Source organism: Saimiri boliviensis, chromosome 6 (genome assembly GCF_048565385.1).
Source record: "Saimiri boliviensis isolate mSaiBol1 chromosome 6, mSaiBol1.pri, whole genome shotgun sequence".
In the NCBI taxonomy this organism is placed as follows: domain Eukaryota; kingdom Metazoa; phylum Chordata; class Mammalia; order Primates; family Cebidae; genus Saimiri; species Saimiri boliviensis.
Window position 1 is genome coordinate 75,796,542 of NC_133454.1, and position 72,089 is coordinate 75,868,630.

Below are 72,089 nucleotides of genomic sequence, written 5' to 3' on the forward strand. Positions count from 1 at the left end.
CCTAAAAATACAAAAATTAGCTGGGCATGGTGGTGCATTTCTGTCATCCCAGCTACTCAGGAGGCTGAGGCAGGAGTATTGCTTGAACCCGGGAGACAGAGGTTGCAGTGAGCCGAGATTGCACCAATTAAAAAAAAAAAAAAAAAAAGTAAATGCAGCCATCTCTAGAAAAATGATACTCCTTTTTTAACAGTCTGAGGAAGCCCACCCTCACCCATATTTTTCATCAGCAGTGGCAGTTGTTCTAACAAATGTTGGCCCCTCCTAGACTCAGCTTCCTTTTCTTTTCTGAGAAAGTAGAAAATTGTTTCTCAAAGTGAGAAGTAACTGTAAATATATGAAGGTATATTTATAGGTTGGAAGACACCAATTGGCACTTCCATTTTGCCTAAAACATTACAACTTTCCCTCTACTCTATAGCAGCCCTATAGTGACTATAAGAGAAGTATTAGCCGGGCACGGTGGCTCACGCCTGTAATCCCAGCACTTTGGGAGGCCGAGGCGGGTGGATCACGAGGTCAAGAGATCGAGACCATCCTGGTCAACATGGTGAAACCCCGTCTCTACTAAAAATACAAAAAATTAGCTGGGCATGGTGGCACGTGCCTGCAATCCCAGCTACTCAGGAGGCTGAGGCAGAAGAATTGCCTGAACCCAGGAGGCGGAGGTTGCGGTGAGCCGAGATCGCGCCATTGCACTCCAGCCTGGGTAACAAGAGCAAAACTCTGCCTCAAAAAAAAAAAAAGAGAGAGAGAGAAATATTAATATAGTGCAAACCATATGTCATTTAAAATTTCTAGTAGCCATCTTTAAAAAGTAAAAGAAAACATGTACAACTGAATTTAATATGTTATTTTGCTCAGCATATCTAAAATACTATCACTTTAACATGTAACCAATATATTTTTTACCTCTTTATTTTTTATTGTCCACCTGCTCCCTAAAGGGTGTCCTGCTTCTGCTGACTTAATGTCTCAGAGCTTCGGTGGTGTTGGTCTCAGGCAGCACTTTGCCGTCCACTATCTGGCAGGTAGGAGTCTTCTGGATGGTTTGCATGAAGTTGCTGTTGTCCAAGGCAACACCAAGATTGAAGTTCTCGCCGTGTTCCAGCAGGTGGCGGTAGGTGGCAATCTCAGCCCCTAGTTTGACATTGATGTTCAGCAGGGCCTCCTACTCCTAGGCCTGGCACTGCCTCTCTGCTCAGGTCTGTGCCAGCTCCAACTCCAGATGCAGCAGGATCCCATTGAACTGCTCCGTCTGCAGGGCATAGCAGGCCTCCACCTCCCCCTGGCTGTCGTACAAGCTGGCCTTCAGTTTTTTTTATAGAGTCCAGGTCTATCTTCAAAGACTGGACTATATGTCTCAGCTCTGTGAACATTATCTCAGCCGCTCCGACCTCTGCAGACTGCAAGGTGACCACTGTGGTGCTCTCCTCAATCTGCTGAGACCAGTATTTGTCCAGCTCCTCTTGGTTCTTCCGAGCCAGCTCATCGTATTGCACCCCGATGTCTGCCATGATCTCAGTGAGGTCCTGAGATTTGGGGACATCTACCTGCATGATCAGTCCAGAGCTGGCAATCTGGGCTTGTAGGCCTTTTACTTCCTCTTCATGGTTCTTCTTCATGAAGAGCAGTTCCTCTTTGAGAGCCTCCATCTCTGTCTCTAGCTGCGGCCAAGTGACACTGGTGTCACCAGTGACCTTGTGGAACCCATAGATGTTGCTCTCCACAGACTGGGCATGGCCAGGTCTGTCTCATTCTTGACTCTAAAGTCATCAGCCACAAGATGGGCATTGTCTATATTCAGAACAATGCGGGCATCGTCCACAGTATTTCCAAAGATCTGAGCCCTCAGGCGGTCTTGAAGTAATGGCTCCAGTCTGACCTGGGGTCCCTTCTTCTCCAGGTGCTCCCGGATTTTGCTCTCCAGCCTCTGGTTCTTGGTCTCCAGGCTCCTCACTCTGTCCAGGTAGGAAGCCAGGCATAGGCTTTAGATGATTTTCTTATTCTGGATGCCTCTCATTCCTGCCAGACCCTCGGCCATCCCCGGGGTTAGGCGGCCAGACCCCAAGCCACCCTGGAAGCTGGTGGAGCAGAACACAGAGATCGGGGAACCTGAGCCCCCAGCGCCTGCATACCAGCGCTGCTGACCAGCAGGGCACAGTAAATGGGCAGCTGGACACAGCCCAGAGACCGATAGTTCGTGGAGAAGGTGAAGCGAGCAGTGTAGCTCCCGCTGTCCGGGGAGGAGAGCGAGAGGACAGGACTCAGGCTTTGCTGACGACCGCTTTAACATGTAATCAGCATTTTTAAGTGTGAAACAGCTATTTTGTATTCTTCATTCTTCTTTTTGTACCAAGTTTTCAAAATCAGATGTGCACTTTACTCTTACAGCATGTTGCAGTTTGGACTGGCCCCATCTGAAGGGCTCAATAGCTACATATGGTTGTTAACAACTGTATTGAACAGCAGAGGTCTAGAGTTATGAGAAATTATGGGAAGCTAAACACTCCTCCTTTCTTTTACTTAGTATGTAACTTTAATCTTGGTATGGGTCACATGGCACCATGACTCGAGTTGGAATCGATACAGGAACTTCTTTAATTTGGTTCAATTTCTGGGTCAGCTCAAAATTACGATTTTCATTTTCTTTTTCAATACTACCCATCAAGATTCCTTTAGAGTTTTCTTTATGATTTTAATTGGCAGATGAAATTTCATGTGTTTACTGTGTACAACATGATGTTTTAAAATATATATGCAGTGTGGAATAGTTAACTCTAGCTAATTAGCATAAGCACTACCTCACATGGCAATCATTTTTATAGTGAGAACACCACTCAACATACACTGTCTTCTTTTTTCAAGAATACAATATGTCATCACTGTAGTCACCATGCTGTGCAATAGATATCTTGAACAGCCTCCTCTAATCTAAATGTAATTATTTATTTTTGACCAACATCTCTCAATCCCTCCCTCCCACATAACTATCCAGACTCTGGTAACCACCATTCTACTCTCCACTTCTATTAGACTTTATAGAAAAGTTTTTCATATTCTTCATATGAATGAGATCATGTGATATTTGTCTTTTTGTCTTAATATTTCACTTAATATAATGTCCTCCAGGCTCATGCATACTGTCGCACATGACAGGATTTTGTTTCCTTTTGTAGCTGAAATTTAAATCAGTATGTCAAAGAGATCTCTATATTCCCATGTTTATCACAACACTATTCGCAAAAGCGAGATACGGAATCAACCTAATGTTATCAACAGATGAATGGGGAAAGACAACTTGGTACATATATATATAATACATGTACCAAATATTTTGTGGCTGAATAGTACAGCAACAAAAATCCTTCAGAGATCTCTTAGTAGACTGGTCTTTTGGATTTCAAAATGGGAAGACCTCATTAAGGACAGAGATGATTAACACATGCAAAGTTCCTAGGTTAAGTCCACACAGAATCTCTACCAGAGATTAGGACTTTCCAGCAACCTGCAGCCCAATCTCTTTGTCTTAGAGTAGATATTACTCTTTCCCTCCTCCTACCTTAAATCAGTGAAGTTTTTTTTTTAGAACCAATGTCACTCACTATTCAGTAAAGAGCTCCAAAATTTCTAGATACTTCCAAATATGGCAATAGAAGCACCATTCTTTCATATTTGGAAACTAGAACTAGATGTTGTTAACAAAGGATGACAAAAGGCAGAATTGGAATTAGAAAACAACTACAGCTTCATATGTACATCCAAAATGAGTCTATTTATTCTGTTAGACTCAACAAACTTACCCATGGCCAGATTCCAAAGAAATAAATCCATTTCTCTGAAGGCATTGGATTTGTTTCCAGTTGGTTACTATATTCCTTTTGCCGGGTCAATGAACAAAAGATAAAAAATCGACCCCATCCCCAGTCTGAAGTTTTCTGAGGAGTATAGTGGCTTGAGCAATGGGAAGCGTTTTCTGTCCCAGACGGAGTAGCAGGAAAAAGCACTGGGAGACAAGGCAGGATGCAACCGGAAGCCCAGGAGGGAGAAATCAAGGCAGCTGAGATTAATGGCCTTATCCTTTCTGGTGCTTCCAAGGCAACCTTCTATAGTTGATAACATAAACTCCCTGAGTCTCCTGGTCTACAGCTATCACAGACAATACTGAAGGTATAGATTTAATTCAAGAACATTCACTTTGGAAATCTCAGTTTTGTCTAAATGGGTAGCATATAGCTCACATAAAAGGAAACTTTTGCCCCCATAGGAAAGCAGGGATACAGCAAAATTGGGGCTATTGGCAGCACCTGACTCTTCAACCACAGACCTGCTGCATTTCTACCAGAAGAATTACTCCTTCCCGCTTATATGGAACACCTGGGTGCCTACATTACTCTCATTCTTCTCATAATTTTCCTGGTTCCAAATCAGAACCAGCAGCTCAAGGAGGCTGTACTGTAACTGCTCTTTGTGACTGTTTAATGCACCATCTGACCTACCCCCTCTGAGGCTCCAGAAGCTATTTTCCTGTCCTAAGCTTTACCCTGCCACGTCCCTCCCCATAGCCAACAGGGGCTATGGCCATTTTAGGCAACTGAACCTAGAACATAGTCCTATTCTTCAGGGGGCATAGGCAGAAAACACAGAATCTAAAGTCCAATATTGGGATAGTGGTGAACAGGAAGAAATTTAAGAAAACGTCAGGAAGACTTGAGGCATTATAAATAAAAAGCATATATATTTGAAAAACAAATATTTCTAGATTAGAACAGAGAGAACTTCATTTCAGACTTTAAGTATACTCTTAGGAAAATTATGCTTAAATAAGAATTACGTAGTATCCTTAAACCAGGGTCATTATATTATAGCCAGTATATACAAATGGGCTACAAACCGTAACACATTACAGACATATCATTTCACCGTGACCTATATCACAGTGCTTTCAGAATTGGAATGGGCAAGTGGAATATTTCTTGTTAATAAGAAGAGCATGAAAAGCTTACTCACTCACTGGACAGGTATAAGATTTGTCCAAATATGTGTGTGAATAAAGGGAAAATGCCTTGGAAATCCTCTTGGTACCAACAGTAGGAGTGAGGGAACCAGAGAGGACACTGAGACACAAACCTCTGTCTCACCTCAGAAGTCTGAGCTCCAAGAATGAGACGGTGGGATGACAATTTTGTTGCAGACAACCTTGCATAACTAGGTGAGATTTTACCTAGTCACTTTGAACTTCTCTCTCTGTCTTCCAAAGGAAACCTTGGGTTGGGTATCAGCCTCACCTCATCTGGCCAAACTAGGTCTGACTGTAAATAATGCCTGGGGATAGAGATGGTTTCATTATACCTTACCTATTACCCTTCCAACCCTACCACCTCTTCCTGAAGAAAAGAAAAGAGCCAAGGGAGACACCTGCTACAGTCTGATTTGTGTATTGCCTGTGTGCCTGAACCAGAGGCCCTCACTCAGGAAGAGTCTAAATTAGGAAGGATAATAAAGCAAAGAAAGGGGAAATTATGAGAGAAAAAGGAGAGCGGCATTCAAAAGTGATAACACCAAGAAAAGAGATTATAACCCTTTTCTGTTGAAAATGCTTCAGATGCAGCGAACAATAACTTAACAGCTTTTCCCAGATGAAGTGCCAAGTGACACCTGATTTTGAGAGAAGTTGCAGAAGTTATTCTACTCCAAGAAAATAAGTTGAACTAAAATAAGAACTCAACAGGACAATCTGGAGAAAATAGGTAATACAGCACTCACGGACTCTGTTTACTTCATTTGCTATTTTATAGGTAAACTGAGAGTGAGGGTTCTTCACGCTGCTTTGAGCAGGGATTGCAAAACAGTCAAGCCTCTCTGCACACTGTGTGGCTGTGAATCATGAAGATAATTTACCAGGACAGCTGCTTGGACATGGTGAAAACGGATGGCTATTTTATGATTATTGTGTCGTGCTCTCTCAAACATACCAGATGAGGTTGTTGGTACACTTTGGAGGGGCAAGTGGCATTGGATCCCAGTAGCCTTAAAGAATGTGAGCACTAGGGTGATATCATAGCCACATATCTTCAATGGCTGTGCCTATGTGTTTCAGAAGGGATGCTTGTGGAGAGCCTGGTGGTGCACCCAGACTGAACTGGATATAAATAGGCTAACAATCTTATGGGGCACCCAGTGGTTTGGAGTGCCTACATGACAGCCCTCACATAAGCAAGAGAACTTCTCAAGAAAATAAAATAGTGATGAAAATAGCTAGAGGGACAGAGGAGGACTCTAATTCCTTGAATACTTTATACCTCAAGATAAATAAGGTGTGCCGTAACGATCAACCTATAATTCAGAGGGCAGTAGGGGAAACAGCATGCTTAGGGAAATAATAATAATAACTCATGCAATGTGTATGTAATTTAATGTGTATACACTTACTGTACAGAAACTTTTATTAGTTTATTCACTCTTTGAAAAACCAATAAAAAAATAAATGAACACCATTTTTGAGGTAATAAAGCCAGAATTTATGAGTTTAGCCAAAGTTCACAAAATGTGAGCAAATTTAGCCAAATTATTTTATCTGAGAATAAAATTCCAATTGTCCAGACTGTCTCAATCCTAACAGTCTTCACTGTATAGAGGTTCATTTTGTGCTGGCTAAAAATAGGACTCTGTGTTAGGTACTATAAGGACACATAATAGTATAAGATTTCATTGTTGTTTCCAAATAGTTGTCAAAGAAAATGAGACATAAAAGATCACTCAAAATGTTCCACACATTTTGTTCAACACATTTTTATTTTAAATTTATCTGTAAAAGAGACAGTAAAAGTAGCCATGCAGAATTTTAAAGATGAATAAAATACTCTTAACCTAAAAGATGCTTATGTCAATGTCAGAGAAAGAAAGCCACACGAGATGCAGGAATAATAATTACAGTTGGAGATCATTACACATTAACTTTTACCCTTCCAACCCTACCACCTCTTCTTGAAGAAAAGAGCCCAGGGAGAGTCCTGCTACAGTCTGATTTATGTATTGTCTGTGTGCCTGAACCAGAGGCCCTCACTTAGGAAGAGTCTAAATTAGGAAGGATAAAATAAAGCAAAGAGGAAGGAAGACCTTCTGTGGGAGGTGGCATTTGAATTAAACCTGGTAGGAAAGATGACGTTTGGCAAATGGTGATACTGGTTAAAGAAGGCTGATGTGAGAAGCATCAAATGATAGAGGAGAGAGAGCAAAATGAGAATAAGAAATAATGAGCAGTTCATTGGGACTACAGTGGCAGAAAAAAACAAAGTTTAAGCTAAGTCTAAAGTATGTTAGGGTTCGAATATAAGAGGTCTGCAATTAAAAATGCTATAAGACAAAATTTTTTAAACACTGTAGAGATATTAATTTTAATACAAGTCAGTCAGCAAAGATAAGCTTCAGTACAAATGAAAGTAGGATAGTCCAATTGGGACAGTTGTCAGACAATGCTTGGACAAATGATGGACTTGAAATCTTAATCTTCATCCCCAAAAGAGACAGGTTAAGACTGACTAATATTCCTTGGAGATACCGAACTGTGTGGCATCTTTAAGAAGGAAATGGCAAAATAGTAGAATATACTATTCTGTGAAAAACAAACCCTAGAACTTTCATGTCTGGAAAACTTGTTTGCATCTTTGCCGGCCACAGCTCAGGAGGGAGGCTGCAGCAAACAGCCACAGAGGGAATGAATGGGGCCATCCGTTGTGCCTAGGATGGGCAGTTCAAGACGGGATAGGAACGAGGATTATAACGACATGAAGATGAAGATGATGAAGAAAAGAACACAGCACTTCAAACAATACAGCTCCTCCCCAACCTAAAAATCCTAAAACATTGTCAACCTCCTTTACAAACCGAAAACTGAAGGAAGCAAATCTAAGTAGAGAGAAATAATAGGAAGTGCTGCCTATTATTTCAGGTGGTACAGACTGAAAATCATAACTGGCTCTAGGAAGAACTGAGGAGCCAGTGAATAGCACATCTGACTCAAGTGCTATGAGAGAGAGTCGGGGTGTTCAGGACAAAGCACTCAGCCCCAAGTTGTTCCAGAGTCAACATCTGTACTTGTTCCAAGCAATGTCTTCATGGCTTCAAAGCCAGACAGCCGTCTGCCAGGCTGAATCAGAGACAGGAAAGGAATCACTGTCATTTGCAAATCAGAAGACAGGCAGATCTTTTTAAAGGCATTATAGAAAGTTTGTCTCCAGTGATCAAACACTTACGTTCTAATACAGCTCCATTTGTCAAAGGCTTAGCAAGATTCTTTGTTACAAATCAGATTAGGAAAAAATTCCGTGGTAATGATAGAATCCAGGAAAGGGAGATTTCCTTTCAAGCAACAGAAAACAAAGATCCACAAATGAATGTGTTCATTGTTAACTGAGATACTGGGAAAAGAAGAATCAGAACTCAGGCCAGTATTTAAAAGCAAAATTTCCTTTCCAGCATAAAAATAATTCCCTATTTTTCTATTTTTCATTAACAACTCCAAAAGTGGATCTAATGCTTCCTACTACTACAAACCTCCTCAGCAGATTCTGGATTCCCTGCTTGATCTCCTTGGTTCTGACACCATAAACAATGGGATTCAGAGCTGGGGGAATGAGGTGGTGCAGGATGTTGAGCAGGATGGGGACGTCAGGAGGAATTCTCTTCCTGGCCAGGTTCGTGATGACCAGAACCAGCAGCACTGTGCTGAAGAAGAGGATGAGGATGAAGTGGGAACCACACGTGCTCAAGGCCTTGGCCACAACACCCTCTGCCTTGATCCTTAGCACAACTTTCAGTATAAAAGAATAGGAGATAAAAATAAGGATAAGGTCAGAGCCCAGCAAGGTCCAGCCTGCCACAAACTGGTAGAGCTGATTGAAAGTGATGTCATCACAAGAGAGTTTGGACACAGACAGGTTAGTGCAGATGCAGTTCTTGACTGTGTTTCCTGCACAGTATCTGAGCCTTGCAGAAAGCACGGGAACAGGAAGAGAAACAAAGGCATTTCGGGCTATAACAAAGACCACAGCCCGAGCCACAAACTTGTCAGTGATGATAGACGAGTATCTCAATGGATGGCAGATGGCCACATAGCGGTCATAGGCCATGACCATGAACGTGCAGGACTCCATGGGGAGGAAGCTGTTCATGATGAACATCTGGAGGAAGCAGGCAGGGAAGCTGATCGACCGGAGGCCAAACCAGAAGATGGCCAGGACCTTAGGGATGACGGTGAGGCAGAGCACGATGTCCAGCAGGGAGAGGAGGCTGAGCAGGTAGTACAGGGGCTGGTGCAGAGAGGCCTCCAGCTGGATGGTGATCAGGAGGATGGCGTTGGCCCCCATGGCCAAGAGGAAGAGGAGGCCGAGGGGCAGGGACAGCCAGTGCTGCCAATTCTGGAAGTTGGGGAAGCAGATGAGGAGGAATTCAGAGACTGGGGCAGTGGAGTCATTGCTAGGTGATGCCATGTAAAGTTTCCTGATCAATCTAGAGACCCAGAGTACCTTAAAATGCAGAAAAGAAGTACAGAAACATAAAAATTTTATGTTCTAGATGTAGTAGAGTTTGGGTTTCCACTGAGACCCTTTGTCTGTTCTAATAAGGTTTTTAAAATCACGATCATCATCCTCTTTTATATTTAAGCGAGTCTGTATCATATGCCAGCCATAATATTTTATATTCATTACCTCATATAATCCTTTTAAAAAATACTAAAGTGTAATTAATATTGTTATCCTGATGTTTTAGGAATAAAATAGAGATAAAGGAAAATTGTAAGAAGAACCTTCTACCACCACACAGTTTAAAAACCAGCAATCACAAATATCATTTATTGTCATGCATTTATATGATTTCAGTACACTTTACTAATTTTTACATTATAACAATTTTTATTCATTCGTTCATTTCCCAATCCACTTATTCCAGATCAGGGTTACAGGTGGTCCAAGCTTGTCCCAGCAGGGAACCAATCTCAGACAGGACAGCATTGCATTACAGCGAGCATTCACACACACAACCACTCAGTCACACTGGGACAATTTAGATTTAAGCTGTATATCTTTGGGATGTAGAAGGAAACTAGAATACCTGGAGGAAACCCAGGCAGGCATGGAGAGAACATGCAAACACCACACAGACAGTGGCCCTTGCCTAAAATCAGTGTTTTTTTCCTTAATGTTATAATGACACAACGTTGTGTGAAATGATGTTACATGAGGACCTGCTCTCATCAAATGAGCTGAAGTTCACCAAAGATGAAATAAAAGTCAGGGAGTGAATTTTAAGCAAGTAAATCTTTGCAGGAACCCACTTACCTGGTAAGTAAAATTACATGTTCTTCCTTGTGACCAGGATCCAATTATCCTTAGCATATGTAATCCACATTCTGTAAACTCATCTGCTTTGATTCCAGCTGTTTCTTTTTTGAGTATCATTTGTTTTCCCTGACTATTAAATGCAGAGAGAGGCCAAGTACTAAGGAGGGTAACAGCAATGGCTGTCACTACCAAAGAGACAGAAAGTAACCAAGGAGTCATGGCAGGGTAAGAGAGAGAGCCCAGGAAGCGTGTAATCAGCATAGCTACAATGACTGATCCTTCACCTGTAAAGCCTTCTCCTTTCCAATAATCTCAAGCATAGCTACTCTGAATGGCTTGACCTATTCAAACGAGTGAGAAAATAGTGTTTTCTTAGTTCCTGGACAGAATGCTAAAGGTAGCATAAACAAAAACCATTATCTTCTGAGAGCTTACCTAACTAATAGAGAAAATTGACTTGCAAACATTTATAATGCAATACAGCTGTGGCTCTAATAATAACAATCATAAAATAAAGCAGTATTTCAGATGAATGAAGCAGTGTAATATGGTTTAAAAGTTAGCCTCGAGCAGAAACAAATGACAATTCTGGCTCTTATACTGATCGTGTAAACCTAAAAGCTATTTCAACTCCACAGTGCCCAGTTTTCTCACAAATGAAATAGAATAAGTGGTACTTAACTTTAGGTGTTATTGTGGGAAGGGAAAGGGACTGTCATATCCTCAAGTTCTGTTAAGCCAAAAGATGCAACAAGCTAAGAGCATCAAAGGACAGAAAAAAGGGGTAACATTTCCTGGGGGGGAATAAAGACTGTCCTTTTAGGCAAAGGTGAGAACAAAAACCTGCCTCCATGAACGTTAAGTAATGAGGCATTAGGAGCTACTGGATCTTAAGTTCTTTGGGGGAAACGGAGTTGGGAGAGTAGAGTATCCGAAGATGATGTTTAAAGAGAAGCAGCGGCAGCCTTGAGATGATCCTTAGAGGTCTGTCTGATAGTAGGCATTGTCACGTACACTGTTGGGAATCACAGAATATTTGAACAGGGATGTGATATGCGATAGTTGGTATCTTAGACCACTTTAGCTGCTAAAACAAAATATCATAAACTGGGTGGCTTATAAGCAACAAGCATTCAAATCTCATAGTTCTGGAAGCTAAGAAGTATAAGACCAAAGTGCCAGCAGATTCAGTGTCTGGCTAGAGCTCATTTCTCAGTTCAGAGGTGGCACTTTCTCCTTATGTCCTGACACGGTGGAAGGGGCTAGCTGTTCTCTACCATCTCTTTTATACAGGTACCAATCTAAACTAAGAGCCCTCATCACCTCATTATCTCACAAAGGTTCCACTTCTAATACCATCACCTCGGAGGTGGGAGCGAGGTTAGGATTTCAGCATATGAATTTTCTGAAGACACAAACATTGAGACCATAACAGACAGGTCGAAGGAAATCACGGAAGATAGGGAGCCTTTTTCGAGAGTTCTGAGTAGTTAAAGGAAAAGTGATTAAGGTCCAAACAAAAGTAATGTAAATGGAGAAGAAAGGATAATTTTGAGGGGTGAGGAGGGCTACAAGAAAATTTGGTGCAAGAAAGATTAAGGAGACAGAGAAAGGCTGGAGTCAGGAATGCTTCCCAGATTTTAACAAATACAAGAAGAGACATGTTCTTTTTGAACTTCCCGTAACACTGATAGATTCTTCCAGGTAATAATATACTTTCAACTTTGCTTCCTAGTTCTCTTGTTATTTCTTAATAGCTGGAACCATTTTTCTTCCCTCTGAATTTTCCTTAATGATACGGAGGACTCCTAATCTGAGAAATGAAGAATTATTGGCCATCTGGGGCATCATTTTGGATCTTCAGTACTCCAACTCCATCAGTTCATACTCACAGATTGACATCCACCAAGGAGTGGTCATTGTGGTTCCTCATTCGAGGTGTCAATGAGCAAAACATGGTCTCTTACCATAAGTCATTGGAAGTCTGAAAAAGTCAGACAGACTTTGAACTAACCAAAATGGTAATAGAAGATTTGAGCCCAGCTATGATTGCCTAGAAGAAGGAGCAGTCACCTAGGCTTGCAGATGAATTTAGACTAGGGAAGAAAAGAAGACTATGACCTAGCTAGGCACAGAGCTTTGGCCTCATAGCTATGATACAGTTTGGGATCTTTGAGCCTACAGAAGTTTTGAGTCTACAAGCCGTAAAGTGACTTAGCCTCAGCTCTGAGGAAAATCACAGCCGTAGGTTGCTAACACTTGTACCAGAACCTAAGTACTGTGGCAAGGTTGCCATCTACTACAACAGGTCGTATTAAAAGAGTTATATCTCCCTTTCACACCAGGCTCCTGGATTTCCCCTCCACTCCTCAGCATCCTCTTCCTCATAATTTCTTTGGCCCCACCTTGAGACTCACCAGCTTCAGAAGGCTGTATTGCTGCTATTTCTGGCTGTTCTCTACAGGAGCAGTGGAGGCTGATTTTATGGACCCTGACTCCAGTAATCTCTTCCCTCCACACTACTCACAAGAGTTGGTGCCATTATTAGACACCTGGATCCTGGGGCCCTGTGGTCCATGCCCAGGAGAGTATGTTGTGAAAGGTGTTCAGCATTGGGAGTAGAATGAGGGTGAAAAGTTCAAAGGCACTTGGGAAGTCTAATTAAAGAAAATGACTTACCTAGGTAAAATAAGCCAGACACAGAAATAAAAATATTGCATATTCTCACCTTATGTGTGAAATCTGAAAAAGTCAAATTCATATAAGCAAAGAGTAGATTGGTGGTTACCAAGGGGCATGGATGGGGGAAAAATTGAGAGATGTTTGTCAAAGGATATAAAATTTCTGTTAAAAGTATGAATAAGTCCTAGAGATCTAATGTGAAGTGTGGGGATGCTAATATATTTTCTCGTATGCTTGCAATTTGCTAAGACAGTAGATCTTAAGAGCTCCCACCACGTAAAAGGTAACCATGTGAAGCAATGGATGTGTTAATTAGTGTAACTGTAGTATTCAGTGGGATACTATGTACATGTTTATCAAAACATCACTTTGTACTCCTTAAATACATATAATTTTTTTAAAAAAATAAGAAAGGAAAGACAGGAAGAAAGGAGGGGAGAGAAAGAAAAAGAAAAAGAAATCCTAGGGAAAAAAAGTGTAAGGAAACTGAGAGGTGGGAATTCTTTCAGGATAATTTCTCTGTTTACACCAGTAAGGAAGAAAGTGAATCAGACTATCCTCAGCACTATAACTCTAGAGGGAAGTACTAGAGGAACATTCCCACCAATGAAAGGAGCATGGACCAGGGACAATGGAGGGGAGCAGAGAGTGCTTTTTCTGTGAAACTTTCTCATGTGGTGGGAGCATCAGCGGTCTGGACCCCACAAATCCCTGGGAGTGGCCCTCTTCATGCTCATAGTGTCACGTCCAGGATTTTTTCTTCATGGCTGTTCTTTGTCTAAACATTTTGTTTCCTAAGTATGGTTTCAGACAATGCAGTTATTAACAACACTCACTTTCTGTAGAGCAATGCCTGGCATTGCTTCCTTCAACAAACAAATGGAATGGTCAGTACAACAGTCACCACTCTAAACCGATGCACAATAGGACCTAGGATATAGCTTTCCTGAAGAATATTCAGAATCATGTGTGCTTTGGGCACAAGAATGTTGGAGAGAGAAGAATGAGTAAAGTCTTTTTCTAGAACTCACAGCTTACTCCCCACAACCGTGGAGAAGGAGCGAATAGGGCAGAAATGAAGATGGAATATAATCCCATGCCTTATATACAGTAACTCTGGCCCCATCTCTACCTTGCTATGTAGATGTCCGAGGTAAAGCACCAAGGACAATGGAAACATCAAATACAGTTAGTAGACATGTTAAATGAAGAAAACTATTTTATCAGTGAATAATTGCTCAAGGAAATATATGCTACTAAGGGTATGCAGTTTAAACTGTGCAAAATATTCTTATCCTCAGAATTTCTTATAAGTAAATAATTCCTCTCCACTCTCAGATCATGAGGATGTTGGGAAAAGAAAATGTGGTGCTTTAGTTTGAACATTTGTTTTACCACTTTCTGGCTGCTTCTACTTGGGCAATGTTTATAGATTCTCAGAACGACAATTCCCTCGTCTGAAATAGGATAGTGAACCTTCCAATACACGGTAGTTGCAAGGATAAAATTGCATTTACTTTTTCATTTAGCAAACATTAATCTGACTGTGTAATCTACTAAGCCCTATACTACATGTTATAAATGCAGTACAAAGAGAATTATCTCTGCCATCTTAGAGAAAGAGAGCAAAATGTAGCATATAATTACACCAAGGGTTGTAACAGTAATCATAATAAATCTTCATTGAGTATATTAATGGGTCATATTATTCTGATTATTACCTGCTATTTCATCTATCCTAATATTAACCAAATGAGAGCTATATTCTTATAATCTGCAATTTACTGATGTAGAATGTAAATAATGCACGTTGTGAGTTGAATTGTACCCCCAATAAAGATACGTTGAAGACCTAACCCCTAGTACCTGTTAATGTAACCTTATTTGGAAACAGGGTCCTTTCGGATGTAATCAAATTAAGAGTCACCACTTAACACAAAGACTAATACATTTCCAGTTTAACCATATCCTGAGAGTATATGCCAAGATCCCATCAGACTCTGCCTTGGTGGAACTCTGCTTTGATTTTTCTTTCCTCACGCCAGGAAATTGCCAAATATTTGATCCATTTCATACTGATTTCTTCTACATTGGCAAAAGTCTTCAGAGCAAATGTAGCTGTAAATTCAGGGTTTATCTCTCTCAGTTTTTACCTGCTCCTAGATTTTTATTTTTCCTTCTTAACTCTTCAGTGGTTTTACAAATATGTTTATGTTTGATTAATTCAAACAGCTTTTATGGTGACAATTTACCTGGATAAAAATCTGACTATTGATAAATATTTTACATGTGTATTCAAATTTAATATATTCAATTCAATATATTTGAATTTATTTGAGTTACACACATGTGTGTATGCATACACACACAACACACACACACACATAAAAAATACATTATATATTTTCCACAGACTTCTGATGTCTAATATTGTTAAGAAGTATATTGTCTGTCAAATTGCTGCTCCTTCATGTAGGTAATGTACTATTTCTCTGGCTCTATTCAAAACTTTTTGTCTTTGGGGTTTTGAATGCTAGCAAGTGAGTCCAGATTTATTTTAAAAGTTATTTTCTTTATGATTACTCTGAATCTGAAGATAATTCAGCCTTATCCCTTTGAATGTTTCTCCTTCTCCCTACTTTCTACATTGTTCTGTGCAAATCCAGTTCCATTTATATTGAGCTGTCTTTTTAAATTGTCTTTATCTTTTATCCTCTATTTCACATTCCATTCTCTTTCAGATTGTAATGGTTTCAAATTAAGCTCTTCAACTTTAGCTCCATTTTACCAGTTCTCAATTTAGCTATACCAATCTTTCATAATTTTTTTTTAATGCCAGTGACTACTTTTTAGATACTCTGGAAGGTATGGTTGCTTTTATTTTCAAAAAATACTTGGGTTTCTAATAAATTAGGACTTCTTTCTCATGCTTTTCAAACTCCATCTTTAATTTACTTAACCATTTTAAACATAGTAAAGTTTTAACCTGTGACTGAAAATCCTATTTTCCAAAATTCTGATATTTAATTCTGCTGACTCTTGCTCATGCTGACTTTGTAATTTTGAATTGCTAGTTCATGATCAAGAAAGCTATTTCTGTTAGATCTCTTAGGATCACCATAAATGCACTGCTGTGGTTTGAATATTCAGGTCCTCTTCAAAATGTGCGTTGAAACTTAATCCCTACCTAATACAACAATATTAAGAGATATAGCCTTTTGGAGGTGATTAGGGCGTGAGAGATATTCCCTCATTAGGATTAGCACTTTCATAAAAGAGTTAGAGGAGAGTATCTGGTTCCTTTTTGCCTCCTTGTGCAGTGACCATGTTAGAACAGTGTTAAAGGTATCATCTTAGAAGAAGAGATCAGGCTCTCATCAGACATTGAACCTGCCAGTATCTTGATCTTGGACTTCCCACCCTTCAGAAGTGTGAGAAATAAATGTTTATTCTTTGTAGATTACCCAGCCTCAGGTAGTTTGTTATAGCAGCATGAACAATCTAAGACAGACACTTCATATTAATTTCTTCCCTTGGGATTCCCCAGACCATATGTTATAAATACCAAATCATACCTACCTGAGGAATTTTTTTATTCTCTCTAATGCCTAGTTTAAGACAGAAATGTGTGTGTGTGCGTGTGTGTGTGCATGTGTGTGCGTACATGCATTTGCACATGCATGTGTGTGTGGCTTCTTTTGTCTGCCCCTTCACTAAAGGTACCGCCCTTCAAGACCCCTGAGTGCCTTAATGTTATCTCCTCCCCTTGTGAGTATTCAAATTCTTATTTTCTCTATTTATATAACCACTCAAAATGTGTTTGTGTTTTAAGCTGTGTTATTATAAGAGTCAGAAAGTTAAAATGCAAACCCCTTTGTGTAGAAACTAATAAATGCTCCTATTACAGCTATAAATTCAATGTCTATCAGTCTTATTTCATCTCTCATTACTTTTTGATCACTAGCAAATTTTTAACTTTCTTGCATACCTAAATGTGCTTTTGAGAGGAGGTTTATTATATTTTTATTTATTTTTATTTAACAACTAGGGAATTGTTTCATGCTGCATAGTCTGCCATGAAAAGGAAGTCAGGAAAGCTCTTTATATGGAGGACAGCACTCATATACTAACGTGATAGATGGAATAAACTGTCAGTGTGGGACATGAGAAAATGTTGGTAAATAGTAAATCTTTGCATTTTAAACCCTCGTTAGCTCTGTTCATGTAATTTTTCTCTTTCTCTGGATCAAGCTGGACAGGTAATGAATCTAGATAGCTGTACTTTATCTGCCTCAGTTCAAAATATGTCCTGATATTATCCAGAGCATTCAATTTATCCTGAAAGTACAATCATGTTGCACATGATGGCATTTTAATCAACGACAGATAATGTTATGGGATCTTTGGGGAGTAACTTTTCTGGCTGGAAACTTGTGGCCAGTGATGCCTCTGCCTGAGTTTTGCTTGGGCCCACTCAGCTCTTTCTGCCTATTTGGGCTAGGAGGCTACCCCCAGCTCATGCTACCAGCCTGGATCCCATACCTCCAAGGGAGACTGGAGTCAGGCGTGGAGCAGTGAGGGGTGTGTGTGAGTGAGCGTGGGGTCTGGCCACTCTGCAGTCAGACATGCCAGCTGATGCCACAGGGCAGACAGATCAAGGTGCAAGGATGGGCACAATGTCCCTGTGTAGCTGCAGCTGGACTAGGCATACTGCAAGCAGCTTCCCCAGCTGGCATCAGGGAAGGTGCTGGTGCCCAGAAGCTTGGAGATGCCAGGAACTACAGGGCCCTAAAGAGGGAGTCATAGCCCTGGCTCAGGGAGCTCCCAGGTCTGCACTCCCCAAGGGGCTGTGGATCCTCTCTCACCTTCAATGTGGTGAGCAAGGAGCATGTTTCAGCCCTGTTGCTGTTACAGCACCTCTTTTAGCCTCATTCAGCAGGTCCCAAGATCTTTTCCTGTGACCAGGAAGAATGAAGTAGGCAGACAAGAAGAGGGTGAGCAAGATGAAGAGAAGCGTTATTGACCAACAGAACAGCTCAGAGAAGACCTGCAGTGGACAGCTCCTGTCCATGGCCAGGGTGTCCTGACAAGTGTTTAGCTCCTAGCAGAGAGGGTAGCTCCTTTCTGCAGACAGGTCATGCCAACAAGTGGTCAGTTCTCAGCACAGAGAGTAGCTCCTCTCTGCAACTGGTCATCCTGACAAGTATTCAGCTATCAGCAGAGAGGGGAGCTCCTCTCTGCAGCTGGTCATCATGTTGTCTGCAGCTCTCAACAGAGAGGAGGCCCTAGAGCGGGTGGCTCTTCTCTGCAGGCAGGTTATCCCATCGTCTGCAATTCTCAGGGGAGAGAGTAGTTCCTCCATACAGCTGGTCATCCCATCATCACTCCATTCTCTTCTCTACTCTGGCCGAGCCTGGCCTTTTATGGGCCTTAGAGGAGAAAAAGTGTGCATAATTGGTCCATGGGCAGCCATAGGCAAACCCAGAAAAAGCACCACAAGTTCTCACTCCAGTCCATCTGCCTCCTGCCACCATCCATGCTGCCCAGGCTGATTGCACCAAGGGCACCTGCAGGCCAGTGCCAAGCCACCCTCAGCCCCTCCCTCAGCTTCCCCCCGCTTCCCCCCAACACTTGTTGGTGCCTAAAGACCATGGAAGCCAAGGTGGCAGGGGCTGAGCATGTGCATACCAGTTGGGCTGTGATAGTGCCCAAGCTCAGCCCCAACTCTGCTCTGATATCTGAGTGGGTGCTGGGAGTGTGGAGAGGCCCAGCAGCAGGAGCAGGCAAGGACAGAGGATGGCCTTCCTGAGCACCCAAGAGTGCAGAGGCCCGGGTGTACAGCCTCAACTTGGCTGCATCTCTGGGTTGGGGGGCCTTCTCCCCAAAAGCACAGGGAAGCCCAGGTCCACAGCCCTGATTTGGGTGGCTGCAGACTGCCTGGGAGGATGCGGCTGCTGCCTGCTCCTGGCTCCCGCAGGCTCCATGGAGCATGTAGCCCCAGCCACACCACCTCGCAGCCTGTGGTGGGGGTTCCAGGTCCTTGCTGGGCCCAGGTCAGTGTTGGGGAGAGGGGTGACATCTCCATAAGCTCCCACTGTGGCCCTGGTGGTCACAGGCAGTCCAGAACTCCCCCTTTATATTCCTATAAAGCTTTTACTCTACTCTTGAATAAGCTTTTTTCTACTTCTAAAATTATTTATTTACTTCTTTTACTTTTAAACAGCTCTAAGACACATCACAGACATTATCCTAGAACTACATAGGATCAGAATAATCAATATCACTGTTTTCTACCTCCATACCTGTCCCACTGGAAGGTCTTAGGGTGCAATAACACACAGGGAGCTGTCATTTTCTATGATAACAATGTCTTATTCTAGAATACCTCCTGAAGGATCTGCCTGAGGCTGTTTTACAGTTAACTTTTTTAAAAATAGGCCAAATATGGTGGCTCCCGCCTGTAATCCCAGCACTTTGGGAGGCTGAGGCAGGTGGATCATGAGGACAGGAGTTCAAGACCATCCTGACCAAGACGGTGAACCCCATTTCTACTAAAAATACAAAAATTAAGCTGGTGTGGTGGCGGGCACCTGTAATCCCAGCTAGTCAGGAGGCTGAGTCAGAGAATTGCTTGAACCTGAGAGGCAAAGTTTGCAGTGAGCCAAGATCGCACCGCAGCACTCTAGCCTGGATGACAAAGTAAGACTCCATCTAAATAAATAAAGTACATTCTAAAATATTAAAAATGTATAATATAATAAATATATAAACCAGCAACATAGTCGTTTGTATTATGATTATCAAGCATTATGTACTATACATAATTGTGTGTGCTATACTTTCACAAGACTGGCAGTGCAGTTGGTTTCTTTACACCAGCAACACCACAGTCATGTGAATAATGCACTGTGCCGGGACGTTACTACAGCTACAGTGTCAGTAGGCAACAGCAAATTTTCAGTTTCATTATAATCTTATGGGACCAATGTTATATATGTTATAGGCAGTGGTGGGCCATCTGCAGCAGGGAGGCGTGGGCGGTGGTGGCAGAAATGGCTGTGGGAGCAGCAATATCAGTGGTGAGACCCCTGTGCCCCTAGTCCTCAAGGCAGCAAAGTGCACTGCCCCCATCCTCGTGAGGCTGGACAGAACCCACTCACTCCCAGGCCTGGAGCCTCAGTCTCCAGACCCTGCCCCTGTGTTGCTGCTCTCACCCACTGCTGCTTCAGGGAGGGCATCGGGAGGAGATGACCTGGGGCCACAATTTGAGGAACCTAGGGCAGGAAACAAGAGCGGTGGCTGCTTCAGGGGCCTAGCCAGTGACGAGGTTACCGTGCCCATCCTACTGAGAGCACCAGGGTTCCCCCCACATTGGGGTGACTGCCAGGCCTGACACTCCCAACAGCTGGGCCTGGGGCCCATGATCTGCTCCTGGAGATGCCCTGCCACTGCCCCATATGTCTTTCCAGGCAAGCATGCACACCATCAGGAGTCCTGACAAAAGGCCCAGCCCATTTGCTGTTATCACCTGAGCGCATCACCCAGGAACCTGGGAATCACACCACCATACCCACCACAGTGCAACCCCATGTACATTATTGGTGGGGAGTATCTGAGGACAGTCCCATGCTACTCAGAACCACCCACAACTGCCAGTGCCTAAGTATGCAGTCCCAGGACCTGGGGATCAACCCACTCTGTCTTCTGCTTCTGGCACATGTGTGCACCATCAGAGAGCCTAATAATGGAACGAAACACCTGTGGCTGATGCCCAAGCACACTGTCTGGGGGTTTGGAAATCATTCCATCCCACTCATCAGAGCTTATGCCCATGTGCACCATCAGAGTGCCTAAAGACAGGCCAGCATTATCTGTCACCACTAACACCACTGGCACCCACCTATATGTGCTACCTGGGGGCCCGAGGACTTGCCTTCCTATCCTGTCACCAACACTCCTAGCACCCAGTATATGACACCTGGAAGCAGAGGAATGCCCTGCAATCACTGCTACCACTGCCAACACAACGTATGCTACCCTGAGGCCCAAGGATCAGCACACCCACCTGGCCCACCACTGCCACTACCAGTATGCAAACAAGCTGCCTGAAGGTTTAGGAATCAGCCCATCTCAATTTGCTAACACCAGAGTCTGTGTATGCTGTCTGTGGGCCCCAAAACAGGCAAACTCAGCCCACTACTGCCACCAATGATGCTCGAAGGCCAGCACATCTGGCATCATTGTCCCCAGCAAAGCCTGAAGTCTCCAATAACAACCACAGCCTAAGCCACTGAGAAAAGCCACAAATGCTAATGACGCTGTGACATGGTTTGGATCTGTGTCTCCACCCAAATCTCATGTTGTATTGTAATCCTTAATTTTGGAGGTGGTGGGAGGTGATTGACTTACGGGGGCGCTTTCCAAGAATGGTTTAACACCATCCTCCAGGTGCTGTTCTCATGATAGTCAGTAGCTATCATAAGATGTGTTTGTTTAAAAGTGTAGAGCACCTTCTCCTTGTTTCTTGGTCCTGCTCCTGCCATGTAAGAGACCTGCTGCTTCTTCACCTTCCTCTGTAAGTAAAAGCTCCCTGAGTCCTCACCAGAAGCGGATGTTGCCATGCTTCCTGTACACCCTGTGGAATTGTGAGCTAATCGGTACCAAAGAGTGGAGCATTTTGATAAAGATACCTGAAAATGTGGAAGCAACTTTGGAACTGGGTAATGGGCAGAGGTAGGAAGAGTGTGGAGGGCTCACAAGAAGACAGGAAAATGAGGGAAAGTTTGGAACTTCCTAGAGATTTGTTAAACTTTTGTGAGCAAAATGATGACAGTGATATGGATAATAAAGTCCGGGCTAAGGAGATCTCAGATGGAAAAAAGAAATTTATTGGGAACCGGAGTAAAGATCACCATTGTTACACCTTGGCAAAGAGTTTGGTTGGACTGTGCCCCTGCCCTACGAATTTGTGGAACTTTGAATTTGAGAGAGATGACTTAGGGTATGTGGCAGAAAAAAATTTCTAAGCAATAGTGCATTCAAGATGCAGCCTATGCTCATATACATGGGCAAAAGAATGACCTGAAACTGGAACTTATATCTAAAGGGAAGCAGAGAGTAAAAGTTTGAAAAATATGCAGCCTGGCCATGTGGTAGAAAAGGAAAGCCCATTTTCAGGGGAGGAATTCAAGCAGGCTGAAGAGATTTGCATGAGTGAAAAAAAAAAAAAAAAAAAAAGCCAAGCACTAATGCCCAAGACAATGGGAAAAAAATGTCAAAGGCATTTCAGAGGCATTCACAGAAGCCCCTCCCATCAGAGGACCGGAAGCCTAGGAGAGGATAAAGGTTTTGTGAGCCAGGCTCAGGGCTCTGCTACCTTGCACAGCCTTGGGACACTGCTCTCTGCATCCCAGTTGCTCCAGCTTCATCCATGGCTCAAAATGACTCACATATAGCTCAGGCCACTGCTTCAGAGAGTGCAACATGGGGTTGGAGCCTCATACAGAGTTCCCACTGTGACACTGCTTGGTGGAACTGTGAGAACAAGGCCACCATCCTCCAGATTCTCATGTTGTAGAGCCACCAGCAGCTTCTATCTTGTGCCTGGGAAAGCCATAGGCACTCATTGCTAGCCTGTGAGAACGGTGGGGGCTAAAGTCTGCAAAGCCACAGGGGCAGAGCTGTCCGAGGCCTTGGGAGCCCACCTCTTGCATCAGTGTGCCCAGTATGTGGAATACAGAGTCAAAGGAGATTATTCTGGAGTTTTAAGATTTAATGACTTTCCTGCTGGGTTTCAAACTTGCATGGCGCCTGTAGCACTTTTCTTTTGGCCAATTTCTTCCTGCCTGTACCCTCGCTGTGTGATGGAAGTAACTGGCTTTTACTTGTTTTTACAGGTTCATAGATGGAAGGGACTAGCCTTGTCTCAAATATGACTTTGTACTTTGGACTTTTGAGTTGATGCTGGAATTAGTAAAGACTTTGGGGGACTGTTGGGAAGGCATGATTATATTTTGTCATGTGAGAAGGGCATGAGATTTGGAAGGGGCCAGGGATGGAATGCTGTGGTTTGGATTTGTATCTCCCCACCTAAATCTCATAATGTTGGAGGTGGGGTCTAGTGAGAGTTGACTGAATTATGAGGTGCTGTTCTCTGGGTGCTGTTCTGGTGATAGTGAGTGTTATCATGAGATCTGGTTGTTTAAAAGTGTGTAGCACCTCCCCCTTCCCTCTCAGTCCTGCTCCTGCCATGTAAGATGCCTACTCCTGTTTTGCCTTCCTCTATGAGCAAAATCTCCCTAAGGCCTCACCAGAAGCAGATGTTGCCATACTTTCTGCACAGCCTTTGGAACCATGAGCCAATTAAACTTCTTTTTTTTAATAAATTACCCAGTCTCAGGTATTTCTTTCCAGCAGTGTGAGAATGGACTAATATACACTGATTATAACTGAAGAACTCCTATGTAGACTACACTACTGCAAGTACCCAAAATCAAAGCTAAAGTGTCCTATCCAACTAATACTATAAATACACACACACACACACAGACACACACACACACACACACACACACACACACAAGTCTTTCCCTATCAATGTAAGGAAGCAAGAAAAGTGAAAAAGAAAAAAAACACAACATCTCCCAAGTAACACAGTAATTCCATAGCAACAGATTCCAATGAAAATGAAATTTATGAAATGTCTGATAAAATAATTTAAAATAATATTATTAAAGAAGTTCAGTGTAGCTGTATTCCTTGGTGTTTTATTTTTTGTATGGCAGTTGTAAATGGGATTGCCTTTCTGATTTGGATCTCAGTTTGGCTGTTGTTGATATATAGGAATGCTAGTGATTTTTGTACATTAATTTTGTATCTTGCAACTTTACTGGTGTTGTTTATCAGCTAGAGGAGCTTTTGGGCCTAGACCATGGGGTTTTCTATATATAGAATCATGTCATTTGCAAACAGAGATAGTTTGACTTCCTATCTTCTTATTTGGATGACCTTTATTTCTTTCTCTTGCTTAATTCCTCTGGCTAGGACTTCTAATACTATGCTGAATACAAGTGGTGAGAGAAGGCATCCTTGCCTGTGCTAATTTTATAGGGGAATGCTTCCATCTTTTGCCCATTTTGGAGGTCAAAAGTTAAGAAAAAGTTTTGGAATTATTTTCCACAAAGAAGATCCATAGAAATCTAGCCTGAGAAAAGGTTAGATTATGTGTATAGCAGTCCTTCTCAAGTCTGATACTAAGATAAACATCATTAGGCCGGGCGCGGTGGCTCAAGCCTGTAATCCCAGCACTTTGGGAGGCAGAGGCAGGTGGATCATGAGGTCAAGAGATCAAGACCATCCTGGTCAACATGGTAAGACCCTGTCTCTACTAAAAAAAAATAAATAAATAAAATTAGCTGGGCATGGTGGCACGAGCCTGTAATCCCAGCTACTCAGGAGGCTGAGGCAGGAGAATTGCCTGAACCCAGGAGGCGGAGGTTGCGGTGAGCCGAGATCGCGCCATTGCACTCCAGCCTGGGTATGGAGAAATGGAAAAGACAATAAAGAAATTGAGATTATGTCTAAGAAAATCCTTTGAGTGTGATCACTAGCACATTGAACTGACCTGACACAGATAGATCAAAAACCTATTAGGTTTTTGAAGGGAGTTATTGTCAAAGAAACATGAACTTGGCTTTTAAAACAAGTTTTTGATATAGAATTTAAAAATGAGCCAGGCACAGTGGCTCAAGCCTGTAATCCCAGCACTTTGAGAGGTCGAGACGGGTGGATCACGAGGTCAAGAGATCGAGACCATCCATCCTGATCAACATGGTGAAACCCCGTCTCTACTAAAAATACAAAAAATTAGCTGGGCATCGTGGTTCATGCCTGTAATCCCAGCTACTCAGGAGGCTGAGGCAGAAGAATTGCCTGAACCCAGGAGGCAGAGATTGCAGTGAGCCGAGATCATGCCATTGCACTCCAGCCTGGGTAACAAGAGCGAAACTCCATCTCAAAAACAAACAAACAAACAAACAAAAAATGTATTGGTCCTACACAAATTGCAACTAGGTAGGAAAAATAAGTTCTCATGTTTTATAGCATTAAAAGATGGTAATAGTCAACAATAATATATTGTATATTTTCAAATAGCTAGAAGAGAGAATGTTGAATGTACACAACACAAAGAAATGATAAATGTTTGAGATGATAGACATGCTAATTACCCTGATCTGCTCACTACACATTGTATGTAACTTTATAAATATGTATAATTATTATATATCAATTTAAAGATACATAATTAAATAAAAATTTTTTATATTACCGATACTAATATTTTATAAGTAGAAAGTAGGTTCAAACACTGTGTCACTCCAAAAGAAGTCACATTGTTCAATGTGGATAACGGGAACATTAATTAAGGCACACACCCTTAAGGGCAGATGGCATTAAAAAAACAATAAAAAGCAATAGTCAAGACATTGAAAACAATGATCAGGAGAGTTCCTCCTACAGAACATAAACAACGTCTAGTCAAGGAACTTATCTCACTCTCAGCAAGTAAAAATATTGCAATATCTGCTCCCAAAGTATTCTTGCATGACTATTAAGTTACTGCTAGCTGAATTCCACACTTCACTTCCAGTTGGAAATCATCTGCTCCACCATTAATAGAGAGATGGAATATCACTGCTGAAAGAGAAATCACAATGGGATCTGATGGAGAAGGCCACACACATCTGGAGGTCTTGGATTTTTTGCTGCATAGTGACCACATGAGAGCTTGGTGTCTCCCTTGGTAAGGAAGTAAGCATATTGTATACATAGGAGAAAGAGAAATGAAAAATTATGATCAAGGATCTTCTGCAAGCAGCTGGATCTATGTGAGGAGTCTGGCCAATGAAATGATAGATAAAATGATCTTTCTCCTAGTTTGGGACCCTAAAGCTTACAAGATCCTGCACATTCTATCTCTGTGCTTGCTTGCCAGCCAGGTTCAGAGGCACCAGTGGAGGACTCTAAGAGCCCAGAACATGGAGGATCCATGTAATAAAGGAAGCATTGGTCCCTAAATGTTGACGTGGAGCAAAGCCCCCATACATTGGAATGAGACGTGGATGAGAAGTAAACTTTTATTGTGTTAGGCCACTGTGCTATCACTGTCATAGTAACTAACTTTACTTGGATTGACTAATTCAATGTACGATGGGTTTTTGGTGTACTCTGCCTTTGATATCTATAATCTGGAGCATGAAAAATCTTAGGAAACTACAAATCTATCCAGTGAAAGACTTAAAATATATCTCAATCCCTAGGAGTAGGAAGAATGGATTTATGTAGCAAAATGCCTAAATTCAGTTTTGACTCCGGTCCCCATTCGTTGAATGACTACGTATAATTTATCATTTTGCTCAGTTGCCTCAGGTGCAAAAATGGTAATTATAATTCATGGGCTATTTTGATCGTAATCTCTCTAAAAAAGTAGCTTTCCTGTATGTTCAGAGTCTTAATCACACATAAAGAACTCAATAACTAATTTTTGGTCGAATGGGTGAATAAATGTTGTTATTATATGCAGTACTCAGCCAAATGCCGATGATGTAGTATATGTAAAGTATTAACTTTTGGTATTGACTTTTAAATGTTGCTTAAGAAAAGAAAATTATGGTATAAATTGCTATGTCTCTTTTATTTTTTAACTTAATCAGTCAAAGCTCTATGTGCCCTATAAGCAGGAAGTACAGGAGTTTTCTAAACAGACTTGTCATTCCTCTTTCAAACTCCTGAGACTGAGAACTGGCATTCATTCCAGTATTGCTTTTCCTACATACAGCCACAAGGGGGCACTGTTGACCTGCAAACGATGAAGAGTTTGCTTAACTTCAGAGGTTGCCGTTCAGGTTCTGCAACTGCAGTCTTGATGCCCTAAACTTGGTCTCTGATGTCTCAGAATTCTCACTGCCTAGAATATACACCAAACAAAGCATGATAAAGTATCAGGATGGCTAGGTACTGAAAAACTTTCAGTGATAAATGAAAAATGTAGTATTGTTCCCTCAACAATACTTAGATCTTTGTTTTGAGCCTTGGCTACCGACATAGCCAACGTCTCTTCTTCCTCCAACCTAATTCCAGAGGACTTGTTTTTCCTCTCCACTAGGTCTTGATTTCCAACAGCTAAGATACTTACTAGCAATGCTCAACGATATCAGATCTTCCTTCTCAAGAATGTGACCAACATGCAAACCAGGGAGTGAGGGGAGTGACCTTTGGAAAGCCACTCTCACTCTCCTCCTGTTCTGAATGCACCCTCTTGCAACGCAGTCGGAACATATTCAGGTTGTATCAGCAAACAAACCTTCATAGATTTTCTCGGTTTTAAAAAACTGACAGACATCAGTACCCCATCCATTTAAAATGCCTTTAATTTATACTGCTTCATTATACGCACTCAAGACAGTACTGGAAAACTTCTACAGAGAAGACAGTTTTTACATTTTGCTATGGAGACTTCACAGCAGAGTAGGGTCTGCTCTTCAAGGCCTGATTCTTTGGTTATCTTGCTCCTTTATCATCTGTATGAGGATTTACCCCAAAGCCTATCTAGGACCCTTGAGACCCGTTACTTCACCACTTGCATATTGACAATTTTGTGAGAAATCTGTGGTCCTCTAAACCTCTTAGAACCAGAGCAGAGAGCCAACTTTAAGTATAGGGCTTATCATTTCTTATATTTAGGACTTTACTACTGGGGAACTAGAGATTAAACGTAGACATGATTTTTCAACTCTTCGCTTAGCCAGTTCAATAAAATAAGTAAGGAAATGTTTACTGAGCCCCTCAATGTGTGCGAGCTGTGCTAGTTACTGTGAGGGGCGACCACTGCTGTCTCACTGCTGTCTTGGTCCCTGCATCCTTTACAAATCCCTACAACAAAGCTGGCAGTTTCTGTCCCTATGTGCACCCAGTCTGAGTCAAGCATCTCATAACTGTGTTGGTCATTTCCATTGATCTACAGAAGCCTGGTTCAGGAATTAAGATCTGAGTTTTGGCCAAATAACATAGACTCCTCTTTGAGTTAATCCTGGGCTTGCCACCAGGTGAAATCATGCCAGAAGCAGAGAAAGAGCTCCTGGAAAGACCAATGGAGTTGACCAAATGCTTGAAAATATCACCTGATTACAAATTTATTATGCTTTTATGAATTATGTCCTATTAGATTCCTAGTTTAAAAAATCACATTATTTATAATAATGTATGGAAGTCTCTCATGAAAATTGTATATTATCACTTATAGACATTGGTATATTGCAAGTGCTCAAGACATATGAACTTCAATTTTCATAAGTTATCTTAGAAGATCAGTGCTGAAGTGGGCATTTGTAACCTCTGAGGAACAATAGGAAAGCAGTGGTAGGTAGAACTCCCAGCATCTCTGAGACGGAGAGAAGTTCTATTAGAGAATTCTCTTCTTTAAAAAATCACAAATACTGAATTGCACCTGTGGCTCTGGCTTGAGACAATGAGAGCCGAGCCTGAGGGTATTAAGAGCCCCTTCCTGTAAGCCAGTGGGTTTCATTATTTTTTCCTGCTCTTGTTGAGTGACTGGAAGAAACTTTGCCCCTAGTGCCCACACCAGCATTGGGTTACAGTTACTTTATCTAATCCCTGCAACGTGGGGCAGTTGATCTTACTCCTCTTGCCAGCTTCATGACAATTCCTTCACAGCTCTGAATGCTGCCCCTAAACACGATGTCACGTTTCTCCACCCACCTGCACTAGGGGTCTTGATTCTGACTCTAGTTCCTGGAGGCAACAGTACACTGCAGGGTGATGTTATAGCTGCTCCTCAGTAATCACAAGCTTTCAGACCCACAGAAGATTGGAGCTGCGTCAGTTACTAACAGATATCTCTCAGCCCCAAGCCTGCCATCCATGCTGTACTCTGTGATGCTGGTGCTGGAAGTTGAACCGCTTCTTTGTCAGCTGTCACTCTCTGAGTTTCTACCTACAGAGAGCAGCAGAAACATTCGCAGGTTGAAACAGGGAGACGGACACTTGCTCTCTCTGTCTGCTCCTGTCTTGTCAGTCAGTATTCCTCAGCAGCAACTCTTCACCCTGGACGTGGAATTGATTCTAGTCTCCAGATTGGTTAGTTGGTTGATCGGTTTTGTTTTTTGTTTAACTCTCAAAATCATCCTCCTTGAACTCTCTCAAAAATACCAGCTCCATCAAGGAAGTGTCCCATCCTCAAAGGTTTTAGTCCCAGCTCTAAGGGCCACATCCTCTGAGGTCCTATGGCATGAGTACCAATTAGGGACAGCATCCTTCTTCAGAGATCTGAGATCCGGTTCTACGGGCTACTTCCTAACCTCTTAGGTTCTAATGACCCAGCCTCTTTCTAAGTGGAAGCTTCTTCCCCTTAATGCAATTTCCCTGTTACTTGAGCCTCCTTTCTTCATCAAAACTCATTGTTTACATTAAATTATCTGTAAATAACCAGTGTATGTTTTTGTTCTGTTTTGTTTTGTTACCTAACTGGAACCATTGTTGCACAGAAACCTGACACTATGTCCTATCTTCACACATTCAACTAGAGCACTTGGGCAGTTAACAGATCAAGTAAGGCTTGATGTTCAGTTCACCGAGCGTGAGGCTTACACATATAGGGAACGTGGTCAACACAATGTCTTAGTCAGCTCTTCTCTTTCTTACCGTCTCAGAGTCCCCTCTTCCTGTCTGCAACCATCCTCACTTTCAAGACTGTCTAAGGTGATGAGGCTGTGTAGGATAGACTAGAAAGCTGGCACTGCTTTATATTGCTGTAAAGCTCTTTTCTTGTTTCCCAGCAGAAGTTTGGTCAGGCAAGACTCTGCCTTCTCTGAGAAGCCCTTTGGGTCTCAAAGAATTAAGAACAGGCAGAAAATACCTGTGGACATCCAGAAAGGCAAAACACAGGTCAAAGGAGAGAAAGGCTGCTCTTCAGCTTCAATTGCAATTGATGAAGCATTTCAACTATATAGAAAGAGCCCAGGTTTTATTATTTTTGCTTCCCACATATGTGATCTTTGGCCATTTTCCTTCCTAAAAGCATCTCTTCTTCTATTATGTGAAATGAAAGTAACAGTGCCTGCAGAGATGTGTTGAAGCTTAAATTACTTAAATGTAATTGCGAGGTTCAAAGCAGTCTCTCAATAAATAAGAGTTTCTACCCCTTGCCTACTTCTACCTGAACCATGCAAGGAAAGTGAAGGAAGGGATTCACTTTCCCTTACTGGTTCAGTAATGAAGGGAGCCTCAGTGCATGCAATAAATACCTCACTAACTGACATTTCTCTACTTCCCTCTGTAGGTAAAATCACTGAAGAGGAAGGACGTCAGGTATTAGAAATGTTTTACATATTCACCTCCCTCTCTGCAGTAATTTCTGAATGCCCTGTTTTATCTCTTTGGTCCGAACCCCATACACAATAGGGTTCAATGCAGGAGGAATAAGGTGATGAAGCACATTGAGCAGGATCAGGATGTCCATGGGGACCTTCTTTCTGGCCACATTTGTCAACACAACAACCAGCAGGATGGTGCTGAAGAAAAGGATGAGGATCAAGTGGGAGCCACATGTGCTCAGGGCCTTCACTGCTGCCCCCTCTGCTTTAAATCTAAGCACAGCTCTTAGAATGAAGGTGTAGGAGAGAAAGATGAGGATGAAATCTGAGCCCAGCAAGGTCCACCCAGCCACAAATTGATAGATTCTGTTAAGGGTGAAATTATCACAGGAGAGCCTGGACACAGACAGGTTGGCACAGATGCAGTTCTCAATGACATTTTTCCCACAGTAATGGAGCAGGGAAGTAAGGATAGGAATGGGTGCAGTAAAAAGGGCATTCCGCACCACAATGAAGACACTAGCTTTGGCCACAAATTGATTAGTGATGATGGATGGGTACCGCAGTGGGTGGCAGATGGCCACGTAACGGTCAAAGGCCATGACCATGAACGTGCAGGACTCCATGGGGAGGAAGCTGTTCATGATGAACATCTGCAGGAAGCAGGCAGGGAAGCTGATGGACCGGAGGCCAAACCAGAAGATGGCCAGGACCTTAGGGATGACGGTGAGGCAGAGCACGATGTCCAGCAGGGAGAGGAGGCTGAGCAGGTAGTACAGGGGCTGGTGCAGAGAGGCCTCCAAATAGATGGTGATCAGGAGGATGGCATTGGCCCCCATGGCCAGGAGGAAGAGGAGGCTGAGGGGCAGGGACAGCCAGTGCTGCCAGCTCTGGAAGTTGGGGAAGCAGATGAGGAGGAATTCAGAGACTGGGGCAGTGGAGTCATTGCTGGGTGATGCCATGAGCTGAATCTTGAGCTGAGTAGGCTTCTTATGACTATTTGTATAGGCAGATACAAGAGGGTTTTTTTTGTTGTTTGTTTGTTTGTTTGTTTTAATGCTTTAAAAAGTATCCCTTTCACCTACTCTTTAGGAATTGTAGTTCACTTTTACTAAGTATGGCAAATTTCAGCCAATATTCTGTAAGTAGAATAGTGAGACTTGACAAATAATGTTGTGTTCCATAAAGAAAAATGAATGAATGAAAAACCTAAGAAGTTTTGAAAAAAAGGTAGATAGGCAGTAACCTCACTATACATTAAAACATATTATAAACATGCAACAAATTAGGCCAGTATGTTACCAGTGTAAGAAAAGCAATGGTAGAAAAGAAGTTTCTTTAATAAATCATTTGGGAGAAAAATAACTTTAATTAGGCCTTTGCTTTCTACTATACACCAGTATAATTTGTAGTGGATATTTTTATTACATCTCTTACCCAAACTCATGGTATTTTAGAAGAAAATATAATGTAAATTTGATTAAATCATCCCTTTGCTAAAACTTCAATCTATATGAATAAAACTATTCATTTTCCACAACCTGAGCCTGAACATCCTAGATCCTAGTGCTCCTGGTATCATATTTAAAAAAAGAAAGAAAGAGAAAGAAAGAAAGAAAGAAAGAAAGAAAGAAAGAAAGAAAGAAAGAAAGAAAGGGCTGGATAAATTTGTGATCATTAACCTTAAATGTGCCCTCACTATTGCATACTACAAGTCTCTTCTAATCAACTAAAGAAAATATGGTATACACACAATGGAATACTACTCAGCTGTTTAGAAGTATAAAAGCACGTCTTTTGCAGCAACATAGATAGAAGTGGAGGCCATCACCTTAAACGAAACAAGCCAGACACAAAAAGACAAATGTTGCATACTCTCACTCATAAGTAAGTGTTCCAAATGTGTACATACGGATGTAGAGTGTGAAATGATCAACAACGGAGACTTGGAAGGGTGAGGGCATGGGAGGGGGTGGATAATGAGAAATTACTTAATGAGAATAATGTACATCATCGAGGTGATGGATACCCTAAAAGCCCTGACTGAACTACTATGCGATCTATGCATGGCACAAAATTGCACTTTGATTCTATAAATTTATATAAAATTTTGTAAGCCTTATACATCTATGTGTATATACTCTCATCCTTTTCTTGTTTCCTTTTATTAAAATAGAGAATCTGTCCGTCTTTAAAAATGTCCAACTTTTACCTCTACATTGGATCCCGTACCTCCCAGCTTTGAACTGTGGCTCTTTCTCTAACTCTCCCCTCCTTTTCACGCACACACTTCTCACAAGCACTGACACTCATGGTCTCCATTCCCTCACCTCACATCCATCCCACAACTCACTTCAATTTGGCTTCCACCTCCATTCGATCCATAAAGCAGCTCTCAGAAATCACCTTCAGCTTCCCTATTGTTAAATCTTGTTGAAACAGTTGATCAAATCCTCTTCCTTGAAACACTCTCTTTGGCCTAATTACTACATCGCAACCTTCTAGTTTACCTTATACCTCCTGGTCTCTCCCTCTCATTTTCTCTAGCACATCCATCATCCACTACCTTGACATCAATTTAAAGGTTCAGTCCTATATTTTCTTTGCTTTTCTTCTTTCCTCTCTGATATTCTGTTTTCCCCTTCCTTCCACTTATTTTATCTTGTCTATGTCAGTAGATAATTACCATCTCTGTTACCAAATGACTACTGAACTATCTCTTACTTAGACCTCTCCAGAAGCCTACTATATCAACTGGGTTTCCCAAAGATATTCAAAGCTCACAAAGTCCAAAATGTAAAAACCTGGTCTTTTGCCAGCATCTCAGTGAATGGCATAAATATTTGTCAGTTTCAAAAGCCAGTGCCCAGAAACCGTCTTGAACGTTTATTCCGCCCACTGCAAATGGCACAAAATACATGATGAAACCACTAAGACCTGTCATTTCCCTCTTAATTAGCCCTGGAATCCATCCACTTCTCTATATTCACCCTCACTATCCAAGTACTAGTACCCCTTATGTGAAAATGTAGAAATTGCCTTCTAATGCAGTCTAGATTTCTTTATAAACCATTCTCTACATTGAAATCCAAGAAATATTTCTAAATATACATCTTATTAGTCATCTCATTAAAATATTTCAATGGCTTCTCATTGCTAATAGAATAAAAAGAAAATTTTTTACTTAAACTTTATGAGATCTTTAAGTTCATGAGGGAAGAAACCATGTGTAGTTTTTCTTTTATCATCACTATATCTATACCCCCTGTATGGGTATAGATAGATTGCTTGATAGGTGCTCATAGGTAACTGATTACATTGTGGAAGGAAGGAAGGGAGGGAGGAAGGGAGGGAGGGAGGGAGAGAGGGTAGGAAGGGAAAGAAGGACGAAAGGAAGGAGAGAGGGAGGGAGAATAGAAGGGAGGATGGGAGAGAGGGTAGGAGGGAAGGTGGGAGAGACAGAGGGAGAGAGGGAGGGAAGGAAGGCAGGCAGGCAATGCCATATATTACCTATCTCCTTCCTCATATTCTAGTTCTATCTAACACGCACTCCCTTTCTCTCTGAGCTCTAGCCACACCGTCCTTCTTCCAGATCTTCAAACATTTCACGCGCTTTCTGATCCCACTTCTCTTAGAAGGCTGTGAATCTTATGCTTCTACACAACATCTACTTTCCACTCACCCTTTATATCTCAACTGAAATACCCTCTTCTCTGAGAGGTTTGTTCTAACACCCTCCACACGCGATCAAGTCCTCCTATTTTGTGTTATCATAGTATTTTGAACCATCCTCATTGCTGGTAGTTACATATTTGTATGATAAGTTGCTTACATGCTCCTCCTTCTCGTGCCCAATTAGACATTTCATGTCATGAAAATAGCATCAATTAGCACAGTGCTTGACATGATATGGCTGAAAATATTTGTAGAATGAGTTACCTATTAGGCTTATGAGAAGAATAAGAGGAAAGCACAAAGGAAAATTTCCTAACTCAACCCTAGAGGAAAACAGAAGCTTTCCTAAAGTTGCTAAGAACTTAATTGAATCTTGTTTCTATAGATGTGGAGGATTTACATGCATTAAATCTGTGTAGTGTACTGCAGGTATAAAAAATGGATTATGTGAAAGCATGGTGATGAGTCTGAGAATAACTTCGGAAGGAAATGCTAGGCAATATTTAATCTGACTGGAGCCAAAAGGATGAGGAGTTGAAAGAAAGAGCCAAAAATGGAGTTGATTAAAGAAAAAGACAGATCTTAAGTACGTTTGCTATGCTAAAGATTTTAGAACTAGTCATATGGATAGAGAGAAATGGAAAAATATTTCCATTAGAAGTGAGACATGACCAGATTTAAAGTACGTACAGAAAGATCACTCTGGACACAGTATTATGCATGACCTTGGGTAAGGCAAGAGAGCAGAAATAGAAAGAATGGCAGCTGCAAGAGCCCAGGAGAGAAGCGACTCGCATCAAAGGCTGGGGCATTGAGGATGGGAAGAAGGGGCATCTTCCGGGAGTCACATAGACAGAACTTACTGACAGATTTGTTGTAAAGGAGAAAATAGGCAATAGCCCAGAGTGACACCCTGTTTTCTGGCTTGAGTCAGTAAGTTTCATCACTGAGATGTAAAATACAGGTAAACGAGTAAGATTAATGTGTACTGGAATATGTCAAGGCTGAGGTGTTTATAATTGCTATGCATAGATTTGGTTTTGGCTGTCTCAAACTGAAGAGTTTGAGAAAATTAGAAGGATCGTGGTTTAGGACATAAATTCAGAAAGCATTAGAACATAGCCTGTAGAGTCAGAATAGCACAAGGCTAAGATTGGAACCCTAGGAAATAGCAGCATTGAAGGGGTGGAAAAAGAAAAAGGAGACATAAATGGAAAGGCTAGAAAGGTATAAAGAAAATCTTAAGAATAAGATGCCCTAGAAAAAAATTAAGGGGAAAATTTTAAGAAGAGTTTGACCAACTCGTTAGTTAAGTAGAGGTTCAATAACATAAGAAGAGTGAATGCTCATTAAACATTATAATAAGGGTGTGTCATTGGTAACCTGGCAAAGAGAATCATTTGACTGGGAGAAGCAGAAACCAGAATGAAGGGAGCTAGAGAGGTAGTAAGCGAGGAAGTGTAGTTAGGGAAAGTTGACGGTATAGCTAAAGAAGTCCATTTCGAGCTTATAAGAGAAGAAAAAGCAAGGCAGAAATGAAAGCTACTGCAGCATGTTTATATGTTCAGGAAAGATTAAAGATCCAGAAGGAAAGTAAGATAATTGAGGTAGCTACTTCACTGAGGAAGCTTCTACCATGATTAAATTTTCTCTGTAAACCTTAGCACATTGTTTTTGTGCCTTTCTATCTCCCTCCACTCTACTGTGAAATATCTGAGGACAGATAAAGGGTCCTTTTCCATTTATACATACTACATTCTCTAACACCCCATAGATTCTTAACCAAAGTCCATTGAAAAATATTTTGGCATTACCAGCCTTGCTGTTTTACATAGATGGGAAATTTTAAGGAGAAAGAGTAAGAAAGGAGAATTAACCAGAGTTTCAGTGGGCAGAGGGGTGCTGAGGCGGGGAAAAGGAAGTTCTGATCAATACTGTAAAAGGCAGCCACAGGGGTGTTGTGTGGTGGGTGAGAGGGAAGCGCGGCATGGCATGATGGAACTCAGGGATCTGTTTATGCCACTGCTCACAGGTGCCTCCCCAAGAGCCACCTACTCGGTTGATGAAAAAGCCCTGTGCTAGGTTTCTGACTTAATACGTCTTCTCCTTTTCCTAGTACAAATGTAAAATGATCCACTTGCTCCTAATGTTGGTGAGAATTGCTTTAATTTCATCCTCTCAAAATCATTACCAATTTATCCAAACAAACTCTCATCTCCCTACATGAGTCTTCCCTCTACCACTTGAACCTCATCCCTCAACATTGTATTTTATAATCCCTGATGTACATCCCCTTACTGCTCTGTCCTTTTCTAGCATTGTTTGACATAATCCTCGTATCTCTTCATGCTCCTCAGATGCCATTTGTGGATCAACCCTCCTAGCTGCTTCTGTTACTCACACATTAGCCATTTGCTCACCAAGAGTCAAAGCTCTACTGTCTGAATGGGCCCAGGACGTTTGCCTCCACCCATCTGGTGTTATCACCTAGGCTCTAACTCTGTTAAAGTCCATTTCTTTACTACTGAACATTGGAGAATGGGCATGGAAGAGTGAGAAAGTCTGGAACAGGAGGAAAAGAAAAGGGAACAGATTTCTAGATGTTCCAAGCAGAATCACATATATAAACAAAAGTCAATAATGTGGTCCATAGAGTAAAAATTAATTTATTGTTTCTAAAACTGGATTGGCAATATTAACTGACATGAACCCAGGGTCTAGTTTGTACCAGGCATTCTTCTAAGTATTTGATGTGTATTAATTTAATTTCAGAAGTACAATGCCAAGAGCAAAGTAGCTGAGAACCTTTCTCAATCCTTTTCCAATTAGTTCATCTGGAGTGTACTATCCAATACAGGGCACTATGCATTAAAAAGCTTCTTCCCAAACTAAGACATAGTGATGGAGTTACAGGATGATAAGAGGCACTGCTCTGTATTGAGGGAGGGAAGTCATTTTTACAAATTATAGGTGCGTGGCCTGCAGAAAACAAGAATAACAGTGATAATGTTAAAATTTATGAATGGCTATTTAGGGGGAAAGGACCAAACAAGGACCATCAGAGAGAAATCACAGAGAAAATGATCTTGATTACATATGAAGGAGAATGTTCCTACAGTCTAAAGAAAGTTATATTTTGCTATTTCAAACTGAGACAGAGTTTCAGGAAATATTGATCAGCTTCTTCATCAATACCTTCTTTGAACCCATGTTCCAGGTGACCAGTGACACACTTAATCCAACATGCCTGGCCCTGCTCTGTCTCTATACACTTTATCCCACTGTGGGATCTACAGACCTCCTTCTATTCCTGATCAGGCAAGATGAAGCCTGATCTTTCACCTGTGCTACATACCCTACCTAAGTAAGAAAATGAAACCCACTTATATGAAGACAGAAGGAAGAAATACAGTCTAGGAGGCTCTTTACTGAAGTGTTCAGGATGATAATGCATCGAGTTGCCACACTTCCCACCTCTCTGCCTGTACAGAAAGGATCTCTCCCTGCCTCATATCCTCCTGCTCACTCTTTCTGTCTAGGTCCAATACAGCCATGCTCCCCTCCCTTGGCCCTGGGACTTACAGAGGATGCAAAAGAATGAGCTCTTTGTGTTGTAACTGCTGTAGGGGTGGCCATGCTAGGATTTTGGTGAATAAATCCTGAGACTTTTATGAGCTCTTTACCTCTCTTACCTGCCTTCTTAGATGCCTATGGGAAAATGTGGCTTGGGAAGCAGAGACTTGGAGGAGGAGGAACTGAATCCCTGGGGAAGCCTGTCTTATTGTGCTCCAATAGGTAGGAAGTGGGGGTATGAGGAATGGAGTGGTTTGAAATGAACATAATAAATTATCTAGACTACAGAATCCAGGAATCTGATATATAAGTCTAACATAGAGACATGGGTGAAAATGCAGGAAAAGAGATTATAGAGCAACTCTTTTATAATAACTCCAATGTTTTGAGTGCTTTCTGAGTAACCCAAATTACTGAAGTTTTTATGTATTTTTTATCATTTAATCATCTCCCTTAGATAAGAAAAAGCAATTCTTCAGGTTAGAAACTATTATCCCCATTGTGTAGGGGAGAGAGAGAGAAAGCCTTACCCCAAATCACATAGCCAGTCAGCATTCAAACCTCCTCTACCTGGTCTAGTGTCCGTGTTCTAAATGATTCTTCTCTAGTCTCCACTTACACTGATGAATATGACTATAAGTATTGCAATTCTAAACAAGATTTCAGAAAATCAAGGTCAGTAAACTGTTAACTTTTTAAACTACAAATATATTTATCTTCTAAGGAATGCAAAAAGAGTTAATACAGACAAATTTGCCAACCTAATTTATTATATTGAGGTGGTGGGTAAGTATAGGAATAAAATCATTCAATTTGAATGCAGATTTGAATCCCAGCTCTGACATTATGTACTAAGCTCCTCAAACTTAGACATTGTATACAATGGTGATAAGCCTGACTCCTGCCTTCAACGAGATTTTATTCTAATTATGTGATTTTTTAAAATAAAATTGTTATCTCAATGTATTTGCATAATTTCTAAGATCTATTGTCCAGCAGAGAAGTAAGAAGAACAAACAGAGCATAGAAAGCTGCACAAAATTATGTTGTAATGCTGTTTATAAGAGTATTTATCCATAGATACAAATACATCCAATACATGTAAATATTTATATACTCAAAATATATAAATACATAAGTGTATATGTGTGTATGTATATATATTCTTATGTATAATCAAGTTGACTCTGGAAGGAGACACAAGAAATTGGTAATGGTTGCCCCTGGGAAGGACAAATGTGTGCTTGAAAGACAGGAATAGAATAGTATATTAGAGGTTGCTAACTCCTTACTCAATATTCCATATTATTCCTTAGTAACAAAAATCATTATTTTATTGGGGTACCCATGTATACTCAAAAATATGATGCTTCTCAGATAACAGATGTTAATTGATGTTATGTGGTGGAACCCCAAGAAGACGCTTTGATGTGAACTAATTCAACTGAGAAATGAAAATTACATGCCCCACGGTCCTCTTACCTCCTTCATCATGGAACAGGCACAGTAATGATGCTTAGCTTTCCAGCAAATACCTTAAACTATCAGCGACTTTGGTCATAAAAGTTAGATTCTAAACATAGCAAAGCAGAAAGAGAGAAACTGGGGCATTGATATCTTTGTGACGGTCTAATTTTGACTCTAGATGTCCATCCTTGCACTTCCTTTACATGAAGGAGAAGAAAATTCTAATGAGTTTAAGCCATCACTATTTGGGCTTTCTATTATTTGCAGTCAGAAATAATACTAATTGATCCAGAGAATGAGTTACTTTTAATAAATAACATTTTTAGCTTTTTAAATCTGAGCCATGTATATATATATTATGTATTTTTAAATTATTTTTTAGATTTTATTATTTTGATGACAAAATGTAAAACACCTAAATTCAGAAAACTTTGATAATTATACAAAAGGAAATATATGAAATCCTGATGGGAGTGTTACTTTAGGTCAAGCAAGTCAAAAGGTCTTAACGCAGAGTAGTATGGAAACAAGGGCAGAAGCCGGGCAGCCAGGTAAAGGCTGTCATTTAATCCAGGCAAGAGATGGCCTGGAGCAGGTTGGTGGCAGAGGAAATGAAAGGGAGTGGACAAATTTGGGGCAACAGTCAAGCAGATATACTGGTGAAGAAGAAACAAAGTAATTACAAATATGATTCTTCAGACTCCATCTTGGTGGATATGGGCCCATTTACCTTAATGACATCACATAGTAAGATTTTTGAATAGTGTTGAAGTTACATCTGAAGTTTATGATAAATTTAATGTGAAACCAATAACTTTGTTAAGGGATTTTTTTCCTGACAAGTTTCAAATTCTCACAGAGGAGATAGGTATTTGTATTCAAACAGAATTTTTGGTGTTTTCAAATAACACAAAAAAGGTTACACTATTTCCAGGAGTGTCATTAAATGATGGGCCATACAATCTAAGCTAAGCAAAAAATAAAGTCAAGACAAGAGAAGGATGAGTTGATGGTCTTGATATTCAGCATTTCCAATTTTGCTAGGGATTCCTGAAAAATTGAGCCTGAAGATAGAAAGTGCAGAGTGTTTCAAATCTAAATTTTGGAGGGAACTAACCACAAAAATGAGATAAGTCAAAACTGGGAGTGTAAACAAGAAACGTTAAGTTTTGGGTACAGGCTGAACTAAGCACACAACCATTTTACAATTTACCAGTAATGGGACTCCCATTGCATTCTCATTCATCAAATGACATTCTGTTAAAAAATAAATGCATACCACAGAAATGAAAACTGAAAAATGGGACCTAATTAAACTTCCAGACAGCAAAAGAAACTATCAACAGGGTAAACAGACAACCTACAGAATGGGAGAAAATATTTACAAACTATCCATCTGAAAAAGATCTAATACCCAGCAGCTGGAAGGAACTTAAACAAATTAAGAAGCAAAAACCAAAAACTCCATTAAAAAGTAGGCAAAGGACGTGGACAGACACTTTTCAAAAGAAGATGTGGCCAAAAAGCTTATGAAAAAATGTCCAATATTACTAGTAATTAAAGAAATGCAAATAAAAATCACAATGAGATACTATCTCACACCCGTCAGAAGGGCTATTATTAAAAAGTCAAAAAATAAATGCTGGTAAGGTTGTGGAGAAAAATGGAATGCTTACACACTACAGTGGGAATGTAAATTAGTTCAGCCACTGTGGAAAACAGTTTGGCAATTTCTCAAGGAACTTAAAACAGAACTACCACTTGACTCAGAAATCAAACACGTAAACAAAACACATAAATTCAGAAACCATGAATGAGTATATATCCAAAGGAATATATATGTAGTTTTACCATAAAGACACATGCATTTGTATGTTCACTGCAGCACCATTCACAATAGCAAAGATACAGAATCAACCTAGATGGGCATAAGTGGTAGACTGAATAAAGAAAATATGCTGCATACACACCATAGAATACTACACAGCCATAAAAAAGAACAAGGTCATGTCTTTTGTAGCAAGATGGAAGGAGATGGAGGCCATTATCCTGAGCAAGTCAATGCAGGAACAGAAAACCAAACACCACATGTTCTCACTTGCAACTGGGAGCTGAACATTGAGTACATATGAACACAAAGAGGAGGACAGCAGACTCCAGCGCCCACTCGAGAGTGGAGGTTGGGACGAGGGTGAAGATCAAAGAGCTACCTACTGGGTATAATGCTTACTATCTGGGTAACAAAATGATCTGTACACCAAACCCTTGTGACATGTAATTTACCTGAATAACAACCCTGCTCATGAACCCTTGAAACTAAAAGTTGAAAAAAAAAAAAAAAAGAAAAAGAAATGCATACAAATTAAGTAATTCATAATTATGTGAGGAACTACACATGGTAAAATTACTTAATTTAAGGCAAATCTGAGGGGAGTTTGGAAAAGGTTTAGACCTCAGGCAAAGAATATGTTCAGAAACAATTTTAGATCTGTTGTAATGCTTAGCCTATAGTATATCCCACTGACTTTAGACAAATTATTTGGTTAGGTAATAATTTATTTAACGTCTTTGTTGTCTCATCTGATCTACCTATAGACATCATAGCCTGGAAGATACCTGAACTAGAAAATGGGCAGAAAATTCTTCTCCTGGTGCCTTTTGTAAATTTGTTTGTGATAGGTGTAATTGTAGCCACCTGCTGCTTCGGTGGAACCCCCTGTCCCTTTCTACTGTGCAGGAGGAATAGCCCCATCCGTAATAGATAGGGAGAGGAAAACAAAGTGATAACAACTCAGCAGGCAAGCAGGGCATGAGCTGTTTCTGCAGAGAACTTAGTAACACAGCCCTATTCACTCTTGCTGGGATGTATAATGGGGCTGTGCAAAGATAGCACCGGAACAGACTGATAACCAAAACTGAAATTTCAAAAGGAAGGCTACAATCAACCCAATAAAAAGTGAAAGGGCTACTTTAGAGCTCCCATTCCTCCCATTCTTATTTTTTTCTGTTTTTCCACAAGTTCCAAACTGGAGAGTTTTAAACATGTTGATGAATTCATTCAGTTCTTACATTTGTTTACTTATAAAGACACTGATGCCTTTCTCTCATCAACTCAATACTCATCCTTCGAACTACCACTCTGAACAATACAGCACAAATATCAACAATACTTTTTAATTTTTCTCTGATTACAAAATAATATGCCAACATTCTAAAATGCAAATTATGTAATATTGTATATCATTTAATATCCAACAAAATCCCACCAATCTTCACTTAAACACTTTGAACATAATTCAAAAATAGTGGAGACTGATTTGAGTAATAATAAAACTCCAGTCTCCCACACAGCCAGCTCTGCATGTTTTACTCTTTTCCTATTGTCATTCCCCTGTCCTGATAAATCAGCTCATCTAAGCAGTGGGCAAGGTGAACCCATTGAGCAGTTACAAATTTGGGTGCTTGTCTGGGATGCTCTTGTGGCTACCTGCCCATCGTTCCATAGATCCACCTCCCCCCAGGCAAGAGATCTAGAGGCCAGCCCAAGCAGCCACCTAGTTCTCTTGGACTAGGGGCTGACTCTGGTACCATGGTACCATCTCTGCCAGCAGGGCACTGCCAACCTAATGTTCACGGATTTAACTGCAATGAAAAAATAGTCCTGGGGAGATTTCCCATAACTGTAGCCCTGTCACAGGGTGTCTGTCTATAGCCCCACAGTGGGATGTCTATAGTCCAGCCCCATTGAAGGGTGTCTGGGTTGATGAGTATCCTAGGTGCTGTCAATGCCTCCTTCCTTCTCCTGACTAGTTCTGTATCCCCATGGTGGGGTATCTGTCTGTAGCCCCATGGTGAGGTGTCTGTAGCTCCACTGCAGGGTATCTGTCTTGGTTTGGCTCTTTCAGGGTCTTGGTTTGTCTGTAACCCTATTGCTGGGTGTCTGTCTCAATTCAGCACCTGAAGTGTCTCAGTTGGCTTTTCCTAATCAGTAGAAAGAGTTTTGGTTTGGGAGACTTCTCAGTCAGGAAGATTTGGGTAAGATTTCTCAAACAGAGAATAGCAGGATAGTTTGGAAGGGATATCTCTGGAGTTCTTGGTTAGGGATCTTATTTGGAAGGCCTCCTGTCCATCTCATCTTTGTATATGTTTATACATGTGAAGGGAATCTCAGAAGGAGTTGCTGATGGAAGTCCAGCAGGCCTAAGTCAGAAAACTCTCATTTTCTGGTCATATTTACTAGGCTCAAATGTCTGGTCACTTTTACTGAGCTCTAAAGCAAGCTCAGCAAGCCTGGTTCAAGGTGACTGTCTGCTCTGCACCGTGTCCAGAAGCATTTCACCCACTGTGAATTACTATTCAGAGGTCATCCTTCCTTACCTGGAGTGGATCAAAGATAACAGGGACTAACTGGAGAAAGTCTGAGCTTTCCAGGCTGATATTGGGTGCTGAACAAGGTGACTAGTGTCTGTTTTGTTATGCGTATTTTGCTGAAATGGAAAATGTTATTTTGATTCCCCATGTAGCCCATTAGGCAACATCTTAAAAAATTGAGAATCTTTTGCCTGTGGCACCGTAAAACAGAAAAGGGTAATTTCCTTCTGTAAAGTGGCTTGACCCCCACAGTTATAGCACAGAGAGCAGGGTCATCAAAACCTGCTCCATTCTTCTGGAAGCTACAGAGAAAGGAAACCCAGAAACCATGATGGCAAAAAGGGTAAGAAATTCTGATCAGCTAAGTTTCTGGTCTCTCTCTCTCTCTCTCTCTCTCTCTCTCTCTCTGTGTGTGTGACTGATTGATAGAAAAAGGGATTTGTGAGACTAGTCTTAAGTCATAGCAAATCTGGTACACTTTGTGCTATAATTTTTTCTTTCTGTAATGGAGAGAGGGGTATCACAGAATAGAACATGGGTTTGGGATCCCTATAAGCCAGCTTGGCAGGCTAATCAGTTACAAACTCCGTTGTGTGTCCCTGAAACCAATACTCAATGGTATTTCTCTGTCTTGTTTTGTGTCTTTAGGAGCTTAACCTTGGGACCATGTGGGGATACTTTCTCTTGGTCTCCACCATTTAGATGACAGAAATTTGGGTATTCACATTAGTTAGCCCTAAAAATTATCTTGAGCAGTTAAAAGCCTTTTCATGCTTGAAACTGGCTGCTCTAGACTTCTGGAAAGACCAATAGAAACTGCTCAATGCTGTGTAACTCAGCAGCTAAGGCTTTAGCTTTCGACAATGGTGGCAAGGGTTCAATTCTTGTCTTCCGGAAGGATTTCTTTCTGGTTTGTTACTTGTGTAACTTTCCCATTTATTGAGAGTTTTTTCCCCCACGGGTAGCTTCTGATTTCCTATCTTGAATTTTCCTTTCCCTGAACTATGCTTGGGGAGATTCCAAATCTTGTAAAAATAAAAACTGCTTACCATCTCTTTGAGACACCTTATGCATCCACGGTTAAGTTAGAACCTTAGTTAAAACTTATTAATTTTCATGTGGGAAGTTACCTATGGTAGAGTCCAAATGCCGGAAATATTGCCTGTCCTGGCTACGGTCTGGTAATAAGAGATATAAAATGATTTTTTTTAGAAAAAAAATAGCTCTATAGTTAAAATCAACTTAATTAAAAACAAATATCCAAGTTATGTATATTTAAGAGGTCTCATCTCTTCTTGAATTGTGTTCTTATGAAAGTTTTTTTCTTCTCAGTAGACTGAATTATTTTTCTCCATTATGTCTTCTTCCCACTCTTGATGCCCACATAAGAGAACCTAAGATAAATTCTAACAGCCTGGAACTCCTGGGGAAAAGTAGAGGAGGCACCACAGACCCCATTCGAGGAAAAATCTGTTTTCCTCACAGAAGCCCAGGAATTGAAAGACACTAGATCTCTCTCAAAATCTAAGACATTGTTTTGTTTTGCATTGTGTTATCTGATGGTTTTGACTTTTGGGGGTATCAAAAATTACTTTGTGCTATGGGAGAGCTTTTAGCCTTGGTGTGTAATAATTAAGTAGGAAATTTACTTTAAGAGATGGCAGATGGCAGTTACGGAGGGTACTTGGCTCTTCACGTACTTGGATCAGAGAAGCATGCTCTTGACCACCTGGAAGATATGGGAGCATCCCCACCTCCTACTGATAGATAACGCACCCATGGGGAATGGGCTGATTACACAATGGGCTGACTGGCTTTGGGTTGCCTTGCAAAGAAATGCATAGTAGAGGCACTGCACTGTTTGAACTGTCATTATCCAGTTTCATAAAATAAGAGACAAGGTCACTCCAGCTTCATAAAATAAGTTGGTAAAAATTTTTCATCTTTTTGTATTATCTTGAAGAATGTATACATGATAGAGATCATCTATTTCTTAAAATTCTAGAACTCACCTTTAAAATCATAGTGTACTGAAGCTTTTGTTGGGGAAAGGTCTTTGATTAATATTTAAATTTTTAATGGTTATTGATATATTGAATTTTATTATCTGAAGCTACTGGTGATTTTTAAATTTTTAGTTTTTCAAATTCATTGGCATAAAACTTATTCAGAATATTATATAGAATTTTATTGTTTTCTTACAGGTTTGACTCTGTTAGTTGTCTCTCCAACACCCATTTCCAACTCAGTAACATCACCTGTCCATTTCTTCCTTGATAGAAGACATCTACTTTATTTCAGATATTTAGCCCTCATGAAGCTTCCTCATATGCATATGCTAATCAGTACATTGTTGAACATTCAAGGAGGAATTTCTATAAATCTTTGAGATTCTCTTTCTATGCAGTTTTCTCCTTCTCAGTACTCTGCCTTGTGAACTCTAGCTGCCTTGGACTCCTTCCCTTCTCAACACAGAAAAATTGCCAGGCTGCAGCTGAGTTTGCCCTCCCTTTGACATAGCCTGGAATCTCTCCATAATGAATTGGAACAATCTGTATCCAGTAAACAAGACTCACCTTGTTTGTTTCCTATATCTTGGAGATCACTGTCCTCCATTGCCTGATGTCCAATGTCTTCAGAACCATTATTTTATATATTTTGTTTAATTTTTTAACTATTTCAAGGGACAGGGTAAATCTAGTTCCTGATACTTCGTACTGACAAGCTAAAGGCCCTCTTGAGTATACAAAATCATGTTATACAAGCAGATCAAACCACAATCTAACTCCTATTTCCTCAGTGGGTTCATGGTTGGATTTGTGGCTGCATAAACCTCATCCTTCTCCACAGTCAAGAGAGATCAGTGGGTTCATGGTTGGATTTGTGGCTGCATAAACCTCATCCTTCTCCACAGTCAAGAGAGATCTATTTCACAGCTGAAGCTTTTGTATCTTAGAAGGACTATGTACCACAATGAAATAAAATATACATCTGTAGAAACCTGAGGTCAGAATGATTTAGGCACTCCAAAATGTATCTAAAAATTTTTATGAAAATAAATGTTAGGATAGAAGAAGGGTAGCGGCATCCAGAAATGGGAATCAAGTGAAATGCACCAGATGCAGGACCTTCAGGATTAAGAATGGCATTTGGGTCCATAGTGATATACTGGATGAAGAAATGTGGCATGTATACACCATGGAATACTATGCAGCCATTAAAAAAGATGAGTTCATGTCCTTTGCAGGGACATGAATGAAGCTGGAAACCATCATTCTCTGCAAACTAACACAAGAACAGAAAACCAAACACCGCATGTTCTCACTCATACGTGGGAGCTGAACAATGAGAACACATGGACACAGCAGGGGAACATCACACATTGGGGCCTGTTGGGGGTAGGGGGATTGGGGAGGAATAGCATTAGGAGAAATATCTAATGTAGATGATAGGTTGATGGGTGCAGCAACCACCGTGGCATGTAACAAACATACGTGTTCTGCACATGTATCACAGAACTTAAAGTATAATAATAAAAAAATTAAAAGAAAATACAAAGCTGAAAAAAATGGCATTTGGATGTTTTTAAGTAAAAAGTTTACCCAAACTTTCTTTCTTGTCTGTGCCATCAGATGTGTGACAAGAATTAATGAGAGTGTCTTAGGGAAGACCATGTAACTATAAACCTTTTTTCACAAAGCTAAGCAAGCACAACCTCAAGGTCAAAATTCCATAGAGTTAAAGCAAGGTCCAGCAAGGGTGACTGTCTCCTCACTGGGCTCCTGGTTGGATTTGTAGCTGGATAAGCCTCATCCATCTCCACAGTTAGCAGAGATCTGTCTTCCAGCTGAAGCTTTAGTTCATCTAATATTTGCAATTTGACATTCAAAAGATTATTTCATAGGACAAAGAAGATCACGTTTGATTAAGACAAGAGATTAAATTATAGTGGCCCTTACTTCCACTGTATGAAATTTTGCAAATAAGAATTATCTCTGACTTTGGTTCTGGAGAGCCCAATATCTATCCTCTTATGAAAAAGGGAAGCTTATGCCAATATTTCTTGAATAACCAAAGAGTGAAACTGACAAAACCCACAGAAGTGTCAGCATACAAGCTTGAAAATGCAATCATTTTTCTCTTTCTCTCATCTACTCCAAATATCCAACTGATAACCAAGTTCTGCTCATTCTTTAAATAAATTTCTTTAAAATACTTTGTAACCATTTTTTCATTCCTTTCACAATTAAAGGAATCAAGCAACTCCCCTACTTTCAACCATGTACCAAGAAGTTGTTATACTCTAATGCCATATGGCACATATCCCTATTTACTCCATATTTGCAATTTGCAATTCAAAAGATATTTGATAGGACAAAGAAAATCATATTTGATGAAAACAAGGAATTAGTACCCTCTACATTTCTTCTTTCTTTCTTTCCTTCTTTCTTTCTTTCCTTTTTTATTTTTTTGAGAGAGTCTTGCTCTGTCACCCAGACTGGAGTACAGTACTGCAATCTTGACTCATTGCAACTTCTGCCTCCCAGGTTCAAGCAATTCTCCTACCTCAGCTTCTGAGTAGTTGGGACTACAGGTGCGCACCACTGCACCCAGCTAATTTTTGTATTTTTAGTAAAGACAGGATTTCTCCAGGTTGGCCAGGCTGGTCTAGAACTCCTGACCTCAAGTGATCCACCTGCCTCAGCCTCTCAAAATGCTGAGATTAACAGGCCTGAGCCACCATGTCCAGCCTACATTTAAATGCTTTTAATTTAATAATTTTGGGATCTATTCACCAGAACCAGTGTTCTGGTGACTAAATGATATTAAGAGGTTCTAGTGAGAACCTCTTAATATAGTGGCTCTTGCTTTCAACCTATGAAATTTTGCAAGTAAGAATTATCTCTGACCTTTGGGTAAGGTTCTTAAATGAGCCTGAACCCTCAATTCCCTATAACCCATGTAAATAATGAGATTGCCTACCATCTACAATAATGTGTTGTTTTCTCACCCATTTTCACCAGACTGTGACATCCAGAAGTTTAGCAATATGCCATACATACATTACCCACACTCCAGGCTCTTGAGCTCCGAAGCATATAGAGTGTGGTTTCGAGTACACAGAATGCCCCCAAATCACTACAGTCAGTTTGACCACTTCCCACACTGCTAGTCTTCTAATTCCTACCTCTGCCAGTTGAATCCTCGGTGTCCTGGTTTTCCCATAAAGAATTTCAAGGTTTGTGAGGCTTCCGCTGGGCATAAGCTGGTACTATGATTAGTATCTTTTTGTGACAGAAGCCCAAACAGTCAGAAAAAGACTGTGGCAACATCTCTGGGTTCTGTTCCTCTGTTTGGTTCTTTTTGACTCTGAAGGTGGAGGGTGATTAGAGAAGACCTATTGACAGTAACAAATTCATAAAAATGATGCAGAGATCCTGGCCTGCGGAGCAGAGCTGGGGCTTCAATAGTGTTTGAGGAACTGACACTCCACCACTCATCCAATGTGACCTTTGTCAGTATTTCTCCCTAAATATGTGTGTTCTAATATATAAAGTGGAATAATAATCCTACCCTGAAGAATTTTTGTGAGGATGAGATTGTCAAATATGTAAATATCTAAATACAAAATTAACTCTCTAAGAATGTTAGTTCGATGAGCTAGGCCAATGAACTTTTGTGAGGTACTAAGGAATCTTCACTAATTCCTGATACTGGAGAGAGAAAAGCAGGTAGGAAAAATTCAGTATCTGAGCATTAGTTTATTGTCTGAAATAACAGCTCCTGAAATAGAAACAGTAACAGGTGTTTCTATAGAGAGTCCCTTCGGTGTTTTCAAAGGCCCCTCTGCAGCAGCTTCTGAAATTCCTGCTTTAACTCTTTAGTTTGAAACCCACATGCAATGGTTGAAACCCACATGCAGGAGGACTAAGGTGATGGAGGACATTAAACAGAATCAGAATGTCCATGGGGACCTTCTTTCCGGCCTCATTTGTCAACACCACCACCAGCAGGTGCTGAAGAAAAGGATGAGGATGAAGTGAGATCCACAAGTTCTCAGGGCCTTCATTGCTGCCCCCTTCACCTTGAATCTAAGCACAGCTCTTAGAATGAAGGTGTAGGAGAGAAAGATGAGGATGAAATCTGAGCCCAGCAAGGTCCAACCAGCCACAAATTGGTAGATTCTGTTAAGGGTGAAATTATCACAGGAGAACCTGGACACAGACAGGTTGGCACAGATGCAGTTCTCAATGACATTTTTCCCATAATAATGGAGCAGGGAAGTAAGGATAGGAATGGGTGCAGTAAAAAGGGCATTCCGCACCACATTGAAGACACTAGCTTTGGCCACAAATTGATTAGTGATGATGGATGGGTACCGCAGTGGGTGGCAGATGGCCTCGTAACGGTCATAGGCCATGACCATGAACATGTAGGACTCCATGGGGAGGAAGCTGTTCATGATGAACATCTGCAGGAAGCAGGCAGGGAAGCTGATTGACCAGAGGCCAAACCAGAAGATGGCCAGGACCTTAAGGATGACGGTGAGGCAGAGCACGATGTCCAGCAGGGAGAGGAGGCTGAGCAGGTAGTACAGGGGCTGGTGCAGAGAGGCCTCCAGCTGGATGGTGATCAGGAGGGTGGCGTTGGCCCCCATGGCCAAGAGGAAGAGGAGGCTGAGGGGCAGGGACAGCCAGTGCTGCCAGCTCTGGAAGTTGGGGAAGCAGTTGAGGAGGAATTCAGAGACTGGGGCAGCGGAGCCGTTGCTGGGTAATGTCATGAAATAAATTCTCAGTTGAGAAAATTTTACCTGGATTTGTGTATGATAAGGCACAGGAATTAGGTCAAGAGATAACAAAGTTGTCAAAATATTTGCCAACACTTTCTCATCCAGAAAATTGATGAGCTACTGATGGGAGATATTGATGAGAAATGGAAAAATTTATGATATACTCCCAATCCTATTATAAAGTGAAAGAAAATAAGGTTAAAAATTGATTAAACATAAAAGAGAATCACCCAAACCCCTGTCATTCTGACTTACTGCACTGCTGACACAACTCATCCTGGAGATACTTAATCTAAGCTGCACAGGTGCAATTCACTGTTCCTATACAAAGTTAGGCTCAAAGGCAGCTGTTCTCATTAAAATGTATAACCACCAACCTCAAATGATTACTTAATATACATATTACATATTCATGACAATAACCTTCTCTGTTTAATTCATTCCTCAACCCATTTCAAGCAATTTTTCAATTTTTCAAAGTTCTTTTCAAATACAAAATCTCCTCTCTCAGATAACGTCTCTAACCACTTTACAGAGACAGTAGAAACATCAGACACAAGTCCTCTACTTCCCATGTTAGATTCATAAACCCATCAACATCTACTTCCTTGATCTCTTCATTGCAGATAGAATCAAAGATCTATCCCTCCTCTGAACAGCAATCCTTGACCTCAGATTTGAATGCTATCTACCTTGACCTTAGGAACCTTGACTTATGAATCATCCTGCTCATTCCTTATGTATTCAATTTCTCCTAAATCCTTCCCATTAATACTCAAAATGTCCAAGTCTCTCATATCCTAACTATTTTCTTTATCTGTCACCCATCCCCATTTAGCATAAAAACTATGATTTTATTTTGGGGGGAAACATACTAAATCTCTTTCTTCTTTCTCTTTCACACCCAAACTTACGGGTCCAAAAGAGGCAAAGGACATCTATAAGGGGACAAAGGACTGTTGGCTTCGGTAGACTAATTGAGAAATGATCAGTGTGTGAATAAACAGCTCTCAGATGACTCTGAGGATGAGGGAAAGGGGCATATCTTAGAGGTATAAATATAATGACAGACATTGATTAGACTGACTATTTGTATAGAAGAAGAGAGGGCAGGATTCTAAAACTGCACTGTCCATTCTGACTGAAATATTGAGCAAGTTTCACAAAACAAAAAAATAGGCTTTGAAAAGATTTGATGTATGTTGCAGAGGTAAAAATTGTGGATACAATTTAGTATGTTCAGCTTATTGGATCTGTAGACTTTCAAAATATATATGACATTAAATGTTGTAGAAAGCAGTTTGATTTCATGTGAAAGCTCAAAGATATAGAATTGGAAATCATCAGCATATCTTATATAGTTCAAACTATAGAACTGAATAAATTACTTATGGAGAAAATGTAAATTTAAAATAAAACATGATAATGAAATCTTAAGAAACACCTCCCTTAAGCTTAGGACCAGAAGAGGTAAAGAGGTTGCAAAGAGACTGAAAAGGAATGAACAGAGACATAATTGAAGATCAAATGGAATAGACAGACACATGCTGACATGAAGAAGTTTAGCTATGTGGGAAAGAGATTATCCATTGCATTTGGCAACTAGGTAATCATTGGTGATCCTAGCAAACAGTTTTGTGTGAAGAGAGAAATAGAATGGGGGAGGACAGGGAACCAGCAGAACTGGAGTGAGCAAATACAGGGAGGACTGATCACCTTGTCAGAGATTCTTCACGTCAGCAAACAGCTTCACGTGAAGAGAAAACCGAAAATACAGGTAGAAGTGCCTATGTTAAAAAGCAGATTGCATTGATTTTTTTAAATAAAAGAAATTTGAATATGTTTAAGGGTATGAAGACTATAGAAAGAAAAATATAAATGATAAAAAGAAAGATAGTTACAGGACCAGCCCTTGGGGGAACAACTACTATTACTATTTAATACTGTATAAAACACATCACTGGCCTCTCTCGTCTCATTCCCCAATCCACTATAATTCACTACTTTAGTGAAAGTACGTGTAATGTATTTTCCAACTTTTTATCCCATGCTTTGTTTACAATACTTAGCACTCAATAATTCTTTTTCTTTTTTTTTTTTTTGAGACAAAATCTCACTCTGTTGCCCAGGTTGGAGTGCAGTGACATGGTCTCAGCTCACTGCAACCTCTGCCTCCAGGGTTCAAGCAATTCTCCTGCCTCAACCTCCCAAGTAGCTGGGATTACAGGCATACGCACCATGCCTGGCTAAATTTGTATTTTTAGTAGAGACGAGGTTTTACCATGTTGGCCAGGCTGGTCTCAAACTCCTGACCTCAAGTGATCTGCCCGCATCAGCCCCCTAAACTGCTGAGGATTACAGGAGTGAGCCACCATGCCCAGTTAATACATTTTTAATAAATGCTAGTGAGATTTAGAGTTTTGAGTTTTCCAAGTCTATCGTATCTTAATTATTTTCTTTATCTACCCTACATCCCCATTTAGTATAAAGACCGTGATTTTATTTTGGGGGGAAGTATACTAAATCTCTCTCTTCATCCTCTTTCACACCCAAATTTAAGAGACCAAAAGAGGCAAAGGACATCTAAAAGGTGATGAATAACCATTAGCTTGATTAAAGATTCAAAGAATTCAAAAAAGAAAAAAATAACATGAAAACATTAACCAAAGCAACCAAGGGAACAGATGGAGGAACTGAGGTAAGCACAGAAAGAAACTCAAAATATGAATCAGAGCTGAGCAAGCTGTGGGCCAGAGGTAGGGACAGCAGTGGCTCAAAGTTCTTGTGGAAGCTTGGGGATCTTAAACAAGTCTTTCAATTTAATGGCCCTATGACCCCAAAAGCCTGAATCTTTGTGGAAGGGATATCCTTGATTCAGTCCTCTGACCTACTAGGTATTTGTTTCTTTACATGTAGTAGCACCACCAAACTACCTTTTTTTTTTTTTTTTTGAGAAAGAGTTTCACTCTTGTTACCCAGGCTAGAGTGTAATGGCATGATCTCGGCTCACCGCAACCTCCACCTCCCGGGTTCAAGCAATTCTCCTGCCTCAGCCTCCCAAGTAGCTAGGACTACAGGTGTACACCACCACGCCCAGCTAATTTTTTTTGTATTTTTAGTAGAGACGGGGTTTCACCATGTTGACCAGGATGGTCTCGATCTCTTGACCTTGTGATCCACCTGCCTCGGCCTCCCCAAATGCTGGGATTATAGGCGTGAGCCACCGAGCCTGGCCCAAACTACCTTCTTTATGAAAAAGAATACCTTAGAGATCTTGCAATCCTTCACTGCAGACAATATCCCTTCATCCTGCAATATCCTTATTTCTTACCCTCTGTTCATTCTTTTCCTTAGTCTACTGTCTCTGAAAGATCCTTTCTTTGACTTGTTCTTTTTCCTGCCTCTTCTGTGTAGTCCCCATCTACAATCATGCTTCACAATTCCCAGACTCTGATCCATCCTCTTCAAGTCTTCCTTCCTCACATTGTGGAGAATTGTTCTGGTTAAGTTCATCCTCTGCTACACAGATTCTGCTAAGAAGATCATGCATAATATAAAGGATAAGAGAAGGGATACAAAAAGAAATAGGAGTAGAGAAAACGTGGTCAGATACCTGGATGTATTGTCAGGTGGAGGCATAGGCAAGAATATAGTCAAATTTTGATATAATATATTAATGAGAAATATTAGAAAGGAATACTGTGTTAAAAGAAGTGATCAGAGTAAAATGATAAGTTCTATTTTGTTTTGGCTTTGTTCAACCATGCTTAGAATATTGTGTCCCATGCAATGCACTTTGATTTAAAGACCAATTTTAAAACCGTATCACCTAGAAAAGTGCCCAAGACAAAGAAGACATTAAAAACTCATTATGAGAAACATTCAGGAAAGTGCAGATGTTTTAACTAAGAGAAGTCTTCCAAATATATGACTGACCTTTAAGGAAAAGAGGAAAAAAGTAGGGCCATTAGGAGAAAATCACAGGGGAGTCTGTTTCTGCTGCTATAAATCATGTCTAATAATCAGAGGAAGCTTATTATTTCCCATTAACACTGGAACATGTTGGGAGAAGGCACAGTTCCTCACCAGCTCTTGCCCTGTGTCATATTAAACACAAAATGCTATCCCAGAACCCTTCTTTCCCTCTCAAATCCCTAGAATGCTTTTCTGGGCACACTTGCATGAAGTTCTCAGCCACAGAACACATGGGATCCCTTGCATGCAATGCTAATGGGATTGCCGAGACTATAAAAGGGCCTTCCAGGAGGAATATAAGATTTTAAATATTCATGCATCCAGTACCACAGTTCCCAGACTTTTTCTTCTTTTTTCATGGGAGCCAATATAAGCATGAGAAAATTTTCTCTTCTGAATCCTCTGGTGACCCAGTATCTGCTGCAAGTACGTTTTCCACATGATCACCAAATATGTGAATAACCCAGTATACACTATACTGAGAGAGCTCAGACTGAGTTTCTCAGATAACATTGACTGGAAATAAGCTTGAAAGCCTGAAGCCTGAGACTGCTAGAAGTTCATATCAGAGTGTTCCTTAAGTCCACGACCTGAGAAAGAAGACATTCTTCCTGGGTAAAAATAGAGGAATTCCAGAAAAGGAATATAATAGGGATACCTGTTGTCTTAGATTTGGCACTAGATTAGAGAATAAGAGAGAGGGAGGTGAGGAGGCAGAGGAAACAAGGAAAAGGGAAAGAAATTATAAAGGAGGGAGAGAGAAAGGGAGAGGAGGGGAGGAGAGACTACTCCTTGAGAATTCATAATCACAAGTGGTTGGAATTCACATCACATGTGAGTCCTAAAATCTCATAAGAAAACTACTGTTTTTATTGGCTTAAAGTTATTTGTAACATTTCTTTTACTATCACTTTGGTGTCTAATGTGATCTGTAGTAGTAACTCCTTTTTAAATCATCATTTTGATTCTTTGTGTTTTTCTTTTTTTTTCCCATAGGTCTTACTAAGGCTTTATTAATTTTATTAATCTTTCCCAAAAATCAAATTAAAGATTTGTTGATTTTATCTATTCTTTCTCTTTTCTATTTTATTTATTCTGTTCTTGTCTTTATTAATTCCCTACTCTTGTTTACCTTGTTTACCTTAAGTTATTGCTCCTCTTCTAAATTATTAAGTTATCAACTTAGGTAGTTAATTTTAAATCTTTATTCTTTTCTAACATAAGAATTTAAATTTATAAATTTTCTTCTTTCTCTTTAGCTGCATTATGCAACTTTTGCTATATGTCGTTATCAATAAGTTTGAAATATTTTCTAACTTGCCCTGTGATTTATTATTTGATCTGTAGATTATTTATATATATTTTGTTTAGTTTCCAAATGTTTAGGGTTTTTCATGCCATCTTGTTGTTATTGCTGTTCAATTTAATTCTGCTTTAGTAATACAATATAATCTGTAACATTTCACTTCTTTTGGAATTTGTTGAGATACAACTTATGAGCAAACACACACAAAACTGCCCTGTCCCCTCCTTGTGGCTTTCCAAGTCCCCATGTGACATTATCAACAGGCTCTAAGTTCCCTCACCCAAAGGATGAGAAAGAGCCCACATTCTGCCAGTTAGGGGAGAATCTCATTTCTTCCCCTTTACACTTCCATAGAGGAAGGCTTTTCTTCTCACCACAAGGGGAAACATGGGAGTGAATATTTCTCTTTCCTCTCCCCTTCTCCCCTTCTTTGCTTGCTTTTCCATATAGGAAGAAGGATCACTAATACATTTAAAGAGATCCTTGGAAACAATCGCTGCAATGATGTGAAACTCTACCATTGCTCTACCTGTCTGTTTCACTGCCTGCCTCATGGCTATGTAAGGATAGCAGTGGATTATTTGGCTTTATACTCAAATACCGTAACTTCACCTACAAAAAAGCCTACAATTTGCTTTCCAGGGAGAGAAACCTAGAAGACAGCCATTCTGCCTTTGCCGTTTATGTTTTGGTAGGGGCTCTGTTTATGGGGTCCTATAGTCCTCCATGCAGATGGCTGGCATACTGTACTTGAAGCCTAATTTTCCAGATTAAATCTCCTCATGGGTGGGTGAAGGGAGTAGGAAGAAATCTTAAGATCTAGAATTAAGGGAAAGGAATTGAGGTTCTCTCCTTTGTTTCCTGGTCCCAATTGTATTTTCCAGCCATGAATAACCAGACAGTCCTGTATACAGAAGTTACTGGATTCTAACTGTTATGATTTTGAGTCCTCTTTAATTCCTTGTGGTAATTTACTACTGCCAAGAGTGTAAATGGGATAGTGAGAAATCTGCACTTTTAATCTCCAACAGCACTCCTGAGCTTCTTCCTTTCAAAAAGGTACCTCATCTCTTCCAGGTAGAAAAAGAACTAATTCTGTAACAGGAGATCTGTTCCCCTAGTCCTATGCAGAAAATAACACTAAAAATTATTAAAAGGAAAAAATGAGCACTCACTGTAGCAGTATCAATTTTGTGTATTCACCAATTAAATGTTTCTCATCACAAATAATTATTGAGGGTGCATATTATGTTGAAAAATGAGGGCCGGGCGCGGTGGCTCAAGCCTGTAATCCCAGCACTTTGGGAGGCCAAGGTGGGTGGATCACAAGGTCAAGAGATCGAGACCATCTTGGTCAACAAGGTGAAACCCCGTCTCTACTAAAAATACAAAAAATTAGCTGGGCATGGTGGTGCGTGCCTGTAATCCCAGCTACTCAGGAGGCTGAGGCAGGAGAATTGCCTGAACCCAGGAGGCGGAGGTTGCGGTGAGCCGAGATCGTGCCATTGCACTCCAGCCTGGGTAGCAAGAGCGAAACTCCGTCTCAAAAAAAAAAAGAAAAAAGAAAAAAAAAGAAAAATGATAGGCACTTGGTAATGAGAAGTACATGGAAGACATAAGAATCCTGCTTCCCTGAAACCTACAATCTAGCATAAAAAATACACACAACACAAATAATATAACAAATTTAATTATAATTGTTATCATTCCAATTCAAGATGTTGGACTGCAAACATGGTTTACATCCTCTGTCTCCCAATGTACCCATTAAATTGCTAAAGAAATATAAAAATAATGCAGTAACAATACTAGAACATGAGCAAATATAGTAGGATTGCATCATATACTTTGAGAAATTTTTGGAATTCATAAATTAGACTAGATTGGATTTATAGAACAACTGGAATGCAGAAACCTGCAAACCATTTGTGGGTAAGTATATGTGGAGAGTAGGAATTATTAGGGGAAGAGGAATTGGAAAAGTTAAAGCTTGTTGAAGGATTGGGAAATGTTCTTATTAAGAGATTCAGGGTGCAAACCTCATCATTTCACAGTACATCCCTGTATCACACCTGTATGTGTAACCCCTGAATCTATTTTAAAAAATTAAAAATTTAAGAGATCCAAGGGATATTCCAAGTTTAAAATCAATAAAATGATAACAGCAATTGAAAGCAATTAATTACTGCATCAATTCATTTATTATTATTCTACTACTGGAGCAATTGATTCAGTCTAGCATGAAACTTGGCTCCCTATAAAGTGAAAGAAGTGACTTTGTATCTCTAAACCCCGTGATTTCAGTGGAGCAGATGTAATCAGATGCAATTGCAAGGTAACTTTGGTTCTCCAAGGCAGAAATAGAGAAAAGGCGTGAAGAGGCAGCTCCACAGGTTAGCAAACTGATTAACCTGGTTAGCTCCACAGGTTAATCAGCTTGCTCTCTGATTGCAGATGTAAAGGCTTCTCTACTTCAGCAAAAGATGAGGGAATCTAATTCATCTTTCATTTTCCTCTTAACAACCTGAGGGGAATTCTGTCTGGTAGTAAATCCCTGTACAATGACCTACAAAGTCCTACAATTGGGGCGCAAGAGCAGTGACCTTCACAGGCTCTGAGAAAACTCATAGCAATGACACAACTATTTAATTATCGTCTATGAACAAATAAGAGTGAGAATTTACAAATAATTGGGAAAAACTACTATCATGTGAAGAAAGGACTAGGCTAAACAAGCAAAAAAATTCATCACTTAAAGAAAAGAGTAAATACAAAGAAATTCATTTATAATAAGTGTAACAATATTTTAGAAATGTCCTAATTTATTCATTTTGAGGTGGCAGAAAAGTAAAGGAATCTAAATCATCATAAAAGATAAGAAAAGGTTAATCCAGACCCGGCGCGGTGGCTCACGCCTGTAATCCTAGCACTTTGGGAGGCCGAGGTGAGTGGATCACCTGAAGTCAGGAGTTCAAGACCAGACTGACCAACATGGAGAAACCCCACCTCTACTAAAAATACAAAATTAGCCAGGCATGGTGGTACACACCTGTAATTCCAGATACTTGGGAGGCTGAGGCAGGAGAATAGCTTGAACCCGGGAGGAGGAGGGTGTGGTGAGCCAAGATCGTGCCATTGCACTCTAGCCTGGGTGACAAGAGTGAACTCCATCTCAAAAAAAGGTCAATCAAAAGGGTTAGACCTAGCATTTAGCTGAATGGCTGTACCATGTAAGTGTTGAAATGTTTTCACAACATTTGTAAATGCCTAGCATAGGTGATCAAGGCAAACAGAAAGCACGTATAAACAATGTTAGGAATGAAATAGACTACAGACACAGTAGAAAATAAAATATAATTAAAAATAAGATAAACAACTTTCTGATAGTAACTTTAAATGAGAGAAAAAGATTTTTAAACAAACAGAAACAGCAAACCCTTACAAAAGGAAATTCTAAAAGATATACTTCAGACAGAAGAATACACATCCTACTTGGAAAATCTGAGATGAAAAACTTTTACATTTTAGGCTATAAGTTGGTCTGTTGCAATGAAGATTACAAAAAATATAGTAGTTTAGTTAAAACACAATTTTATTTCTGTCTCAGATTAAAGTCAGGGCTGGCGGCCCAGACAGTGTCAGGAACACAGCTTGTCCGTATCACTGCTCTGCCATCTTCAACTCACATTTCTATCCTGTAATCCAAGAAAGCTGCCTCAGATCCCACCATCAAGCATCAGTAAGTAATATAAATGCAAAGAAAGAGCAATGAACTACTTGTTATAGCCTACCAAAATGAAGTTTAGACTCTCTAGGGTCAAGAAAGTTTATTCCAATGACACACCATAGCCTGAGTTTCTCTAGAATACCTTACCAAACCTGGCAAGTCTAAGTCCCACACCTGGAGTTAAGCTGATGATAATGTGTAATTCCTCTTGCAATGAGAACAGTTCACTCTAGTTCTCCCTAATTCATTCATATGCACCAACCAAATTAAAAGTATAATACTTTGCTTCTCAAACAGAAAAGTATTTTACTGAGAGTAAAATTTACAAAGAAAGGAGAAAGTAGAAAGACCTAATTACCTAATTCCACCACTGCTACCAATATAAAATCCTAGGATAAGACATTCTCATCACCTGAGCATCTTACCTCAAAATAGCAATGACTTCACCTCTTTCAGGACTAAACAAAATGTGCTACCTTTTAGGAACAAAAGAGTCAAGCCGTATCTTAGGGCCACATCTAACAGACAGTATGCAATACACCAATAGTGACAGTCCTCTTATAAGTTCTTACCCAGTTCCTATGAACAGAAATGAAAGATCCAATTGACATCACTCTGTATCTACTATTTCAGAAGGAGAGACAAACTCATTTTTTAGTGGCATGACTACTTATTTATTTATTTATCTCTCAAAGCTGTGTTTGCCAACACCCAAATCTAGCACATTTTATGGTTATTTGATGCTAATAATTACATGGCTGCTTTCATTCCATGCAATTATTAATACCATACACACACACACACACACACACACACACACACACACATATATATATAGTAAGTATGGAAAGTATATATATATATATATATATATATATATATATATATATATACTCAGTACTTGGTCTTATTTCTTCTTTATCCAAAGCAAACATATAAATAAATTACAAATAAATAATAATAATAATAATAAATCCTATTTTATTATTCCTATGATGTATTATACTGCCTACCCCATGTGTTTTTTTAAAAAAATAAATGACACCCATATTACAGTGAAAGGTATTTTCTCACGTTTTAGTCTTAGCTGTTATGCAGAAACCCTATTCATATGCAGGATTTCAATGATCTGGGGCTGCCAGCACAAACTTAGAGGTTTGGAAGACACTCTAAACCTAAAATCAAGCAGACGGTGGGACTTTCTATTGCAATTTCAGAGAATGTTGCATGGTCTATCATTGGACAACATCAGGAAAGATGACTCATCCAGAGCTGTCATCCATTTCTCCTGTCCTTGAGTCTCTCTGACACAGGAGTAGAAAAATGTTGGAATCAGGAGCAAAAGAAAGAATGAAAAAACTATTCACAAATATCCAGGTATACAGGTATATCCCAATAAGCTGTGAAGCCAAGTGCCTCTGGATAGTCTTTGCTGTGATATGAGGGACACTAGAAGGACTAGTAGCTGTGAAAATTACTCCTATCCATATAATCTGCACCAGCCATGAGTTCCTGGCTATGTCCGTGGCAGGAGCCTCTGAAGAAAACAATGAGAATATGTTCAGATCAATTCTTTTGTGTAAATACCCTCAGCACTCGCTGGCGGATCTGCTGAGTCTTCACCCCATAGACAAGAGGATTGAGTGCAGGTGGCACAAGGAGATACAGTGTGGCCAGAAGAACATGAACATGATGGGGTACATGGTGACTAAAGCGGTGTGTGAGGAAGGAGAACATTCCAGGGACATAGAAGACCAGGATGACACAAACATGACATCCACATGTGCCAAAGGCCTTAAGTTGGGCCTCACTCCCTGGTACCTTCAGCACTGCCTGGAGGATGTGGGCATAGGAAACACCAATGGCCAGGACATCCAGCCCAACCACAAGCAAGGCCACAGTCAGCCCATAAGCTTGGTTCACTGTGGTTGCTGAGCAGGCAAGTTTCACAACAGCCATATGTTCACAATAGGCATGGCCTATGACAGTGGCCTGGCAGAAGATAAGTTTTTGCAACAGAATGGGGAAGGGGATGAGGAGGAGTAATCCCCGCACCAGCACCGCCATTCCAATGCGTCCTATGAACCCTGGATGCAGGATCGTGGAATGGTGCAAGGGGTGACAAATGGCTACATAGCGATCCAGAGCCATGGCCACAAGTACCCCCGACTCCATGGAGGAGAATGCATGGATGAAGAACATCTGGATCAGGCAGACAGTGTACCCAATCTCATGGGCGTGAACCAGGAGCACTGCAAGGGCTTTGGGTGCAGTGGAGGAGGCCAGAACCAGGTCGATGGCAGCGAGCATCGACAGGAAGAGGTACATAGGTTGGTGCAAGGAGGAGTCCATCCAGATGATGAAGAGAATGGTAACATTGCCCACTAGAGCAAGGAGGTAAAGGATGCCCATGGGCAGTGCGATCCAGTGCTGGCTTTCCTCTAAACCCGGAATCCCTACCAGGAAAAAAAGAAGGTTGGGGTAGCCTCCAGCTGAAATTGCTAGGGGCCGTTATCAATGACTTGAAGAGGAAAGAGAAAAAAGAAAGCAAAGTCATGATTTCTGCATTTCTGGTACATTATCACATAGTCCAGATCACATTGTCTACCATTCTTCATGAGAAGAATAAAGTGACTAAAACTGCAACCAAAGGGAATAAAGTCAGATACAAGAAATAAAATCTTTGGTGGACATAATTTTTTTACAGGTGAGACATCCATATGTCTGAATTACAATAGGTCTAGTTTTGTTTAGAGATAAGAGTAAACATACACTGTTTTGGGAGAGATGCATAAGCATTAACCATTCAGTTGCTTATGTTTTGAAACTGTCAACTTCAAAGGGTTTTCTTTCTTAGCCTCTTGGCATTACTGAAGTGTAAGTTAAACTGCTGTTTTTGAAATTAGCCTCCCTCAGTTTCCATGGCATGGCACTGCAGAGTTGTTTCTCCTATAGCCTCAGTCCCACCATTTTCTCCATCTCATTATGTCGCTGATTCCAGGGATCCATCCTCTCCTGTCTTTCCTATTCAGTACATTATCTCTGAATTGACTTCATCCATTTTCATGGTTTTAACTATCTATTTTTATTTCTTTCAAATCTATGTTTCTAAGTCAAATCTCTTTCTGAAATACAAATCATTCTTTTTGTTTGCTTCCTGAATAGCTATACCACAGCCTCAACATATTCAAGTCTAAATTAATTCATCTATCCTTCTTAAATCTGCTCTACCTACTTTTGGCAACATTTTTATGAATTACATAATTATCCATCTACCAAACCCAATCTAGAAACTTGAAAACTGTCCTTACTTATTCTTACCTCTCATCCCTTTTCCCCATTTGCCAATTCCTGTTAACTGTACTTTTAACACCTATTATATCCACTCCTGTTCTCAACACCCAATGTCAAACATCCAACTTCTCTCACCTGGACTGTTTCATTACATCTCTCTGCCTTTGCTATAAACACCCTCCCAATTCACTTTCAACCTTTAAGTCAGGTCTTTCCTTAAATGCAGATGTCATCATGTCACTCCTGTGGCTAAAATCCTTCAGTGAATCTATTGCATGGAATAAAATTATACTCTTAAGACTACATTAAAGGTTTTCAAAGGTTATCTATTGTGTATTACTTTAGTCTGACAGTTAACATATTTCTACATGTATGTTTTACTAAAGCATTCCAACGTTCTTGGAGCTATATGACTAAACTATCCTATTTTACACATGCCTTCTGTGTCATCTTTCTTCAATTTCCTTTATCTGAATTGGTCTTCCACACTCTTCAAAATTTAGAGTCTACTGTCTTCTGCTCAAAAGGACTCATTGGGTGTGTTAGGTCAACACGGTCAGAAGCACTGTATCTTATGATCCTTCTTTGTTCATCCACATCTTTCTGACTTATCTCTGTCATAGAAATCCTTTCAGCATCTTAACGGCTTGTTTTAAAGAACCATATCTCATTAAATTTCATGATTATAAGCTAGCATGGTGGATGCTTCACAATGCAGTGTGATAAACACAAACTATATGAGCAGACAGAGTTAGTTTAAATTCTGTCTATTTCATATTCTAGGAATAAAGTCTCGCTAGGCTTCTATAACTCTCCAAGTCTTGATTTCCCTATCTCATAGTAGAATAATATCAATCATATATTTATTATAAATATGAACTAATGTATGTAAAGTCTTGATATATAGGTTACTCTACAAAGTATAGTCTACAAATCTTTTTTTAGCATTACTAATAAAAGATGATTATGAGATCTTAGTCATCTTTTATTAGGTTGGGACAATAGTAATTGTGATTTTTGTCATTGAAAACAATGGCAAATATTTTTACAATATCGTTAATGTTTTAAAAGATAACTATAATTGTCTGTCCTTTCTTCTTTGTCTTTATGATTCTGCTTCTCTGTTTCAAACTTTTGATATGTTTACCTCTCATCATGATGTTATAGCATGGGGTGTCTCTGACACCCCCTGTTAACAAGAACTATCGAATAAACAACTGTCTGTTTAACCTTCTCCATGGGATTCACCCCTCAAGTATTCACCCGTCAAGTATTAAAACAAAAAAGTTGCAACTGGTTACAATGTTTATCTTAAAAAACAGTGTCATCTGAAACAACTGTATTTTTCTTTGTTCATGTACATGTACATGTGAAGATTTTTTAAAGTCAAGAATGACTCAGTTCTTATGGATTATGCACCTTTATATCACTCAGTGTGTCTTTTTCACAAATCAATAATGGTTTGGGAATATCGTATTGCCCCCAAACTTTCCACCTAATAGCTATAAATTCTGAAATTCCAGGTGGGCATAATTCTCCTAGCCTTTGTCTTTCTTCAAGAGTCAACTTAAAACAAAGATGACATTTTTATTGAGACCGCCAGGGAAATCTCATACTCTTGCAAAAATAAATAAATAAATAAATCACTTTTCAATGCTTAATATTCCACATGCTGAGAAAGTTAATTCTCTTTCTTAGCTACTCCCTGTCTGTTACAAGCTTCAGCTCATTTCTCATTTTATAGCTAAGTTGGAGAACAGCTATGTGTTTGTGGAAGGCACCCATGGCTTTAATAGAAGCAGTGTGAATAGAGCAGTGAGACTGAAACTGTACTACAGAAGGTGAAACAGAGGAGCAGAGTCACATAAACCTGAATATTTTATAATCTGCTTCTTTTTTGTGCTGCATTGCTTGTGAGATTAGAGCAAAGGCCTACGGCTACTTATTAAGCACTAATTATTCAAGTAAATAGGAGGTCCTCTGTGATTCTTAGAAGAAAAGCAGAAGGGACTTTATTCCCAAGAATCTAAAAGTGAAGCTCTATTTAGTTCTCTAACCAGAAAGCAGGGAACAATTGAGCAAAGAGCTGATGCTGTTGAACTAGTATTTATTCATCTAAATTCAATCTAAGCAAGCTATCTTCTGTGAAGTTGTGCTTGAATTCTGTAAGACAGCATAAGGTGTCTCCTTTTCTTTCCTTTTGTAATGTCCTTATCACTTTGTCATTGCATTGATGACCTTGCACGTTAAAAAGCAGGGACTATGCTTTACTTATTGCAGCAGCCCTAGGGCAAGCTCTAGAAACACCTAAAATGCAGTTGGTAATCAGTAATGTTGGCAGAATAAACATCCATATGATTCGATTAAATAATAAATAAATGTCTTAAAAGAGTGGAAATCATGAAAACTTGATATAGCAGAGACTGAATTTAAGGAATAACATAGCAGACATTGGTGTTGCCATCTGAGGGGATTATTGATTGAGTGTTGATAGTCCTCACTTTAAGTGATGCTCTGAGTGCTTCATGGAAGAAAGATCCCTGCTGAATCATCACTATCCTGCATGCAAAGAAGTGATGAAGAAGTCCTAAGTGTGTCAGAAATAAGGGGATTCCTGAGGTCACTGGTAGTCACTTCTTCTACTTCTAGCAGGCAGGGAGGCCTCTGTGGGATGTGACTTGTCTCTCTCTGTCTTTAATCTCCTTCTCAGCAGTGGCCTGGACTTTCTGATAGTAGGGAGGAAAGGAGGCAAGAACATAGGCAGAAAAAGAGTAGGGGAAGACACAGAAATAGTGGGTTCATGATAGTGACCTAATAAGAGAGGAAGATAGAGAAATCAAGAAGTAAGAGGCAGAACTCTACTGCACAAATCTGAGACACATAATCAATAAAGTAAGCCTGGCACAGGGCACTGTCCTCCTGGTCTCTGGACTCTCTTTAAGGATGTGCCCTTTAAAGTCTTGGGTCAACCTAGCTGGGCACGGTGGCTCACACCTATAATCACAACACTTTGGGAGGCCAAGGCATGTAGATCACAAGGTCAAGAGATCAAGACCATCCTGGCCAACATGGTGAAATGCCGTCTCTACTAAAAATACAAAAATTAGTTGGGCATGGTGGCGCACACCTGTAGTCCCAATTAGTCGGGAGGCTAAAGCAGGAAAATTGCTTGAACCCGGGAGGCACAGGTTGCAGTGAGCCGAGATTGCGCCATTGTACTCCAGCCTAGCAACAAAATGAGACTCCATCTCAAAAAATTAATTAATTAATTAAATGAAGTCTTGGGTCAGCCTAGAGGGAGACTCAGCAACACAGAGAGAATTAGGAAAGGGAGAAAATTGCTAGACTCGGGAAGGTTCCACTACAGCCCTCCCTGCTCATCTCCAGGAGTGCCCTGAGTTCCCTGTTCAATCCCCACAATGGCCTTCTGCCCTAACTTGTGTGTAGCAATGATGAAGATGATGTTCTATTCAGAAGTGCTGCATTGCCATCTCTAAATGCCAGAGGACATCAAATACATCATCCCTAGAGGTCTGTACAGCTAAACTTTCCCAAAGATATGAAACATGTGTACTAGTTCTGGCAAGACTTGGGTAAAGGAGACAAATCAACTATACCAACATGCATGATACGTGATGGTGAAGATGCCAACTAGAAACCATGCTAAATGGTTCTGTGAATGCCTCAGGCTGATCATGAAGCCTTAAAGAGATTGGTAGGCATCTGTAGGCACACAAGTTAACGTGCAGCAATGAGCCCTCCCCTAATCTCTCTCCGTCTGTATTCTTCCTCATCTTTCTGTTTTTCCCACTGTCACAGGGTCCAGGCCACTGTTAAGAAGGAGGTTAAGGATAGAGAAATAGGTCACATTTCACAGAAGAGCCTCCATGCCTGCTAGTGTCTGAATTGAAGAAACTAGAAGGAGAGGCTTTATTTTGAGAAGTCAGGCCTGAAGAGAACAACTACTCTAACTTGGGGAAATAAGACTACGAAGAAGAGTCAGACAAGAGGTATTGGGAGACTCAGAGCCACACTAGCCAAGACAAAAAATAACCCATCACAAGGGCTATGAAAAGGGCAGAAGTCAGCTTGCTACAGTTTTTTCCCAACCATAAGCCCACAAACTGACCTCATTTTTCACACCTGAATTCCTGTGCACCAGGGGTCACTGGTTCTATCATCACCCCAAAAAGGAACGGTCATTCTTGATACTTTCCCAAGGCAGCAATGGTGACTGTGAGCAAGGCACTGGGCAGGCAGGATGTTATTACCAACCTGCAGGTCCCAGAAGACTCACAGACACACATGGGCAAAGCCAAAATTAGCCCCTAGATTGACTGGAGGAGCACAGAGCTGAAGACAGCCCACAGGGATGGGTGATTGGGCAGAAAGACCGATCAGGAAGAGGCTCCTGCACCTAACCAGGTGGCCCACATCTGTTCAGTGTTGGTCATTAGCCCTAAGCCTGTACCTCCTGATGGTGCTAGGAAACATCCTGCAATGAGCTGGGGATTTTCACCTTGCTCTGTGAGCTCAGACTCCTCATTCTCACAGAGCAATCTTAGACCCCAGGAAATTCTTTAGTGAATGCTATGGTTCAATGTGCTATTCCTCCAGGTGCTAGGAGTGTTGGCTTCTGGAAGTTCATAACTAAGTCACTCTTCTTTGGCCAAAGAGAGCAGTCTCACCCAAGGTTACTTTTCCTTCCCCAAGCAACTCATAGCCAATGACTGGTGATATAAGAATACAAAGTCCTGGCCCCCTTTCTTCATCTTAAACAACACTGAAGAGTCATTCCAGCTCAGGAGGTCCCATTGGGTTAGCTAAGGTACTTAAGACAACTCGATTATCATTTAATTTCTTCTGCCCATTTCACTCCTCTCACTCCGTGACAGTCATTGTTACCATATATACATCATAACAAACTTCCTGCATGCAAATCTCTGTTCAGAGTCTGTTTCTAAAGAAGTCAATCTAAGACAAATATTGCCTGCTACATATGAGTTGAGCACTTTGCTTCTCCTGTATAGAACTGTGACAAACACAAGGGCCTCAATCCCATTGCCATTGTACATGTGGGACAAATAGGGCTTCTCCAACAGTCCATCCAAGGAAGTTCACAATGAGATGGGCTGAGGCCTCCTTATCATATTTTCCCATCATAATTAGAACCTTCTCTTAGTCCCATCTCTGACTAAAGCAGCTTCCCACTCCAGCCAGTGGCCACATTCTCCTTGGGAACAATGTTTCCAGTGCACAGTCCTTCCATGCATCCAGTCAACAAGAATCTCATTCACAGCTTGTGGGGAGCCCCATTTATTGATTTATTCAATAAATATTAAATATACACTAATTCCATGTATTCTATTAGATGCTGGAAAAAACAAATGATATGATAAAATGGTTCTCATGGGATGATATGTGTTAAGTATAAGATCATAGAATTAATAACAGTTAATAAGTGTTATATATTAAAACTATGTTTTAAAAGCATATAATAAAAGGACCTCCCCAGTGTGGGGAGTTCAGGAAAGCCCTCCCTAATTTAAGTTAGTGACCAGAAGACTTGGTTAAAGTGAAGGGCGGTATGGAGATAGGCTGAGTGTACAAACCATGAGCAGGAGAAAAGGGACACTGGTATTTTCAAAGACCTGAAAGAATTTTTAAAATTAGAGATTGTAGTACTCAGGACTGAGCCTGGAGTATAAGCAGGAACCAAAGCATACTAGGTCTTCTAGGCCATGTTAAAGGGCCATGGACATCCACGCAGGATTTTAAGCGGAGGATTGAGATATGATCAAAATCTCATTAACGAAATGACATCCTAGAAAAATGGAGACTACAAGGCTAAGCATGATGGCAGATGTTCAGGGAAGAAAATTCAGTGATCTCTACAGATGTTCAAAGATGTGTCATGAGAATGCATAGATGAGGTAGGTATCTTTGGTAATAAAGAAATAGAATATGAAAAAAAATGAAAAAACTAAAAAAAAAAAAAGAAACAGAATATGAAAAGCCAGAATGTTTAATGAATTGTTCTCATAAATGCTGATGTCTCTCACCAGGATCATGGGTGGAAAAAAAACAGAGAAGATTTTGACCATCTCGTCATTTAATGAAGGCAAGTAAAGGAAAGATAACAGTAACCAGGAGTGGCAGAAGATGATATGAGTGAATGACATGAACCTCAAAGAAGCACCAGTCTTTGCTTATTTGTTTGTTTGTCTGCTTTTACAGGAAAGAACTGAAAATTGTATTTGAGAATAAAGACACTAAACTCACCAGGACGCCAAAAGTAGAAGAGATATGAGAAAATAAATGACCCCACTTAGTAGGAAGCATAATATTGTATCAGACATAAAATAAGAATAATAGCATCAGCTTCATTTGCATTTTATGGTTATTAAGTGAAAAAGTGTATGTGCAAAATTTTTACTTCAAGGACTCTAGGTACCATGTAGTAAGAGCTTAACACACAGGAGCTGCCTTTGTTATCAAGATTTCTCATTAATACAACATATTCAGGATATAATTATTCAGAGCTAGTTTGCTCAGAGTACTTAGAGACCTGTAAGCCCTTATAACAGTGATTCTGTCTTATAATAGTAATTATGTCCTCCAATGCCTTTTCCCAACATCCAAAATATCGCCATTTGAAATTACAACTTTTGCAAAGACTAAGTTAAGGTGATGCTTGCAGTGATAATTGCAGTAAAGGAAATAGTGTTAGTAGTGATTGTTACAGCAATGTTGGTTTTTTTTTATTTCTTCAACAGAAATGTATTGAATGTCCACTGTCATAAAAAATATATGTAATCATTTATTCAAAAGCACATACTATGTTAATGTGACTAATGAAGAAAAATGCTAGTGAGATAGCCCTTTAAAATAATGAGACTTATTTATTAACACACGTTTATTGACAGCATATTATATGCCAGGAACTATTTTAAGAATACAGTAGAAATCACTATCTAGTAGGAATGCAGACAGAGGTTATTTATGCAACAAAAAATATATATAATTATAAATTATGATGTATAATAAAAGAAACACACAGTGCTCTGAGATCAGAAAACAAATGACTTAATGTAATTAGAAGAACCTTTTCTAAGGAGATGAGGTTTGAACTGAGGTTTAACATGCGTAGAAACAGCAAGAATATTGAACAGAGTTTGACCCAATAAAGAAAAAAGAAAAAAAAAGTTAAAAAGAAACGGCAAGAATAAGGATAGGGAAAAGCATTTCTATCAGGAGGAGCCTGGACAAACAGGCTGGAGGGACCATATACATTTGTGGAAATAAAAAAGAGCATTTATGTATATAAGGAATACATAACACTCAAACAATACTAATATATTTCAGGGATATGCAAATACATAAGGACATACCACAAACACATTAGTGTGAGTGCCAAAGGTAGGAAGTAGGAAGGAAATGAACAAGAGAGTAAAAAATGAAGACAGAAAATAAACAGAATAAGAATCAGAACAATAATCGTCGTACGCAATAAGCTTACAAGTATGATTAACTCAAAGTCTTGCAGCTGAGACTAAAAATGAAGAAATAAAACTATAGGTATCATAGAGAGCCATTCATCTCAAAAACAGAATGAAAAAGTACTGGGAATATACAGAGGAAGCTTAATCTGCAATTCTAGTCAGATGGAGCACGAATATTTTAAAGTATTTCTCTCATAAGTTTGAACTCAAAATTATCTCCGTGCTTTGCCACCCTTCTTTCTCTGAAGCTAAGTAGGTGGTAGAGAGTCCCATCTCTTCCCATGGACTGGCTGTGGGTGAGAGCTGCGGTGGTGGGAGGTGCCCCAGTTTTTCATATGTCCAGCTCATCTCTCTGATCTCCTAAGACACATGAATTCAGAGCCATCGTATTACCTGATGCATTTATCTTATCAGCACAAATAAGTCATAAACTTTCAGAAGTAAAGTTATCATGAAAATTTCTTGCTTATTGATCAATTGAGATACCTGGAAAACTAAGCCCTTCTTAGTTTTCCAGCCTACTATATAAATATCACAGGCCTCAGAAGGGATTTCCTAACTTCCAAACACCTAAGATAACTTTCCTTGCTTTGTTTTTACTCTCTCCACAAGATAAATGACCTGGCTATGGGGCTTCCACCCAGTGAGGGAGGACCACCCTGGCCCCTGAAGTCCAGCTGATGGTAACTATACTGAGGCAGGCTCAATCCGCTTGGGGCTCAGAATCGTCAACAGCCGCTCCCGGATCTGCTTGGTCTTGATGCCATAGACAATGGGATCCAGTGCCGGGGGAAAGAGCAAGTAGAGATTGGCAAGGATGACCTTGGTAGCAGAAGCTGTGGGTGGTCCAAAGCGCTGCATGACCACAGAAAGAAAGCCCGGTCCATAGAAGAAGAGGATGACACAGACATGGGCTGTACATGTGCTGCCTGCTTTAGCACGTGCCTCACGTGAAGGAAAATGCATTACAGTCCTCACAATCTGCCCATAAGAATAGGCAATAAAGGCCACATCCCACACACCAAGAAAGACTGCCACAGCAAAGGCATAGAGGTTGTCCACCGTGGTGGCCCCACAGGCCAGCTTCACAACTGCCATATGCTCACAGTAGGTATAAGCAATTGTGTGTGAGCCACAGTAGGGCAGCCTATGGGCCAAGCTTGGAAAGGAGATAGTCAATACCACCCCTCGCAATACCACCAGGCCTCCAATCTTGGCAACAGCAACAGGTGTAAGGATGGTTGCATAACGCAGTGGGTTACAAATGGCCACAAAGCGGTCCAGGGCCATGGCCACTAGCAGCCCTGACTCCATGGCAGAAAATGCATGGATGAAGAACATCTGGGAAAGACAGGAATGGGAGCTGATGGCTGTAGCACCAAACCAGAAAATGGCCAGCATCTTAGGCAGTGTGGAGAGAGAGAGGACCAAGTCAACAAAGGAGAGCATGGCGAGAAAAAGAAACATGGGCTGGTGAAGGCTGCGTTCTGTCCGGATGAGAAAAAGCAGGACACCATTCCCAGTCAATGACAGGAAAAACATAAAGCAAAAGGGAAGTGAGATCCAAATGTGGGCAGCAGTCCCTTCTGGGATACCAGCCAGGAAGAAAGTACGTGGGAAGAGAACAGAATCATTGGGAAAAAACATGGTTATCATCTCACATGGAAGAACAAAGTGACATTGCAAAGAAAGGCAGGCTGGTGAAATTCAGTAATGCAGCAATTGGGAGCTCAGGACATATGCTCTCACTGACATTATCCCCACCACATCACTCTCCTGTACAGTTCTCAGAAAAGAGTCAAAAATCATTTTGAGTTTAGTCAATATTTCTACAAGGTCTTCAAACACCAAAGAGGAAAGTTAGTGGTAAATGCCTTGGGTGAGATTTGCCCAGTGGTGAATGCATCAGACAGGAAGTTCAGAAACCAGTTTCTATTACTAGATATTCTACAGTATATGTGACCTGGGGCAATTCACATAAACAGGTTTAAGTA

At 40.4% G+C, this 72,089-nt stretch overlaps 4 protein-coding genes and 2 pseudogenes across 4 annotated transcripts; all 6 read right to left on the minus strand.

Annotated features, from left to right (window-relative positions):
• Window positions 1-967: 967 nt before the first annotated feature.
• On the minus strand, window positions 968-5,921 carry LOC141584952 (keratin, type I cytoskeletal 18 pseudogene; annotated as a pseudogene).
• A 2,580-nt stretch (window positions 5,922-8,501) lies between these two features.
• LOC101027929 (olfactory receptor 56A4) lies at window positions 8,502-9,649 on the minus strand. The gene has a single exon (XM_010334220.3). It carries the CDS (start codon window positions 9,489-9,491, stop codon window positions 8,502-8,504), a length of 990 nt encoding a protein of 329 aa, XP_010332522.1. The 5' UTR covers window positions 9,492-9,649.
• Window positions 9,650-30,432: 20,783 nt separating this feature from the next.
• On the minus strand, window positions 30,433-31,380 carry LOC101040535 (olfactory receptor 56A1). The gene has a single exon (XM_010334219.3). It carries the CDS (start codon window positions 31,375-31,377, stop codon window positions 30,433-30,435), a length of 945 nt encoding a protein of 314 aa, XP_010332521.1. The 5' UTR covers window positions 31,378-31,380.
• A 17,956-nt stretch (window positions 31,381-49,336) lies between these two features.
• LOC101040203 (olfactory receptor 56A1-like) lies at window positions 49,337-50,282 on the minus strand (annotated as a pseudogene).
• Window positions 50,283-60,865: 10,583 nt separating this feature from the next.
• LOC101028567 (olfactory receptor 52L1-like) lies at window positions 60,866-61,856 on the minus strand. Its single transcript, XM_010334217.2, is given in 2 exon segments — window positions 60,866-61,768; window positions 61,770-61,856. Coding segments are annotated over 2 exon segments (990 nt in total).
• Window positions 61,857-70,782: 8,926 nt separating this feature from the next.
• On the minus strand, window positions 70,783-71,742 carry LOC101039875 (olfactory receptor 52K1-like). Its single transcript, XM_003923812.1, has one exon. The coding sequence runs from the start codon at window positions 71,740-71,742 to the stop codon at window positions 70,783-70,785; it is 960 nt and encodes a 319-aa protein (XP_003923861.1).
• Window positions 71,743-72,089: the final 347 nt, after the last annotated feature.

Coding starts and splice junctions, on each gene's coding strand:
- LOC101027929 (XM_010334220.3), bottom strand. CDS start 9,491: ATGGCATCACCTAGCAATGACTCCACTGCCCCAGTCTCTGAATTCCTC.
- LOC101040535 (XM_010334219.3), bottom strand. CDS start 31,377: ATGGCATCACCCAGCAATGACTCCACTGCCCCAGTCTCTGAATTCCTC.
- LOC101039875 (XM_003923812.1), bottom strand. CDS start 71,742: ATGTTTTTTCCCAATGATTCTGTTCTCTTCCCACGTACTTTCTTCCTG.